The 72,089-nt window shown below is 43.1% G+C and overlaps 1 protein-coding gene and 1 long non-coding RNA gene across 3 annotated transcripts; both read left to right on the top strand.

The window, feature by feature from the left end:
• The first annotated feature begins 135 nt into the window (after window positions 1–135).
• On the top strand, window positions 136–1,280 carry LOC125506905. Its single transcript, XR_007282793.1, has 3 exons — window positions 136–224; window positions 433–509; window positions 995–1,280. It is a non-coding gene; the product is annotated as an uncharacterized LOC125506905 (long non-coding RNA).
• A 53,203-nt stretch (window positions 1,281–54,483) lies between these two features.
• On the top strand, window positions 54,484–68,549 carry LOC125506860 (DNA-directed RNA polymerase I subunit 2). Of its 2 annotated transcripts, XM_048671566.1 has the most exons (26): window positions 54,484–54,644; window positions 54,819–54,938; window positions 56,103–56,179; window positions 56,596–56,659; window positions 56,773–56,843; window positions 57,759–57,836; window positions 57,922–57,967; window positions 58,776–58,956; window positions 59,049–59,101; window positions 59,180–59,256; window positions 59,347–59,464; window positions 60,017–60,101; window positions 61,760–61,872; window positions 62,209–62,336; window positions 62,413–62,492; window positions 62,662–62,903; window positions 63,008–63,172; window positions 63,256–63,420; window positions 63,533–63,607; window positions 64,625–64,728; window positions 64,808–64,883; window positions 65,732–65,854; window positions 65,967–66,110; window positions 66,516–66,728; window positions 67,419–67,670; window positions 67,798–68,549. In XM_048671566.1, the coding sequence occupies exons 1-26, from the start codon at window positions 54,603–54,605 to the stop codon at window positions 68,236–68,238; spliced, it is 3,333 nt and encodes a 1,110-aa protein (XP_048527523.1). In that variant the 5' UTR covers window positions 54,484–54,602; the 3' UTR covers window positions 68,239–68,549. The 2 variants fall into 2 exon arrangements, with proteins under 2 accessions (XP_048527523.1, XP_048527531.1); XM_048671574.1 differs by lacking the exons at window positions 54,484–54,644; window positions 54,819–54,938; window positions 56,103–56,179 and having other exon boundaries at window positions 56,596–56,664.
• The last annotated feature ends 3,540 nt before the right edge of the window (window positions 68,550–72,089 follow it).

The raw sequence follows: 72,089 nt of genomic DNA, 5'->3' as shown, positions 1-72,089 counted from the left end.
AAACACAGCAGCTTCCAATGCAATTTCACTTGCCAGATGTTGTTATTCAGGTTGTCATCATACTATATCAGCTTCAAAGTTTATTTTTAATCTCATGTAGTCAATATCTGAGCCTGAACACTCAAACTACTACATGAGGAGGATTTCCGTAGTATCCCTGGGCTGGAATAGAATTCCTTGATTTGACGTCAAGCATTGGCAACTGCAGAATACATTGTCTCGGGGTACAATCACACTTGATTCTCAAACAATCATTGATTCATGAATTGCAGCATGGTGAACCCAAGATGTCCAGAGCCTCTCTTGTGAATCACATTGCTTACAATGATTTCATGATTGAGGTCTCACATATGAGTTATGGTATTTCTATCCTTAAAAGTATGTAATAAATCCACAATTCAGTTTGAGTTATGCACTTGCTTTTTTAATCAGGATTATACGATTATTAAAGCACATACATCGAAGTTTTAATATAGGCAGGTTGCGTGCACACGCACCTCTTTGCCCAGGTGGGCAATTTTCAGTTCTATCTGTCGTATTATTTTTTAAATATAGTGGCATCTCAACTACCCTCTTGTGAACCGATTAGCCATTGTTTTGCTAAAAATAGCAATTACATATACATTTAGTCAATCTTTTTGCATATCTCCTTCCATGCTATGATTGTCATCTTGAGAAAAAATAGGCAAAACGGGTAAAGTTGTATAAGCTCTTTATGTTTGCAAATTTTTGTTTCGGGGGAACTAGAGGATCGAGGATTTCAATTTGTCAGGGCTCGTAGAATGTCAAAAGATGATTTCTAGATTAAACTTAACGTCGATCAGACTGGTTTCTATAGTGAGTTATGCTGAGGAACTTGCATCCCGAGTTAGGTATGCAGTTGAGACCAACACACTGAGTGCAGCAGACGGATAAAACTTTTGCATGGTTTCTTACAACTGTAAGTCTTTCCATGTTCAACTATTCTCACATTATTACTGTCTGATCACTACAGGTGTACTTGATGACACATATGCCCTTTGTATGGTTGGTAAACAGAAGGTGGCCACGTTGCTGCATTTGATTGTTGCATACAAGGATGAGACTGAGTATAATGTGCTTGCACATGCCATCAACTCACTACTCTTCCTATTCTAATTAATTTTTGTTGTTCCTAAACTTGATCTTGTTCTAATGATCATTTATCATGCAGTCTCTTCTAGCTTTTCAGAAATCCGTCCCTTGCAAGTGAGGTGGCTGGGATGCCAAGAGTGGGGAGGGTCACCTGAATACACTGTTAAGAGTTACACTCTTAACTGCTCTTGTGGAACTAGGCCATCAGGCTACCATAGACGAGATTGTCCGTTAATTTCATCACCATTGTCTATGTCAGAGGATCACATATCTGGATGTCATTGCTTGCCAAATAAAAAATGAAGAATAGTTATGTTAGGAAGCTACACTAGCTTTGACGACCTGAGCATTCATGGAATGTTTTCTGGCATCCAATACATTGAGTACTCTTTGAAAGAGAAAATGTATACATGCTTCAGTGAATGGCCACCCCCTTCTATTTCAGTAACAGTGCAATTGCTATCGGTACTTGCTAATCAGTATGAACTAGCATTGCGGGGAAAACTTTCTCCAAAGCTCTTACAGAGTCCCCAAACTTTTTCAACATAACCACGCATCAATTCACTTCAGCTATGACATAATACTTTCCGTTCTTAGTCATATCTATGACTGTTAAAATATGCATTCTTATTTTCATACTGCGTTCTATATTATTAGTTTTGTCTAAAGCATGAATTGATGACTTTTCAGGTGTAAAGGAAGTGAAGTGTGAACCCAGTGTTTCTTTTGACTACTCCAAGTCTGAAATGAATTCCATGAGGAGGGAAAGGCTGATTTGAGTGCTTGAAATAAAGGAGGAGCATCCTAAGAAGCAGGTATTTGCTGACTAACTATAATAATTTTCTCTTTTTATTAAAAATGAAGCGTTGTGCATCATTAATTTATCTTTCTCGACTTGGTTTAAGTTAATGTCCACTTGAGTGTTTGGTAATGCTGAGATGTACTTGTACAGCTGCCCATGCCCTTTCAGTGCATTTGTGCGTTCGCACTCTCAGTTTAGAAGTGCTTCCTTTTGTACAATTGGTTTTTTGTCCAATTCAGGTCACACTGAAGAAAATGTTTATTGCATGTTTGTGTTTGTTTTTTCAAGCGTGGCTTGTTATCATTATTATGTGCAGTAACCACCCTTTTGGGTTTGCTGCATATGGTCAATCTTGTCGTAAATCTACTGTAGGTGTAAATTTTTGCCCTTATGTCCTATGAAAAGCTTACTCTTTCACGTCTCTAGTCGGGTTGGAGAAAAAGATCAGTTTCATCTGTTGTGAAAGTGGAAGGTAATTAGACGTCAGAAGATTACAAGGAAAGATAAAGTATGTCTACTTATGTCGTTGTTATTCTTACTATGGATGATTTCTGTTGTTACAACCTTTTTTATCTAGAGCAAAATAGTAGATTTCCTTACTGCATGTATTTATATTACAAGTTTAAAAATATACACAGCAAAACATAAAATAAATAAAACAAATAGTAAAAGGCAGAGCCCTTTTATCTCTTTAATGCTGGGGCTTCCTTTGAACAAAGAAGATACTACCGCTGATACAAAGTTGTACTGAATGAACGATAATTAATAATATGGATTCGAAGAAGTATGTTTAATTATGAGTAATTTTTTAGGTAATATCCATCTAGGTTGGTTTGCTTGCTGCTGCTGCAATTGTTATTCTAGGTTGGTTTGCTTGCTGCTTTTATTACTTTAGATTTATTGTATTGCTATATTTTTTCTTATTCAGGCGAATAAATTTACATGGAATCATACCACATGAGCTCACATCGCGATCCACAAACGACCCATCTCTTTAGAGAGCGGTCGTTGTCCCACGACACAGTTTCTTGACCTGCCAACCATGATTCATAGGATAGGAAGTGGTGCTCTCTCCTGGTGCAACGCACGGGCATTTGTGCTAGTAATATAAAAGTGTAAAATAAAGCCCATTAACATCCAAAAGAGATAATATAATAGCATGGAATAATCAAAAATTATAGATACGTTGGAGACGTATCAGCATCCCCAAGCTTAATTCCTGCTCGTCCTCGAGTAGGTAAATGATAAAAATAGAATTTTTGATGTGGAATTCTTTCTAGAATATTCTTCAATGTATTTTTCTCTATTGTGGCATGAATGTTCAGATCTGAAAGATTCAATATTAAAGTTTATTGTTGACATAAAAATATTAATACTCCAAGTATGTTAATCAAGCAATTATGTCTTATCAAAATACCATAGCCAAAGAAAATTTATCCCTACAAAGTCATATAGTTTGGCCATGCTTCATTTTCGTCACACAAAATGCTCTCATCATGCACAACCCTAATGATAAGCCAAGTAATTGTTTCATACTTAGCTTTTTCAAACTCTTTCAACTTTTACGCAATATATGAGCGCGAGCCATGGACATAGCACTATGCGTGGAATAGAATATGATGATTGAGGTTGTGTGAGAAGACAAAAAGGGAGAAAGTCTCACATTGACGCGGATAATCAATGGGCTATGGAGATGCCCACCGATTGATGTCAATGCAAGGAGTAGGGATTACCATGCAACAGATGCACTAGAGCTATAAATATATGAAAGCTCATCAAAGAAACTAAGTGGGTGTGCATCCAACTTGCTTGCTCACGAAAACCTAGGGAATTTGAGGAAGCCCATCACTGGAATATACAAGCCAAGTTCTATAATGAAAAATTCCCACTAGTATATGAAAGTGACAAAATAAGAGACTCTCTATCATGAAGATCATGGTGCTACTTTGAAGCACAAGTGTGAAAAAAGGATAGTAACATTGTCCCTTCTCTCTTTTTCTCTCATTTATTTATTATTATTGTTGTTTTTTTATTTGGGCCTTCTTTATTTTCTTTTTTTGACTTTTTTCTTTCTTTTTTTCTTCTTTTTTTTTCATCCGGAGTCTCATTCCGACTTGTGGGGGAATCATAGTCTCCATCATCCTTTCCTCATATGAGAAAATGCTCTAATGATGATCATCACACTTTTATTTTCTTGCAACTCAAGAATTACAACTCAATACTTAGAACAAAATATGACTCTATGTGAATGCCTCCGGCGGTGTACTGGGATTGCGATGAATCAAGACTGACATGTATGAAAAAATTATGAACGGTGGCTTTGCCACAAATATGATGTCAACTACATGATCATGCAAAGCAATATGCCAATGATGATACGTGTCATAATAAATGGAACAGTGGAAAGTTGCATGGCAATATATCTCGGAATGGCTATGGAAATGCCATAATAGGTAGGTATGGTGGCTATTTTTAGGAAGATATAAGGAGGCTTATGTGTGATAGAGCATATCATATCACGGGGTTTGGATGCACCGGCGAAGTTTGCACCAACTCTCAAGGTGAGAAAGGGCAATGCACGGTACCGAAGAGGCTAGCAATGGTGGAAGGGTGAGAGTGCGTATAATCCATGGACTTAACATTAGTCATGAAGAACTCACATACTTATTGCAAAAATCTACAAGTCATCAAAACCAAGCACTACGCGCATGCTCCTAGGGGGATAGATTGGTAGGAAAAGACCATCACTCGTCCCCGACCGCCACTCATAAGGAAAGCAATCAAAGAACACCTCATGCTTCAAATTTGTCACATAATGTTCACCATACATGCATGCTACGGGACTTGCCAACTTCAACGCAAGTATTCATCAATTTCACAATTACTCAACTAGCACACTTTTAATATTACCACCTTTATATCTCAAAACCATCTATCATGCATCCAACTTCTCTTAGCATTTAAAATTTATAACCAAAGTGAATTACCATATTGTTCTAAAGAACTCTCAAAATGATATAAGTGAAGCATGAGATATCAATTATTTCTACAAAATAAAACCACCGCCGTGCTCTAAAGGATATAAGCGAAGCACTAGAGCAAAAACTATATAGCTCAAAAGATATAAATGAAGACATAGAGTATTCTAATAAATTCCAATTCATGTGTGTCTCTCCCAAAAAGTGTGTACATCAAGGATGATTGTGGTAAACTAGAAAGCAAAGACTCAAATCATACAAGACGCTCCAAGCAAAACACATATCATGTGGTGAATAAAAATATAGCTCCAAGTAAAGTTACCGATAGACAAAGACGAAAGAGGGGATGCCTTCTGGGGCATCCCCAAGCTTAGGATTTTTGGTGTCCTTGGATTTTACCTTGGGGTGCCTTGGGCATCCCCAAGATAAGGCTCTTGCTACTCCTTATTCCATAATCCATCAAATCCTTACCCAAAACTTGAAAACTTCACAACACAAAACTTAAAAGAAAATCTTTGTGAGCTTCGTTAGTAAAAGAAAACAAACCACCACTTCAAGGTACTGTAATAAACTCATTATTTATTATATTGGTGTTAAACCTACTGTATTCCAACTTCTCTATGGTTTATAAACTCTATTACTATTCATAGATTCATCAAAATAAGCAAACAACACACGAAAAACAGAATCTGTCAAAAACAAAACAGTCTGTAATAATCTATAGGTTTCGAATACTTCTAAAACCCTAAAAATTCTAAAATAATTTTTTGGGCGTGAGTAATTTATCTATTAATCATCTTCAAAAAGAATTAACTAAATAGTACTCTCCAATAAAAAATTGCATCAATTCTCGCGAGCGCTAAAGTTTCTGTTTTTTACAGCAGGATCAAAAAGACCTTCCCCAAGTCTTCCTAACGGTTCTACTTGGCACAAACACTAATTAAACACAAAAAACACAACCCAAACAGAGGCTAGATAAATTACTTATTACTAAAAAGAATCAAAAATCAAGAAACAAAAATAAAATTGGGTTGCCTCCCAACAAGCGCTATCGTTTAACGCCCCTAGCTAGGCATAAGGTTTCAACGATGCTCAAATGAAAGACAAGAATTGAAGCGCAAAGAGAGCATCATGAAACATGTGACAAACACATCTAAGTCTAACATACTTCCTATGCATAGGCATCTTAAAGGCAAACAAATTATCAAGGCAAGCAAAAACTAGCATATGCAAAGAAGCGGAAAGAAACAATAGCAATCTCAACATAATGAGAGGTAATTTAGTAACATGAAAGTTTCTACAACCATATTTTACTCTCTCATAATAATTACATGTAGGATCATAATCAAATTCAACAATATAGCTATCACATAAAATATTCTCAACATGATCCACATGTATTCAAAGTTGACACTCTTCCAAAATAGTGGGATTAACATTAACTAAAGTCATGACCTCTCCAAACCCACTTTTATCAAAAACTTCATAAGATTGAACATTCTCCAAATATGTGGGATCTAAAGTTGACACTCTTCCAAACCCATTTTCAATAATATTGCAAACACTATTATCAATCTCATATTCATCATGGGGCTTAAATAAATTTTCAAGATCAAAAGAAGAATCACCCCAATCATGATCATTGCAACAAATAGTAGTCATAGCAAAACTAGCATCCCCAAGCTTGAGGTTCTGCATATCATTAACACAATTGACATTAAGAGGATATATAGTAACATCATTGCAATCATGCTTTTCATTGAAGGAACTATCAAGTATGGGTGCAATAGCAACGATCTCATGTTTAACATAAGGAACTATAGCAAATTCATCTTCATAAATATTGGCATCATGGCCACAACAATAACAAGCATCATGTTCATCAAGGGATATTTCAATCAAATCATCGGAATCATAATTGTCTATAGATTCATTCATATCATTATTTTCTTCCAAAGCAACGGTCATTCTTTCAATAAATTCTTTGACATAGACATTATGAGCATTGTTTTCATAGCAATATTTAAGTATGTTAAAATTTTCAGATTCGTAGAGAGTAATATCATACTTTTCAATCAAAGAAGCAACTTCATAAGCACCCTTAAAAGCAATAAATTCTTTAGTTTGTTCAATATCGTAGTAACTATAAACACCCTTTGCATAAGAAGATACGATTTCATTATCATTAAACTCACATAGGTAGGGGAGGTGTTTTTTAGGGTTCTTAGAGAAACAAGTAAAATCACAAATTTCACAAAGATTCCAAGCATAACATAGCAATCTGTTTATTTGATCCCATAAGAGTCTCCCTTTTTCAGACAAACGGTGACGCACAAAATGAGCATGCTCATCTAAAGATTTCCCATCAACTAGGCTAGTTGGGGTTTCAGCACGAGCGCATAAGGATTGAAGATGATCCAAGTAGAACACTTTAAGTGGATCCATATCAATAGATTTTTAGCAAGCAAAGATGCAAGCAAATAGAAGGCACAAGGAAACAAAAAGAAAGATACATACGGGAAGAAGGCGAACGGAAAAAGGGTGAATAAAACGGCAAGGGTGAAGTGGGGGAGAGGAAAACGAGAGGCAAATGGCAAATAATGTAATGCGAGGGATAAGAGTTTGTGATGGGTACTTGGTATGTCTAGACTTGTGCGTAGACTCCCTGGCAACAGCGCCATAAATCCTTCTTGCTACCTCTTGAGCACTGCGTTGGTTTTCCCTTGAAGAGGAAAGGGTGGTGCAGTAAAGCAGCGTAAGTATTAACCTCAGTATTTCCCTTGAAGAGGAAAGGGTGGTGCAGTAAATCCAGTAGGAGACCATGCGCGAGTCACCTCGTACCTACACAAACAAATAAGAACCTCGCAACCAACGCGATAAAGGGGTTGTTAATCCCCTCATGGCCACTTGCAAGAGTGAGATCTGATGGAGATGATAATAATAAGATAAGTATTTTTGGTATTTTTATGATATAGATTGCAAGTAAAGATTGCAAAATAAATTAGATTGGAAACTTGTATGATGGAAAATAGACCCGGGGGCCATAGGTTTCACTAGTGGCTTCTCTCAAGATAGCATAAGTATTACGGTGGGTGAACAAATTACTGTCGAGCAATTGATAGAAAAGCGAATAATTATGAGAATATCTAGGCATGATCATGTATATAGGCATCACGTCCGCGACAAGTAGACCGACTCATGCTTGCATCTACTACTATTACTCCACACATCGACCGCTATCCAGCATGCATCTAGAGTATTAAGTTCATAAGAACAGAGTAACGCCTTAAGCAAGATGACATGATGTAGAGGGATAAACTCATGCAATATGATATAAACCCCATCTTTTTATCCTCGATGGCAACAATACAATATGTGTCGTTTCCCTTTCTGTCACTGGGATCGAGCACCGCAAGATTGAACCCAAAGCTAAGCACTTCTCCCATTGCAAGAAAGATCAATCTAGTAGGCTAAACTGATAATTCAAAGAGACTTGGAAAGATAAACCAATCATACATAAAAGAATTCAGAGAAGATTCAAATATTGTTTATAGATAATCTGGATCATAAACCCACAATTCATCGGATCTCGACAAACACACCGCAAAAAGATTTACATCGAATAGATCTCCAAGAAGATCGAGGAGAACATTGTATTGAGATCCAAAGAGAGAGAAGAAGCCATCTAGCTACTAGCTATGGACCCGTAGGTCTGAGGTAAACTACTCACACATCATCGGAGGGGCCATGGAGTTGATGTAGAGGCCCTCCATGATCAATGCCCCCTCCGGCAGAGCTCTAGAAAAGGCCCCAAGATGGGATCTCTTGGGTACAGAAGGTTGCGGCGGTGGAAATAGGGTTTCGTGGTGCTCCTGGATGTTTGCGGGGTATGTGAACATATATAGGAGGAAGAAGTAGGTCGGTGGTGGTACGAGGGGCCCACGAGGGGGAGGGCACGCCCCCTGCCTTGTGGCCACCTCGTTGATTGCTTGACGTCCACTCCAAGTCCTCTCGATCACGTTTGTTCCAAAAATCACGTTCCCGAAGGTTTCATTCCGTTTGGACTCCGTTTGATATTCCTTTTCTACGGAACACTGAAATAGGCAAAAACAGCAATTTGGGTTGGGCCCCTGGTTAATAGGTTAGTCCCAAAAATAATATAAAAGTGTAAAATAAAGCCCATTAATATCCAAAACAGATAATATAATAGTAAGGAATAATCAAAATTTATAGATACGTTGGAGACGTATCACCTTACCCTTCGGCTGACTCCTCCCCGGGCTGACCCCTTGAAACGTGCCTGTCTCTTCGAGGTCTCCATCAGGAATCTGCAGCCTTTTGATCACAACGGGCAAGATCAAGTTCAGACCGGCCCCGCCGTCAACTAGCATCTTCGTCACCTTGAGGTTGCGTATTATTGGTGAGACCAACAATGGCAAACACCCGACCGTAGTTGTGCGATCAGGGTGGTCCTCGGTATCAAAAATGATAGTCGTGCTGGACCACTTCAGTGGCCTCTGAGCATCGAGTGATGGTTCCGCTGCTGTGATCTCACGTGCCCACTGCTTGAGCTGGCAGTGAGAGGTGTGCAACGAGGCGCCACGGTCGACGCACATGGCCTCCGTAGCCTTCTGGAACTCATATTCGCCAGACTCGTCGTCTTCGTCATGATCATCATCTCCTTGCTTCTTGTCGCGGCCCTGAGCGGGCCTCTCTTGCTGGTTATCCTTTTCGCGGCGACCCCCTTGGCCGCCACGCTTCTTGCCAGATCCCTCGGCACCATCCTGGCCCTTCTCCTTGTCCTGCCTCTCATACTCAGCTTTTTGCTTCTCAGCAAGCAGCTCGACTTGCCGGCAGTTCTGGAGGTCGTGGCCCTTGGTGCGGTGGATCTTGCAGTATTGTTTGTCGGAGCCTCCTGGCTTGTCGGCAGCCGCCAAGGCCCGGCAACCAGCACACCCGGCAATTTCCTTGTCGGGGTCGTCTGCCTTGGCCTTCTTGGCAGCGCCGGCATATCCTCGGATCCCTCGACGGCAAGCACGGTCTTGCCCTTGTGCTTCCTGTTGCGACGTCGGCCCTTCTTCGTCGGGATGCCTATGCCTTCATCTGTGGAGTCGGTTTCCGCGCTGGCGTCCTCGCCGGGGTACTTCCTCCCCTCTTCAGCTCGAGCGCACCTATCGGCCAGAACATAAAGTTCGGCCACATCTTTGACCCTGTTCATCGCCAGCTCTTCACGCATCTTGCGTTTGCGCACATTCTGATGAAATGCGGCGGGATGAACATCTAGGATGTTGTACTGCGCCCGGCTGAACCTTTGTATGTACTTGCTTAGGGTTTGACCTTCCTTCTGGGGGATGATATGCAAATCGCTTGCCTGGCCATGAGCTTGGTGGCCTTCGGTGAAGGCGCCAACGAACTCATGGCACAAGTCCGACCAAGAGGAAATGGAATCTGCCGGCAAGTGCATCAACCATGACATAACATTGGGTTTAAGTGCCAACGGGAAGTAATTGGCAAGCACCTTATCATCGCGGGCTCCAGTAGCTTGCATCGCGATGGTGTAGATGCTGAGGAACTCTGACGGGTGGGTCTTGCCATTGTACTTCTCGCCAACGTCGGGCTTGAACATGCGGTGGGAGGGCCACTGGAACTGCTGCAGCTCACGGGTAAAGGATGGGCAACCCACCTCGTAAGGTAGGTCGCTAGAGCCCCCCGGCGCTGGGTGGTCCATAGTGGGCCCTGCCCGCCTATCTGACTGGTGGCGCACATCGCGCCGGCGTTCGATGGTGGTTCGAGCGTCTTCACGGGCTCGCTACCGAAGAACTTGGCGCTGATCGCGATGGGTCCGTGGGTCGGACGACGCTATGGAAATGTTATCACAAGCGTCATCACGATGGATCGACACCCGCGGTGGCTGGCGTGGAGGAGGAGAGTGCACCGTGGCCGCAGCACCTCTGATCCTTCCACCACTGGCATGTGGTGGCTCGACGGAGCGCCGGCCTGAGGGCCCCGCCGGTCATGGCTCATCTTTGCTAGCAACGCCGACGAGGCTCCAGATGGTGGCTCTCCACTCGTCGAGCTTTTCCGCAGCAGGAGGAAAGTCGAGGAGCAACTGCGCGCGTGCCAAAGCTTCGGCTGGCGTGGGTGGTGGCGAAAGCTGCATGGATCGTGACACGCTCCGACTTCTAACCACGTTAGAAGGAGCTCTATCACAGCCTGGCGGTTGTGCGCTGTTTTCGCCAGCGCCTCGGCGTGCATGCTGGCCTTCTACGTCCCGCGAATGACGCACGGACTCTTCCCATGGCGGTGCCCAGGGTCACCAGCGTGGTGACGCTGCTCGTCGCACACAACCTGGGAAGAGCGCGTCGGGGGCGTCGGCGCCTCGGAAGTCGCCGCGGGGTGCCCGGCTTCATCTTTGGATTTGGTGGCGTGTGGCCCGTTGTCTCGCGCACGAATGATGCCGCTCGCCAGGCTTTGGCTGCTAGAGCGATGCGGGTGTTCACGGGCCGCACCTCGGCTTTCGTCCGCGACCGCCCCACCACTCGCCCGCAGTGGTACGGGCCGTTTGGCCCCTGACGAACCGATCATTGTGATCGCCTTCTTCTTGGGAGCCATGGCGATGAAGAACTGCCAAACTAACTGCTAGACCGGATTTTCACAACTGCACACCCCCTACCTGGCGCGCTAGAGATGTCGGTGGGAAACGACACCTATGGGGTCACTGGGATCCCTTCTACGGTTGGCGAGCGTAGGGTTGTGCAAAGAGCGGGTCTGGCGGTCAGCACAACGATCGTTTACCCAGGTTCAGGATGCGGAGACGCGTAATACCCTAGTCCTGCTTTGATGTATATTTGAGTGTTCTTGAGTTCTTGAACTAGCTACCATGTCTCTCTGGTTCCAAAAATCCGAATCCCCCTCTAGTACGCCTCGGGCCTACTTTTATAGACAAAAAGGGGTCACCACAGTGGCACACAAGAGGTGGAAAGGTGCATCGCGGCTGAGTCTATCCTCTGGCACCATCAGACAAACGCATTTAATGCGCTGCCGACGTGCCCCTCTTGCTTTATCGGGGACGGCAAAGAAGCTCGTCCCAGCTGTCGCCGCCTCACCTGGCTCCGACGCGCGTCCGAGCTAACGAGGCGTTGTAGCGCCACGTTGGCTGGCTGCTAGGCTGGCTCGGTGGCGGAGCCTTCACGAAGATCTACATGACACCACGTAGGTGCTTGCTGAGTCAGTGTAGAGGCTGCACGCTGCCACGCAGACGCCTGCCCAACTGGTTGAGCTAGCAGCTGCATGGGAGCGGCGATGGAGTTTTGGCAGACGTGGGCCTGGCTGCGGCCCCGCAGACGTCCTCGGCAAGGGTCTTGCCGTGGCACCGCGGTCGTCCCCGGCAAGGATCTTGCCGGGGGTCTCATGGATTTCCTTGGCAGGGATCTCGCCAAGGATCGTCGTCTTCTGGTTCTCATCCGATCTTGCGTATTTATGATCTTACAAAGATCTGCATGTCGCCATGGAGGTCTCCCGAGCCTTGGTTTTGATGTGGCTGATGGCGTCGGAAACCCGTGGGCTCAAGGGTGACGCACTCTGCTGGCGTCAGGCAAGTTGCCCCGTCAAGGATCTTGCCGGGGCTGCGGAAGCCACCCCGGCAAGAGTCTTGCCGGGGGAGTCCACCTCTCCCTCTTGCTCTCTTTGCGCCCCTGGTCTTGGCGTTGCTCTGGCCGTCTTGCGCTCCGGCATCCCTCCTCTGCCCTGCTCAGTTCGGCCGTGGGCGCGGCTCTGACTGCCCGTGCACAAGTAAAGGGGTGCAAAAGGAGAGCCCCTACTTTTGTACACCGACAATAATCTTCCACCAAATAAACCAACTAGCGTCAACTAGAAAATGTAATCAACACTACTAGCAACCCACATGTACCAATATGAGGTTTTGATACAAAGATTGGATACAAGAGATGAACTAGGGTTTGAGATCAGATGGTGCTAGTGAAGATGATGATGAAGATTGGCCCTCCCATGATGAGAGGGTTGTTGGTGATGATGATGGCTTCGATTTCCCCCCTCCTGTAGGAAATATTCCCAGCGGAATCGCTTCACCAGAGAGCAAAAGTGCTCCTGCCCAAGTTCTGCCTCGAGATAGTGGCGCTTAGTCCCTAAAGTCCTCTCCTTATTTTTAGGGCAAATGGGCTTATGTACTAGAAGATGGGCACTAGAGGCTGGCTAGGGGCCCCACAAAGCCACCAGGGCGCGCCCTAGGTGGTTGGGCACGCCCTGGTGCTTCATGGGCACCTGGGTGGCCCCCTCTAGTACTTCTCTTCTCCAATATTTTTTATTTATTCCAAAATAAATCTCAGTGAAATTTTAGCTCATTTGGAGATGTGCATAATAGATATCTTTGACATAGCTTTTTCAGGTCAAGAATTCCAACTGTCGGCGATCTCCCTCCTCATGTGAATCTTGCATATTAAGATAGAAAAGGCATTAGAATTGCTCCACAAAGTGTTATATTGATTAAAACACTATAAATAACAATAGGTAAACATGATGCAAAATGGATGTATCAATTGTCTCCCTGGCAGCGCTTTCTTTAAAGCCATTAAGCTAGGCATACAATGCTCAATAATTGGTCCACCCGGATCCCAAGGTATATCAAAGGCAATTTTAATTAACAATGATTTACAATTTATTATTGAGCACAAAGCAACATATATCATGTAATGATGAAGTTAACTCTCTTCCTATGCATCAGTATGTCATAAAAGAACAATTCATGCACACATAATAAAGGTCGATACATAGTATAAATAATTTATTGCAATTTTATCGTATTGGAAGCATAGAGGTGGAGATGTAGTTCCTCTCTCATAATAATTGCAAGTAGGAGCAACAAGCACATGCATATTATATTCATCCAAATCATCATGTGTAGTAGTAAAACGCAACCCATCAATATAATCCTTAATAAGCGCAAACTTCTTCGATATAGTGTAGTTGGGAGAATTCCAAAAAAAATAGGACTATCATGTGTGGGTGCAATAACAACAATTTCATTCTTAACATAAGGAACTATAGCAAGTTCATCACCATAATCATCATTCATATTAGCATCATGACCACAAGCATAGCAAGCATCAGTTTAATCAAAAAGGATATTTCAAACGAATCCAAGGGATCATAGCAATCATCACAACACTCATCCTTTGGTAAGGACGAAGGAAAATTAAAAAATGTATGATTTGCAGAGTTACTCTCATTAGAAGGTGGGCAAAGGTAGCTAATCCGCTCTTCCTCCTTTTGTTCTTCGCTCTCCTCCTTATCTTTTTCATCTAATGAGCTCACAGTTTCATCTATTTCCTCTTCCATAGACTCCTACAAAATATTAGTCTCTTCTTCAATAGCGGAGGCGTCCTCAATATATTCTTTAACATAAGCATTAGAAGCATAATTTTCATAGCAATATTTAAGTATGGCAAAATAAATAGATTTGTATAGAGTAGTACCATACTTTCAATCAAAGAAGCAATTTCATAGGCACCCTTAAAAGAAACAAATTCTTAAATTTGTTCAATATCATAGTAACTATAAACACCTTTGGCATAAGAAGATAAGATTCCATCATCCTTAAACTCACATTGGTAGGCAAGGTGTTTTTAGGGTCTTCAGAACAACGAGTAAAATCATATATTTCGCATAAATTCCAAGCATAGCATTGCAAACAATTAATTTGACCCCATAAGAGTTTCCCATTTTGAGACAAGCGGTATCGTACAAAATAAGCATGCTCATCTAATGATTTTCCCTCAATTAAGCTAGTTAGGTTTCCAGCACGAGCACAAAGGGATCGAAGATTATCCAAGTAGAAAGCTTCAACAGTATGATAGATTTGGGTGGTTCTTCAACCATTGGGTTAGCAAGTACAACTATTATTTTGGTATTTTACGTTTCCTACCCATAACTGGAGATAGAAGACAAGAACACAAAATAAAAACTAATTAGTGATAAAGCAAACAAGCACACGTGGGAATATCAACCCCACGCTATTGCTCCCTAGCAACGGCGCCAAAAAAAGGTCTTGATAATCCACAAGTATAGGGGATCAATTGTAGCCTCTTTCGATAAGTAAGAGTGTCAAACCGAACAAGGAGCTAAAGGTAGAATTAATATTCTCTTCAAGTTCTATCGACCACCGATACAACTCTATGCACCCTTAACGTTCACTTTACCTAGAAAAAGAATAAAACTACTTCGTAGGTGTAAGGATAAGTTTGCAAGGATAAAACTAGATGTACTTAGTGAGAATAAAACTACGAGTAATTTGCAAGATAATAAAAGTTAGTTGTTTAGTAGAAAACTTTTTGTAACACAAGAGAAGGATTTGTCCCTAGGCAATTGATAACTAGACCGGTAATCATTCTTGCAATTTTATATGAGGGAGAGGCATGAGCTAACATACTTTCCATACTTGGATCATATGCACTTATGGTTGGAACTCTAGCAAGCATCCGCAACTACTAAAGATCATTAGGGTAGAACCCAACCATAGTGTTAAGTAACAAGTCCTCTTTACTCCCATACGCAACAACCCCCTTACTCGGGTATAAGATTATGTCACTCTTGCCACCCACTATAAGAGTTTTATGAATGTATTGCACCACCCTACAACGGTAATCGTTCACACTTGCGCGACACAGAGGGCACCATAGGACAACACCAAAATAAAACATATAACTCAAACCAATCACGATCATCAAACAACCCATAGGACAAAACGAATCTACTCAAACATCATAAGATGGCAACACATCATTGGATAATAATATGTAGCATTAAGCACCATATTTAAGTAGAGATTACAGCAGGGAGAAGACATGTTACACAACTACATAAAGGGGGAGAGAGTTGGTGTTGACGGCGGCGAAATTGTTGGTGTAGATCGCCGTCACGATGGTTCCCCCAGCGCCACCGGAAGAGAGGGGGGAGAGCCCCCCTCCTCCTTCTTCCTTGGCCTCCCCCCTAGATGGGAGGAGATTTCCCCCTCTGGTCCATGTCCGCCATGGCTCCCGGAGGGCAGGAACCCCTCGAAGATTGGATCTCTCTATGTTTCTATTCTGTTTTTGACCCCTTCACCATTTTTTATATTTTCATAGATCCGTAACTCTGATTGGGCTGAAATTTTGAGTGGATCTATATCCAAAAATTATCTTTCTTGCGGTGAATGAAGGGCTGCAACCGCCTTATGAGGGAGTCACAAGGGAGCACGGCATGACCACCCCACTGGTCGCGCCCTGGTGCCTTGTGACCAACTCGGGCACCGTCTTGCATTGATTCTTCTTCCCAAAAATCACATATATTCCAAAATAATTCTCCGTAAAATTTTGTCGCATTTGGACATCATTTGATATGGGCATTTCATGAAACAAAAAACATGCAAAAAAATACGATCTAACATTAGACAGTAGATCAATATGCTAGTCCCAAAAATAATATAAAATGTTGCCAAAAGTATATGAAAGTTGTAGAATATTCGCATGAAACAATCAAAAATTATAGATACAACGGAGACGTATCAAGGGCCCATAGTATATCTCTCTTGATCGGAGGGGCAAATCCCATCTTGCTCGACCATGTCTCGCAGCATGGGTCTGGACAAGGCCGGAACCTGTTGGGGATCGTAGTAATTTCCAAAAATTTCCTACGCACACGCAAGATCTATCATGGTGATGCATAGCAACGAGAGGGAAAGAGTGTTGTCTACGTACCCTCATAGACCGTAAGCGGAAGCGTTATGACAACGCGGTTGATGTAGTCGAACGTCTTCACAATCCGACCGATCCTAGCACCGAAGGTACGGCACCTCCGTGATCTGCACACGTTCGGCTCAGTGACGTTCCACGAACTCTAGATCCAGCTGAGTGTCGAGGGAGAGTTTCGTCAACATGACGGCGTGATGACGGTTATGATGAAGCTACAGGAACAGGGCTTCGCCTAAGCACCGCTATGATAAGACCAAGGTGGATTATGGTGGAGGGGGCACTGCAAACGGCTAAGACAATTGTCAACTTGTGTGTCTATGGGGTGCCCCCCTCCCCCGTATATAAAGGAGTGGAGGAGGGGTGAGGGCCGGCCCTCTATGGCGCGCCATGGAGGAGTCCTACTCCCACCGGGAGTAGGATCCCCCCCCTTCCCTAGTTGGACTAGGAGAGGAAGGAAGGGGAAGGAAGGAGGAAGGGAAGGGGGGCCCGGCCCCCCACCCAATTAGGATTGGACTTGGGGGGCACGCCCCCTCCTAGGCTTCCTTCTCCTCTCTCCCACTATGGCCCAATAAGGCCCATATACTTCCCGAGTGGTTCCGGTAACCTCCCGATAGTCCGGTATATTCCCGATTTCACCCGGAACCATTCCGATGTCCAAACATAGGCTTCCAATATATTGATATTTATGTCTCAACCATTTCGAGACTCCTCATCATGCCCGTGATCACATCCAGGACTCCGAACTACCTTCGGTACATCAAAACTCATAATATCGATCGTCACCGAACGTTAAGCGTGCGGACCCTACGGGTTCGAGAACTATGTAGACATGACCGAGAATCATCTCCGGTCAATAACCAATAGCGGAACCTTGATGCTCATATTGGTTCCTACATATTCTACGAAGATATTTATTGGTCAAACTGCATAACAACATATGCTGTTCCCTTTCTCATCGGTATGTTACTTGCCCGAGATTCGATTGTCAGTATCATCATACCTAGTTCAACCTCGTTACTGGCAAGTCTCCTTACTCATTCCGTAATGCTACATCTCGTAACTAACTCATTAGTCATTAGTCACATTGCTTGCAAGGCTTATAGTGATGTGCATTACCGAGAGGGCCAGAGATACCTCTCCGATACACAGAGTGAAGAATCCTAATCTCGATCTATGCCAACTCAACAAATACCATCGGATACACCTGTAGAGCATCTTTATAGTCACCCAGTTACATTGTGACGTTTGATAGCACACTAAGTGTTCCTCCGGTATTCGGGAGTTGCATAATCTCATAGTAAGAGGAACATGTATAAGTTATGGAGAAAGCAATAATAGTAAACTAAACGATCATCGTGCTAACCTAACGGATGGGTCAAGTCAATCACATCATTCTCTAATGATGTGATCCCATTCATCAAATGACAACTCTTTGTCCATGGCTAGGAAACTTAACCATCTTTGATCAACGATCTAGTCAAGTAGAGGCATACCAGTGACACTCTGTTTGTCTATGTATTCACACATGTACTAAGTTTCCGGTTAATACAATTATAGCATGAATAATAAACATTTATCATGATATAAGGAAATATAAATAACAACTTTATTATTGCCTCTAGGGCATATTTCCTTCAGTCTCCCACTTGCACTAGAGTCAATAATCTAGATTACATTGTAATGATTCTAACACCCATGGAGTCTTGGTGTTGATCATGTTTTGCTTGTGAGAGAGGCTTAGTAAACGGGTCTGCAACATTCAGATCCGTATGTATCTTGCAAATCTCTATGTCTCCCTCCTTGACTTGATCGCGGATGGAATTGAAGCGTCTCTTGATGTACTTGGTTCTCTTGTGAAATCTTGATTCCTTTGCCAAGTCAATTGCACTAGTATTGTCACAAAAGATTTTCATTGGACCCGATGCACTAAGTATGACACCTAGATCGGATATGAACTCCTTCATCCAGACTCCTTCATTTGCTGCTTCCGAAGCAGCTATGTACCCCGCTTCACATGTAGATCCCGCCCCAATGCTCTGCTTGGAACTGCACCAACTGATAGCTCCACCATTTAATAAAAATATGTATCGGGTTTGTGACTTAGAGTCATCCAGATGAGTGTCAAAGCTTGCATCAACGTAACCGTTTACGACGAGCTCTTTGTCACCTCCATAAATGAGAAACATATCCTTAGTCCTTTTCAAGTATTTCAGGATGTTCTTGACCGCTATCCAGTGATCCACTCCTGGATTACTTTGGTACCTCCCTGCTAAACTAATAGCAAGGCACACATCAGGTCTGGTACATAGCATTGCATACATGATAGAACATATGGATGAAGCACAGGGAATGACTTGAACATATGGCTGAAGCATAAGATATCCATTAAGGAATGCAGTTTTGACATCCATTTGCCAAATTTCATAATCATAAAATGCGGCAATTGCTAACATGATTCAGATGGACTTAAGCATCGCTATGGTTGAGAAAGTCCCATAGTAGTCAACTCCTTGAACTTGTCGAAAACCTTTTGCAACAAGTCGAGATTTGTAGATAGTAACATTACCGTCAGCGTCAGTCTTGTTCTTGAAGATCCATTTATTCTCTATGGCCTACCGATCATCGGGAAAGTCAACCAAAGTCCACACTTTATTCTCATACATGGATCCCATCTCAGATTTCATGGCCTCAAGCCATTTTGCGGAATCTGGGCTCATCATCGCTTCCTCATAGTTCGTAGGTTCGTCATAGTCAAGTAACATGACCTCCGGAACAGGATTACCGTACCACTCGCATGCGGATCTTACTCTGGTTGACCTACAAGGTTCGAAAGTAACTTGATCAGAAGTTTCATGATCATCATCATTAGCTTCCTCACTTACTGGTGTAGGAATCACTGGAACTGATTTTAGTGATGAACTACTTTCCAATAAGGGAGTAGGTACAATTACCTCGTCAAGTTCTACTTGTTGGGGAACGCAGTAATTTCAAAAAAATTCCTACGCACATGCAAGATCATGGTGATGCATAGCAACGAGTGGGGAAGAGTGTTGTCCACGTACCCCGGTAGACTGTAAGCGGAAGCGTTATGACAATGCGGTTGATGTATTCGTACGTCTTCACGATCGACCGATCCTAGTACCGAAAGTACGGCACCTCCGCGATCTGCACACGTTCAGCTCGGTGACATCCCACGAACTCACAATCTAGCAGAGTGTCGAGGGAGAGCTTCGTCAGCACGACGGCGTGATGACGGTGATGATGATGCTACCGGAACAGGGCTTCGCCTAAGCACCGCTACGATATGACCGAGGTGGATTATGGTGGAGGGGGGCACCACACACGGCTAGAAACAATCAACTTGTGTGTTCTAGGGTGCCCCTGCTCCTGTATATAAAGGAGAAAGGGGGAGGCCGGCCGGCCCTTGGGGCGCGCCAGGAGAGGAGGAGTCCTCCTCCTAGTAGGAGTAGGACTCCCCTTTCCTACTCCTACTAGGAGGGGGAAAGGAAGGAGGAGAGGGAGAAGGAAAGGGGGCGCCGCCCCCCCCCCCCTTCCCTAGTCTAATTCGGACTAGAGGGGGAGGGGGCCTGCGGCCTGCCCTGGCCGGCCCTCTCTCTCTCTCTCCACTAATGCCCGTGTGGCCCATTAGTTCTCCCGGGGGGTTCCGGTAACCCTCAGGTACTCCAGTTTTTTCCGAAATCACCCGAACACTTCCGTTGTCTGAATATAGCCGTCCAATATATCAATCTTTATGTCTCGACCATTTCAAGACTCCTCGTCATGTCTGTGATCACATCCAGGACTCTGGACTACCTTCGGTACATCAAAACACATAAACTCATAATATCGATCGTCACCGAACGTTAAGCGTGCAGACCCTACGGGTTCGAGAACTATCTAGATATGACCGAGACACGTCTCTGGTCAATAACCAATAGCGAAACCTGGATGTTCATATTGGCTCCCACATATTCTTCGAAGATCTTTATCGGTCAAACCGCATAACGATATACGTTGTTCCCTTTGTCATCGGTATCTTACTTGCCCGAGATTCGATCGTTGCTATCTCAATACCTAGTTCAATCTCGTTACCGGCAAGTCTCTTTACTCGTTCCGTAATGCTACATCCCGTAACTAACTCATTAACCACATTTCTTGCGAGGCTTATAGTGATGTACATTACCGAGAGGGCCTGGAGATACCTCTCCGACAATCGGAGTGACAAATCCTAATCTCAATCAATGCCAACTCAACAAACACCATCAGAGACACATGCAGAGCACCTTTATAATCACCCAGTTACGTTGTTACATTTGGTAGCACACAAAGTGTTCCTCCGGCATTCAGGAGTTGCATGATCCCATAGTCATAGGAACATGTATAAGTTATGGACAAAGCAATAGCAACAAACTAAACGATCATCGTGCTAAGCTAACGGATGGGTCAAGTCAATCAAATCATTCTCTAATGATGTGATCCCGTTCATCAAATGACAACTCTTTGTCCATGGCTAGGAAACTTAACCATCTTTGATCAACGATCTAGTCAAGTAGAGGCATACCAGTGACACTCTGTTTGTCTATGTATTCACACATGTACTAAGTTTCCGGTTAATACAATTCTAGCATGAATAATAAACATTTATCATGATATAAGAAAATATAAATAACAACTTTATTATTGCCTCTAGGGCATATTTCCTTTAGTCTCCCACTTGCACTAGAGTCAATAATCTAGATTACATTGTAATGATTCTAACACCCATGGAGTCTTGGTGTTGATCATGTTTTGCTCGTGAGAGAGGCTTAGTAAACGGGTCTACAACATTCAGATCCGTATGTATCTTGCAAATCTCTATGTCTCCCTCCTTGACTTGATCGTGGATGGAATTGAAGCGTCTCTTGATGTGCTTGGTTCTCTTGTGAAATCTAGATTCCTTTGCCAAGGCAATTGCACCAGTATTGTCACAAAAGATTTTCATTGGACCCGATGCACTAGGTATGACACCTAGATCGGATATGAACTCCTTCATCCAGACTCCTTCATTTGCTGCTTCCAAAGCAGCTATGTATTCCGCTTCACACGTAGATCTGCTTCCAAAACATATCCTTAGTCCTTTTCATGTATTTTAGGATATTCTTGACCGCTGTCCAGTGATCCCGTGACGCCCCCGATTCAATCGTACACTAATCATACACGCAAACGTGTACGATCAAGATCAAGGACTCATGGGAAGATATCACAACACAACTCTATAAATAAAATAAGTCATACAAGCATCATATTACAAGCCAGGGGCCTCGAGGGCTCGAATACAAGAGCTTGATCATAGACGAGTCAGCGGAAACAACAAATATCTGAGTACAGACATAAGTAAACAAGTTTGTCTTAAGAAGGCTAGCACAAACTGGGATACAAATCGAAAGAGACGCAGGCCTCCTGTCTGGGATCCTCCTAAACTACTCCCGGTTGTCGTCAGCGGGCTGCACGTAGTAGTAGGCACCTCCCGAGTAGTAGTAGTCATCATCGATAGTGGCGTCTGGCTCCTGGGCTCCATCGTCTGGTCGCAGCAATTGAGTATAGAAAAGGGGGAAAAGGGGGAGCAAAGCAACCGTGAGTACTCATCCAACGTACTCGCAAGCAAGGAGCTACACTACATATGTATGCATTGGTATCAAATGGAAAAGGGGGTATCATATGTGGACTGAACTGCAGAATGCCGGAATAAGAGGGGGATAGCTAGTCCTTTCGAAGACTACGCTTCTGGTAACCTCCATCTTGCAGCAGAAGAAGAGAGTAGATAGTAAGTTCACCAAGTAACATCGCATACCATAATCCTAACCGATGATCCTCCCCTCGTCGCCCTGTGAGAGAGCGATTTGTTGGGGAACGTAGTAATTTCAAAAAAAATCCTATGCACATGCAAGATCATGGTGATGCATAGCAATGAGAGGGGAGAGTGTTGTCTACGTGCCCTCGTAGACCGAAAGCGGAAGCGTTAGCACAACGCGGTTGATGTAGTCGTACGTCTTCACGGCCCGACCGATCAAGCACCAAAACTACGGCACCTCCGAGTTCTAGCACACGTTCAGCTCGATGACGATCCCCGGACTCCGATCCAGCAGAATGTCGTGGAAGAGTTCCGTCAGCACGACGACGTGGTGATGATATTGATGTTCTACCGATGCAGGGCTTCGCCTAAGCACTGCTACAGTATTATCGAGGTGGACTATGGTAGAGGGGGGCACCGCACACGGCTAAGAGACGATCACGAAGATCAACTAGTGTGTCTAGAGGTGCCCCCTGCCCCTGTATATAAAGGAGCAAGGGGGAGGCGGCCGGCCTAGGAGGAGGGCGCGCCAAGGGGGGATTCCTACTCCCACCGGGAGTAGGACTCCTCCTTCCCTTGTTGGAGTAGGAGAGAAGGAAAGAGGGGGAGAGGAACAAGGAAAAGGGGGCTGCACCCCTTGTCCAATTCGACCAGAGGGGGGCGCACGCCTCCTTCCTTTTGGCCTCTCTCCTCTATTCCCGTATGGCCCAATAAGGCACATATACTCCCCGGCGAATTCCCGTAACTCTCTGATACTCCGAAAAATACCCGAATCACTCGGAACCTTTCCGATGTCCGAATATAGTCGTCCAATATATAGATCTATACGTCTCGACCATTTCGAGACTCCTCGTCATGTCCCCGATCTCATCCGGGACTCCGAACTCCTTCGGTACATCAAAACTCATAAACTCATAATATAACTATCATCGAAACCTTAAGCGTGCGGACCCTACGGGTTCGAGAACAATGTAGACATGACCGAGACATGTCTCCGGTCAATAACCAATAGCGGAACCTGGATGCTCATATTGGCTCCCACATATTCTACGAAGATCTTTATCGGTCAAACCGCATAACAACATACGTTGTTCCCTTTGTCATCGGTATGTTACTTGCCCGAGATTCGATCGTCGGTATCTCAATACCTAGTTCAATCTCGTTACCGGCAAGTCTCTTTACTCGTTCTGTAACACATCATCCCGCAACTAACTCATTAGTTGCAATGCTTGCAAGGCTTTAAGCGATGTGCATTACCGAGAGGGCCCAGAGATACCTCTCCGACAATCGGAGTGACAAATCCTAATCTCGAAATACGCCAACCCAACAAGTACCTTCGGAGACACCTGTAGAGCACCTTTATAATCACCCAGTTACGTTGTGACGTTTGGTAGCACACAAATTGTTCCTCCGGTAAACGGGAGTTGCATAATCTCATAGTCATAGGGACATGTATAAGTCATGAAGAAAGCAATAGCAACAAACTAAACGATCAAGTGCTAAGCTAACGGAATGGGTCAAGTCAATCACATCATTCTCCTAATGATGTGATCCCGTTAATCAAATGACAACTCATGTCTATGGTTAGGAAACATAACCATCTTTGATCAACGAGCTAGTCAAGTAGAGGCATACTAGTGACACTCTGTTTGTCTATGTATTCACACATGTATTATGTTTCCGGTTAATACAATTCTAGCATGAATAATAAACATTTATCATGATATAAGGAAATAAATAATAACTTTATATTATTGCCTCTAGGGCATATTTCCTTCAGTCTCCCACTTGCACTAGAGTCAATAATCTAGTTCACATCGCCATGTGATTTAATACCAATAGTTCACATCACCATGTGATTAACACCCATAGTTCACATTGACATGTGACCAACACCCAAAGGGTTTACTAGAGTCAATAATCTAGTTCACATCGCTATGTGATTAACACAAAAGAGTACTAAGGTGTGATCATGTTTTGCTTGTGAGAGAAGTTTAGTCAACGTGTCTGCCACATTCAGATCCGTACGTATTTTGCAAATTTCTATGTCAACAATGCTCTGCACGGAGCTACTCTAGCTAATTGCTCCCACTTTCAATATGTATCCAGATTGAGACTTAGAGTCATCTGGATCAGTGTCAAAACTTGAATCGACGTAACCCTTTACGACGAACCTTTTGTCACCTCCATAATCGAGAAACATATCCTTATTCCACTAAGGATAATTTTGACCAATGTCCAGTGATCTACTCCTAGATCACTATTGTACTCCCTTGCCAAACTCAGGGCAGGGTATGCAATAGGTCTGGTATACGGCATGGCATACTTTATAGAACCTATGGCTGAGGCATAGGGAATGACTTTCATTCTCTCTCTATCTTCTGCCGTGGTCGGGTTTTGAGTCTTACTCAACTTCACACCTTGTAACACAGGCAAGAACTCCTTTTTGACTGTTCCATTTTGAACTACTTCAAAATCTTGTCAAGGTATGTACTCATTGAAAACATATCAAGCGTCTTGATCTATCTCTATAGATCTTGATGCTCAATATGTAAGCAGCTTCACCGAGGTCTTTCTTTGGAAAACTCCTTTCAAACATTCCTTTATGCTTTGCAGAATAATTCTACATTATCTCTGATCAACAATATGTCATTAACATATACTTATCAAAAATGCTGTAGTGCTCCCACTCACTTTCTTGTAAATACAGGCTTCACCGCAAGTCTGTATAAAACTATATGCTTTGATCAACTTATCAAAGCGTATATTCTAACTCCAAGATGCTTGCACCAGTCCATAGATGGATCGCTGGAGCTTGCATATTTTGTTAGTACCTTTAGGATTGACAAAACCTTCTGGTTGCATCATATACAACTCTTCTTTAATAAATCCATTAAGGAATGCAGTTTTGTTTATCCACTTGCCAGATTTCATAAAATGCAACAATTTCTAACATGATTCGGACAGACGTAAGCATAGATACAAGTGAGAAACTCTCATCGTAGTCAACACCTTGAACTTGTCGAAAACCTTTTTGTGTCAATTCTAGCTTTGTAGATAGTGATACTACTATCAGCGTCTGTCTTCCTCTTGAAGATCCATTTAATATCAATGGCTCGCCGGTCAATGGGCAAGTCAATCAAAGTCCATACTTTGTTCTCATACATGGATCTCATCTCAGATTTCATGGCCTCAAGCCATTTCACGGAATCTGGGCTCATCATCGCTTCCTCATAGTTCGTAGGTTCGTCATGGTTAAGTAAAATGACCTCCAGAACAGGATTACCGTACCACTCTGGTGCGGATCTCACTCTGGTTTACCTACGAGGTTCGGTAGTAACTTGATCTGAAGTTACATGATCATCATCATTAGCTTCCTCACTAATTGGTGTAGTAGTCACAGGAACAGATTTCTATGATGAACTACTTTCCAATAAGGGAGCAGGTACAGTTACCTCATCAAATTCTACTTTCCTCCCACTCACTTCTTTCGAGAGAAACTCCTTCTCTAGAAAGGATCCATTCTCAGCAACGAATATCTTGCCCTCGGATCTGTGTTAGAAGGTGTACCCAACAATTTCTTTTGGGTATCCTATGAAGACGCACTTCTCCGATTTGGGTTTGAGCTTATCAGGTTGAAACTTTTTCACATAAGCATTGCAACCTCAAACTTTAAGAAATGACAGCTTAGGTTTCTTGCCAAACCATAGTTCATACGGTGTCGTCTCAACGGATTTAGATGGTGCCCTATTTAACGTGAATGTAGCTGTCTCTAATGCATAACCCCAAAACGATAGCGGTAAATCAGTAAGAGACGTCATAGATCGCACCATATCTAATAAAGCACGGTTACGACGTTCGAACACACCATTACACTGTGGTGTTCCAGGTGGCGTGAGTAGTGAAACTATTTCACATTGTTTTAACTGAAGGCCAAACTCGTAACTCAAATATTTTACTTATGTGATCATATCGTAGAAACTTTTATTTTGTTACGATGATTCTCCACTTCACTCTGAAATTCTTTGAACTTTTCAAATGTTTCAGACTTGTGTTTCATCAAGTAGATATACTCATATCTGCTCAAATCATCTGTGAAGATCAGAAAATAATGATACCTGCCGCGAGCTTCAATATTCATCGGACCACATACATCAGTATGCATGATTTCCAACAAATCTGTTGCTTGCTGCATTGTTCCGGAGAACGGAGTCTTAGTCATCTTGCCCATGAGGCATGGTTCGCAAGCATCAACTGATTCATAATCAAGTGATTCCAAAAGTCCATCAGCATGGAGTTTCTTCATGCGCTTTACACCAATATGACCTAAATGGCAGTGCCACAAATAAGTTGCACTATCATTATTAACTTTGCATCTTTTGGTTTCAATATTATGAATATGTGTATCACTACGATCGAGATCCAAGAACCATTTTCATTGGGTGTGTAACCATATATGTAAACAGAACAACAATTTATTCTCTTACTTAAATGAATAACCGTATTAGCAATAAACATGATCAAATCATATTCATGCTCAACGCAAACACCAAATAACACTTATTTAGGTTCAACACTAATCCCGAAAGTATAGGGAGTGTGCGATGATGATCATATCAATCTTGGAACCACTTCCAACACACATCGTCACTTCACCCTTAACTAGTCTCTGTTCATTCTGCAACTCCCGTTTCAAGTTACTACTCTTAGCAACTGAACCAGTATCAAATACCGAGGGGTTGCTACGAACACTAGTAAAATACACATCAATAATCTGTATATCAAATATACCTTTGTTCACTTTGCCATCCTTCTTATCCGCCAAATATGGGGCAGTTCTGCTTCCAGTGACCAGTCCCTTTGCAGTAGAAGCACTTAGTCTCAGGCTTAGGACCAGACTTGGGCTTCTTCACTTGAGCAGCAACTTGCTTGCCGTTCTTCTTTAAGTTCCCCTTCTTCCCTTTGCCCTTTTCTTGAAACTAGTGGTCTTGTCTACCATCAACACTTGATATTTTTCTTGATTTCTACCTTCGTTGATTTCAGCATTACGAAGAGCTTGGGAATCGTTTTCGTTATCCCTTGCATATCATAGTTCATCACGAAGTTCTACTAACTTGGTGATGGTGACTAGAGAATTCTGTCAATCACTATCTTATCTGGAAGATTAACTCCCACTTGATTCAAGCGATTGTAGTACCCAGACAATCTGAGCACATGCTCACTGCTTGAGCTATTCTCCTCCATCTTTTAGCTATAGAACTTGTTGAAGACTTCATATCTCTCAACTCGGGTATTTGCTTGAAATATTAACTTCAACTACTGGAAGATCTCATATGGTCCATGACGTTCAAAACGTCTTTGAAGTCCCGATTCTAAGCCGTTTAAGCATGGTGCACTAAACTATCAAGTAGTCATCATATTGAGCTAGCCAAACGTTCATAATGTCTGCATCTGCTCCTGCAATAGGTCTGTCACCTAGCGGTGCATCAAGGACATAATTCTTCTGTGCAGCAATGAGGATAAACCTCAGATCACGGATCCAATCCGCACCATTGCTACTAACATCTTTCAACACAATTTTCTCTAGGAACATATCAAAATAAACACAGGGAAGCAACAACGTGAGCTATTGATCTACAACATGATTTGCAAAATACTACCAGGACTAAGTTCATGATAAATTTAAGTTCAATTTAATCATATTACTTAAGAACTCCCACTTAGATAGACATCCCTCTAATCCTCTAAGTGATCACGTGATCCAAATCAACTAAACCATGTCCGATCATTACGTGAAATGGAGTAGCTTTCAATGGTGAACATCAATATGTTGATCATATCTACTATATGATTCACGCTCGACCTTTCGGTCTCAGTGTTCCGAGGCCATATCTGCATATGCTAGGTTCGTCAAGTTTAACCTGAGTATTCTGCGTGTGCAAAGCTGGCTTGCACCCGTTGTAGATGGACGTAGAGCTTATCACACCCGATCATCACGTGGTGTCTGGGCACGACGAACTTTGGCAACGGTGCATACTCAGGGAGAACACTTTTATCTTGAAATTTAGTGAGAGATCATCTTATACTGCTACTGTCAATCAAAGCAAGATAAGATGCATAAAAGATAAACATCACATGCAATCAATATAAGTGATATGATATGGCCATCATCATCTTGTGCTTGTGATCTCCATCTCTGAAGCACCGTCATGATCACCATCGTCACCGACGCGACACCTTGATCACCATCGTAGCATCGTTGTCGTCTCGCCAATCTTATGCTTCCACGACTATCGCTACCACTTAGTGATAAAGTAAAGCATTACAGCGCAATTGCATTGCATACAATAAAGCGACAATCATATGGCTCCTACCAGTTGTCGATAACTCGGTTACAAAACATGATCATCTCATACAATAAAATTTAGCATCATGTCTTGACCATATCACATCACAACATGCCCTGCAAAAACAAGTTAGACGCCCTCTACTTTGTTGTTGCAAGTTTTACGTGGCTGCTACGGGCTTTAGCAAGAACCGTTCTTACCTACGCATCAAAACCACAACGATAGTTTGTCAAGTTGGTGTTGTTTTAACCTTCGCAAGGACCGGGCATAGCCACACTTGGTTCAACTAAAGTCGGAGAAACTGACACCCGCCAGCCACCTGTGTGCAAAGCACGTCGGTAGAACCAGTCTCGCGTAAGCGTACGTGTAATGTCGGTCCGGGGCGCTTCATCCAACAATACCGCCAAACCAAAGTATGACATGCTGGTAAGCAGTATGACTTATATCGCCCACAACTCACTTGTGTTCTACTCGTGCACAACATCAACGCATAAAACCTAGGCTCTGATACCACTTTTGGGGAACGCAGTAATTTCAAAAAAAATCATACGCACACACAAGATCATGGTGATGCATAGCAACGAGAGGGGAGAGTGTTGTCTACGTACCCTCGTAGACCGAAAGCGGAAGCGTTAGCACAACGCGGTTGATGTAGTCGTACGTCTTCACGGCCCGACCGATCAAGCACCGAAACTACGACACCTCCGAGTTCTAGCACACGTTCAGCTCGATGACGATCCCCGGACTCCGATCCAGCGGTATGTCAGGGAAGAGTTCCGTCAGCACGACGGCATGGTGACGATATTGATGTTCTACCGATGCAGGGCTTCGCCTAAGCACTGCTACAGTATTATCGAGGTGGACTATAGTGGAGGGGGGCACCGCACACGGCTAAGAGACGATCACGAAGATCAACTTGTGTGTCTAGAGGTGCCCCCTGCCCCTGTATATAAAGGAGCAAGGGGGAGGCAGCCGGCCTAGGAGGAGGGCGCGCCAAGGGGGGAGTCCTACTCCCACCGGGAGTAGGACTCCTCCTTCCCTTGTTGGAGCAGGAGAGAAGGAAAGAGAGGGAGAGGAACAAGGAAAAGTGGGCTACACCCCTTGTCCAATTCGGACCAGAGGGGGCGCGCGCCTCCTTCCTTTTGGCCTCTCTCCTCTATTCCCGTATGGCCCAATAAGGCCCATATACTCCCCGGCGAATTCCCGTAACTCTCCGATACTCTGAAAAATACCCGAATCACTCGGAACCTTTCCAATGTCCGAATATAGTCGTCCAATATATCGATCTTTACATCTCGACCATTTCGAGACTCCTCGTCATGTCCCCGATCTCATCCGGGACTCCGAACTCCTTCGGTACATCAAAACTCATAAACTCATAATATAACTGTCATCGAAACCTTAAGCGTGCGGACCCTATGGGTTCGAGAACAATGTAGACATGACCGAGAGATGTCTCCGGTCAATAACCAATAGCGGAACCTGGATGCTCATATTGGCTCCCACATATTCTACGAAGATATTTATCGGTCAAACCGCATAACAACATACGTTGTTCCCTTTGTCATCGGTATGTTACTTGCCCGAGATTCGATCATCGGTATCTCAATACCTAATTCAATCTCGTTACCGGCAAGTCTCTTGACTCGTTCTGTAACACATCATCCCGCAACTAACTCATTAGTTGCAATGCTTGCAAGGCTTTAAGTGATGTGCATTACCGAGAGGGCCTAGAGATACCTCTCCGACAATCTGAGTGAAAAATCCTAATCTCGAAATACGCCAACCCAACAAGTACCTTCGGAGACACCTGTAGAGCACCTTTATAATCACCCAGTTACGTTGTGACGTTTGGTAGCACACAAAGTGTTCCTCCGGTAAACGGGAGTTGCATAATCTCATAGTCATAGGAACATGTATAAGTCATGAAGAAAGCAATAGCAACAAACTAAACGATCAAGTGCTAAGCTAACAGAATGGGTCAAGTCAATCACATCATTCTCCTAAAGTGTGATCCCGTTAATCAAATGACAACTCATGTCTATGGTTAGGAAACATAACCATCTTTGATCAACGAGCTAGTCAAGTAGAGGCATACTAGTGACACTCTGTTTGTCTATGTATTCACACATGTATTATGTTTCCGGTTAATACAATTCTAGCATGAATAATAAACATTTATCATGATATAAGGAAATAAATAATAACTTTATTATTGCCTCTAGGGCATATTTCCTTCACGATCACCGGTTGTATCTGGCACCTGGAAGGGTGTGTTTTATGAAGTATCTGATTCTAGTTGTCATAAGTTCAAGGTACAACTCCAAGTCGTCCTGTTACCGAAGATCACGACTATTCGAATAGATTAACTTCCCTGCAGGGGTGCACCACATTTCCCAACACGCTCGATCCCCTTTGTGCAGACACACTTTCCTGAGTCATGCCCGGCCTCGGAAGATCAACAAGTCGCAGCCCTACCTAGGCACAACAGAGAGGTCAGTACGCTGGTCTAAATCCTATGGCGCAGGGATCACGGTTTATTTTGTATTAATTTTAAAAGATTTAAATCATTTTTAGGATTTATTTACTATTTAAATCAACATTATCCAGAATAGTGTTTGCTGACGTCATCATGACGTCAACATGACGTCAGCAGTTGACCTGGTCAACCTGACAGGTGGGTCCCACCTATCAGTGGCCCATTTTAATTAAACACCTTAATTAACCTAATCAGAATTAATTAGGGGGTAGGCCCCACTATCATTGACTGATTAGTTAATTAACTAACAGTTTAATTAGTTTAGTTAATTGATTAGTTTAATTAATCAAAATTAATTAAGTTAATTAATTGTTTAATTAATTAATATTAATATTAATATTATTTATTTATTTATTTTTAATTTCTTTTTTGCAACGTTCTCGGCGTGGGGAACCACTTGCCAGTGGCCCATAGGGCCAAATCGGGTGCGGGCGTGCGGTTACCGGACACGGGCATGCGGGCGCAGTAGCCGGTGCCCTACAGGGCGCCCCGGAGCTGCCGGCGAGGCGCGAAGCGGGGCGGGGCGGGGCCGAGCGGGCGCGACTGGCGCAGCCGGCCGGCGCGGGTGTGGTCGGCGGCAGGCGGCGGGGTAAGGCCACGGCAGCGGGCGGTGGCGTTGTAGGGGGCGCAGCTAGAGCGAGATGCGCGTGGGTGGCGGGGCGAGCTGCGGGCGCTGGCGGAGCAGCGCTGAGCGCGGGAGGGCGCGGGAGGCGACGGAATGGCGCGGGCGTGCGGTCTAGCTACAGGGGGCGGCGACGCGAGGGGCAAGGGCATCGGGGTAGGCACGCGCGGCCTTGGCAGCAGGCGCGAGCGGGAGGAGGCCGTGGTGGCGCACTAGTGCGGTTGCAAGAGAGAGGTAGGCGGAGGAGCAGCAGCACGGGGAATGGGCGCGGTGAGCGACGAGGCATGCGGGCACGGGAGCAAGGGGGTCGCGGTGGCCGGCGGGGCAAAGCCGCGCCGGGGCAACAGCGAGCAGGATCGGGCGGGCACGGTGTCGAGCACGTGGGTGTGTCGCGCGCGCAGCGAACGACGCCGGGCAGAGAGGAAAAGGAGGGGCGGTGGCTCACCGGGCCCTACAGATGTGCGTACGCGGGCTCGGGGAGGAGGACAAGGACGTGAGGTCCGGCAAGGAGGCGGTCGATCCGGGTGGCGACGGCGGGGCCTTTGGCGGTGGTGGTGGCGCACGGCGATGACGAGCGGGTGCGGTCCGGTGGGTGGCTCTGGCGACGGCGGTCCATCAAGGCGCGGCATCGGGGTCAGGGGGCCACGGGCGTCGGCGAGCGTCGGAGCACCGACGACGGGCGGCGGCGGGATTCGGTGCCCGATCCAGAAGGGGGTCGGGGAAAGAGGAGATGCGAGGGAGAGACGTGGGGGAGTGGGGGTAGTGGGGGTAGTGGGCTCTGGGGTGGGGGGGGGGTGGGGGGGTTATACGGGGCGGCTGGGCCGGTTGGCCTGGTCAGGTGGCCAGCTGGGCCACGGCCCAGCAGGGGGGTCCCTATTTTCTTTTTAGTTAGTTTTTTTATTCTTTTCATTTTTCTTTTCTGTTTTAATCCATCTTAAAATGTTTAGGCATTTTCTAAATAAGTGCCTTCTGCACTATAATTTTCTAGGCATTAATTTGCACATCCCGGACATTTTTATTTTATTGTTTGAAAAGTTTTGATGTGTGACAATATTTAATTTTTGAATTTGAAACGTTTTAACCAAGCATGTGATCTGCAACAGTAACAAAGGTGTCATGGCATCATTAGCGGAGTTTTATTGTAGCCTAATTATCCGGGCGTCACAATTCTCCTCTACTACAAGAAATCTCGTCCCAAGATTTTAAGAGATGGAGTAAGGGGGGAAAGTCTGGTTACGAAATTCTAACAGATCTCCTCGGTCTTGGTTGCTTTTCTCGAAGAGGTCAATCCATTACATTGATGTCTTCATTCCACTGCTTCAGGTCATCATTATGAAGTCTTCATCCTTTCTTCGGGGGTTCCATCGTTCTTACAAATAGGTAACGGGGCAGATCGGCAACGACAGAATGCTATAAGAGTAATAATCTGGGATTAACCCATGAATGAGCATACGAGTACCTCTCGAGTTGAACAAATAAAACACATCGAGAGTAAAGTTCGAATGTACAATAAGAAGTTTCAAGCAGCCAGGCAATCGTTCAATGCCTAGACAAAAGATGAAAGGGTTTCAGGGCAACGCGAATAAGTATTGTGTCTGATACTAGAATAGGTCATCTCTAGGAAGGTGACCTATGGATGCATACAGAGTCAAGCGCGAGGAATAACCTTGGAAACCGGGGTTACAGAAGAGTCAGGTTTCGATCCTGTGGAACTGTGGGTTATGGGCCCACCATGTGGTTCAAAAGTAGGAAGGACGCCGACATATTGCACGGTCATGGTAGCAAGGCATGGCAAAGGATAGCCTGTCAGTTATGTTGGCAACACCATTGGTACCAAGGGCGAGGGACGAAGATAACCATTTTCCTGCTCGTTGAACGAGGCGGACTAGTAGGCAAAGTTCTCGTCCATCGGTGGTTACCAAAATGTCATCAACATAAGTAATAGGGTCTTTCTGACCGAGTGGTACAACGAGGTGTTTACATAAGCAGGGATATATTACTGCTTATATAATATAGATCACAAGAAGGTTTAAACAAACCATGGAAAGGTAATTATGATTATCAGATTTAAACAGAACAATGGAAAGGAAAATGTGTTTAAACACATATTTCAAGGGTATATCCTTCCCAAGGACAAGCAGAGCATGATATCCATGACCGGATATAATGTAGAAAACTCTTTAGGTAAGGTGAGAGAAATTTCATGACATTAACCATTCAATGGTGTCTGGGTAAATGAGCAGGAAACATTTAACATTGGGATTCAAATGTTCTTGTTGAAAATCGGAGTACCATAGACATGCTTCGAGATAGCATTGACATGGCCAACAGGTAAAGATCAGGCTATGGATACACAAAGGATCCATCAGGAACAACTTATAGAATAAGTCTTACAATTTCCTCATGGAAGAATGGATAACCTTACTAAAACGGAAACTATAACAATAGGTCCTTCGGCCACGTGTGCTAGGCATGACATCACCTTATCGGGTCAAAGACTAATGTTATAACTCCTAGAATTATGTTCCAACCATCATGTCTGACCGAGATTCAGATCTGATTGGTGACATGATACCTGAGACTCAGGATGCCTGAGAAGAAAGGTGCAACACAAATTGTTGAGATGACATTGTAAGGTTCTTAGGGAAATGAACTATGGAAACGAGTTCCAAAACAAGAGTTCATCATTAAAACAGGGAGAGGGTGAGAAGATGGCTGATGGACTCGGTGACAATCCATCGAGATTTTCAAAAGATGGATCTCCCCAATTATGTGAACAAGGAGATAACATTTGTCAAATCAAAATGGTATAATGATGTATGCGCGAGGAAAACATACACAATTAAACATTGGTTCAAAGCAATAGGGTTGCTGGAAGTTTTGAATTCACACATCATAGTTCATTTGTCGGTATTCCGGTTAGGAACAACACGAGGACCAAGAAGGAATGGTGATGGTGATAAGCATTACTTGTATCAAGAATTCTCAGGAGGTGGTGAAATTCTCACGACATTCTTGACATAAAAGATGGTAATGCTCCAAGGTAAAGAAGAATAATTGCTAGATAGCACGGATCTCCAGGTATAACACAAAACATGAACAAGCTTGTGTTGGAGGGGAAGCAATAATGTTGTCGGTGATAACACAATTCATCGAGGGGCAAGGATGGTACTTTTCATCATGAATTCGATTGATATTCTGGAAGGAGTCAAAAATGTTGATGATGATCATGACAAATTTTGTCGAGAGGCTCGACGAAGATGTAATCGATCGGCGATGACATCAAGTCAAAGGAATGATGAAGCGAAAGGTTAATGGATCCAAGGGTACGACACAAACTCCAAACCAAGCTTGTTGTCCAAAGCGAAATGATATGATGACGAAGATCGACGTAAGCTTAGCTCATCGTCGAAAGTTGTGCTCCGGGATTAAGAACCAGGTAGCACAGTTAAAATCATCACGATACTGATATAGCCGATTAGGCTAGAATTGACGTGATCAAGTACAAACTCGTAAGTAAAGAAGATTACTAATAGTTGTTTAATCACGATGCAGACTCGATTCAGTTATCGGTGTCCTTGAGCGTTTAATGACCCAGAGCCCATGAAAAAATTGAATCAATGAGAATGTAGTACTTGATGGAGAACTCATAAGAAGTTATGCAGTTCCGTGATAATCTAGAGATACCAGTGTGCAATACTCGGCGACGGATCAAAGTAGAGGTTGGGCTAGGGTGTTGACTTGCAAAAGACAAGTGCTTTAACTTGTCTGAGAAATGGGATCAAAGAGAAATCATGGTCGGAACCATGATTGCATAGGATCAATTCACAGATACCAGATGATATTATATTAACAAAATAGTTATTATTACAAGAAGCTTCCACGATAGGATATACATCGTGTCCATGGGCATGAACACAAAGTTCAAGGTCGACTCCCACTTCTTCAATGTATAGCCTCCCATTCACCTCTCGCTTTTCGAAAATGACATTAGTTGTTGAAAGTTTTACCTGGTGCAATACTAGATAAGTATGACCCGTGAAATCTTTCGGGTTCACACAGATTAAGGAAGGCATAGGTTCAACCCATTGGGGCATCTTAGGAACCGATACCACAAACTTTGGAGTAAATAGTACAAGCTCGAAAGTGAGTATGGTTATCAAAGTAGAGGATACAAATTCCCAAAGGCATTATATATCAGGGAAAGAACTTCTCGAGGTTTTTGTATACGAAGGACACTGTCGGATGATATTTCAACGAAGGATCCGACGGTCCATAGCGAAGCTGATGTGAGTATCGGCACACAACCAGAGGAAGAAACAATGCGAAGGCATTGGATTATAGAAGCAATTGGCTAATTCAAAGCCCTCATGTAAAGGAATTATGATTTCCAAATCAGACGATCAGAAGCAAATGCTCTGATTAAGGATGGATAAGTTGAGTAAACTTAGGGGTAAAATCGACAACAATTTGATTGGTCGAGATTTAGCTCACGTTTAAAACGACGTCTGAGCCGAAATGGTGAATTCTAGGATCTGATTGAGGATTGTGAGCATTCGCAACCATATTGGATCAAAGACTCAAAATGACAATGACAAGGGATGCCAATAATGATTACGAGACTTATGGGATTAACCATAATGCAATCAAGCAAGAATTTCAAGGGCAATAAGCTGCTAAGGATTTTCGGAAGATTGAATATTATTTTGAAGACCTTAGTGAAACACATAAACAACTAGGGATGAGCGGATACTCGGTAGGTGCGAGAAATTATCCATAGGGGCATTCAGGCGGCAAAGAACTGCAAGGCGGTAGGCACAAAGTATTCTCGGAACAATAGAGATAATTTCGGGGTATCTTGCAATAACAAGATCAGCTAGGAATAAAAGTAAGGACGGCTGGTGTATGTATTTATCCATAGGGATATTTCGGTGGTAGGGAATTGCAAAGGCGACGGGCACAAAGTCTCAAGAGAACATTGGAGAGTATCTTCGGAATCTTCTGGTGCAGCATGCGATCATCTGTGATAAGGGGCTCTCCAGGAGAAAGTAGTTACGAGAACCTAGAGTCAGATTTAGTAAAATCATTTAACCCTAATAGAAGAGAGATCATAGTCCCAGAGTATAGACGAGGAGTAAAAGATCCTAATACCACCCAATGGCGACGTGGGGCCGTAAGCCGCACAACCATGTTAGTAAAAGTTTTTCAAAGACTAGACTCAACTTCGGCCAAGGAGTGTGGAAGGGGGATTCCTGCAGGCAGTCGGCTCTGATACCAACTTGTGATGCCCCTGATTCAATCGTACACTAATCATACACGCAAACGTGTACGATCAAGATCAGGGACTCACGGGAAGATATCACAACACAACTCTACAAATAAAATAAGTCATACAAACATCATATTACAAGCCAGGGGCCTCGAGGGCTTGAATACAAGAGCTCGATCATAGACGGGTCAGCGGAAACAACAAATATCTGAGTACAGACATAAGTAAACAAGTTTGCCTTAAGAAGGCTAGCACAAACTGGGATACAAATCGAAAGAGACGCAGGCCTCCTGCCTGGGATCCTCCTAAACTACTCCGGGTCGTTGTCAGCGGGCTGCGCATAGTAGTAGGCACCTCTCGAGTAGTAGTAGTCATCATCGATAGTGCGTTTGGCTCCTGGGCTCCATCGTCTGGTCGCAGCAATCGAGTATAGAAAAGGGGGAAAAGGGGGAGCAAAGCAACCGTGAGTACTCATCCAAAGTACTCGCAAGCAAGGAGCTACACTACATATGTATGCATTGGTATCAAATGGAAAAGGGGGTATCATATGTGGACTGAACTGCAGAATGCCGGAATAAGAGGGGGATAGCTAGTCCTTTCGAAGACTACGCTTCTGGTAACCTCCATCTTGCAGCAGAAGAAGAGAGTAGATGGTAAGTTCACCAAGTAACATCGCATACCATAATCCTAACCGATGATCCTCCCCTCGTCGCCCTGTGAGAGAGCGATCACCGGTTGTATCTGGCACTTGGAAGGGTGTGTTTTATTAAGTATATGATTCTAGTTGTCATAAGTTCAAGGTACAACTCCAAGTCGTCCTGTTACCGAAGATCACGGCTATTAGAATAGACTAACTTCCCTGCAGGGGTGCACCACATTTCCCAACATGCTTGGACCCCTTTGTCCGGACACACTTTCCTGAGTCATGCCGGCCTTGGAAGATCAACACGTCGCAGCCCTACCTAGGCACAATAGAGAGGTCAGCACACCGGTCTAAATCCTATGGCGCAGGGGTCTGGGCCCATCGCCCATTGCACACCTGCACGTTGCGAGGGCGACCGGAAGCAGACCTAGCCCCCTTAATACAAGAGCAGGCTTACGGTCCAATCCGGCGCGCGCCACTCAGTCGCTGACGTCACGAAGGCTTCGGCTGATACCACGACGTCGAGTGCCCATAACTGTTCCCGCGTAGTTGGTTAGTGCGTATAGGCCAGTAGCCAGACTTAGATCAAATACCAAGATCTTGTTAAGCGTGTTATCTTGAAGTAACCGCGAACGCCGACCAGGGCCAGGCCCACCTCTCTCCTAGGTGGTCTCAACATGCCCTGTTGCTCTGCCTCAAAGTATCAGTCGGGGGCCATCGGGAACTCAGGCCCACCACTACCTGGATGGAACCACCTGCCCCTTCAGCCCCCACATCGGAATCACTTACGGGTACTCAACGAGCCGACCCGACTTTAGTCACCACCTGTATAGCATGTATAATAGTATGTATATACCCGTGATCACCTCCTGAGTGATCACAACCCGATAGTATAGCATGGCGGACGGACAAGAATGTAGGGCCACTAATGAAGTACTAGCAACCTATACTAGGCATGTAGGATTGCAGGTAAGGTATCAACATTTGCAGTAACAATGACAGGCTATGCATCAGGATAGGATTAACGGAAAGCAGTAACATGCTACACTACTCTAATGCAAGCAGTATAGAGAAGAGTAGGCGATATCTGGTGATCAAGGGGGGGCTTGACTGGTTGCTCTGGCAAGAGAGAGGGGTCGTCAACACCGTAGTCGTACTGGGTAGCAGCGGCGTTGGTCTCGTAGTCTATCGGAGAGAAGAGGGGGAAGAAACAATAAATATTAAGCAAACAGATGCTTAGCGATGCATGACATCACAAGTATCAGTGCTATGGGTGCCCTAACGCGGTATGAGGTGGTATCGGTGAAGGGGGAAACATCCGGGAAAATATCCCCGGTGTTTCGCGTTTCCGGATAGATGAACCGGAGGGGCAAAGTTGCATGTTCGCTATGCTAGGGATGCGTTGCGGATGAACGAGCTGCGTATCCGGATTCGTCTCGTCGTTCTGAGCAACTTTCATGTACAAAGTTTTTCCATCCGAGCTACGGTTTATTTTGTATTAATTTTAAAAGATTTAAATCATTTTTAGGATTTATTTAATTATTTAAATCAACATTATCCAGAATAGTGTTTGCTGACGTCATCATGACGTCAGCAGTTGACCTGGTCAACCTGACAGGTGGGCCCATCTGTCGGTGACCCATTTTAATTAAACACCTTAATTAACCTAATCAGAATTAATTAGGAGGGTGGGCCCCACTGTCATTGACTGATTAGTTAATTAACTAACAGTTTAATTAGTTTAGTTAATTGATTAGTTTAATTAATAAAAATTAATTAAGTTAATTAATTAATTAATATTTTTATTTATTTATTTATTTATTATTTTTAATTTCTTTTTTTTTGCAACGTTCTGGGCGTGGGGGGCACTTGGCAGTGGCCCATAGGGCCAAATCGGGTGCGGGCGTGCGGTTACCGGACACGGGCATGCGGGCGCAATAGTCGGCACCCTACATGGCGCCCCGGAGCTGCCGGCGAGGCGCGAAGCGGGGCGGGGCCGAGCAGGCGCGACTGGCGCAGCCGGCCGGCGCGGGTGTGTTCGGCGGCAAGCGGCGGGGTAAGGCCACGACAGCGGGCGGTGGCGTTGCACGAGGGGCGCGGCCAGAGTGGGGTGCACGTGGGCGACGGAACGGCGCGGGAGGCGACGGAACGGCGCGGGCGTGTGGTCTAGCTACAGGGGGGCGGCGACGTGAGGGGCAAGGGCATCGGGGGCAGGCACGCGCAGCGCAGGGCGTGCGCGACCATGGTAGCGGGCGCGAGCGGGAGGAGGCCGTGGTGGCGCGCTGGTGCGGTTGCAGGAAAGAGGTAGGCGGAGGAGCAGCAGCACGGGGAACGGGCGCGGTGAGCGACGAGGCGTGCGGGCGCGGGAGCAAGGGGGTCGCGGTGGCTGGCGGGGCAAAGCCGCGCCGGGGCAACGGCGAGCAGGATCGGGCGGGCACGGTGTCGAGCACGTGGGCGTGTCGCGCGCGCAGCGAACGACGCCGGGCAGAGAGGAAAAGGAGGGGCGGCGGCTCACCGGGCCCTGCAGATGTGCGTACGCAGGCTCGGGGAGGAGGACGAGGACGCGAGGTCCGGCAAGGAGGCGGTCGATCCGGGCGGCGACGGCGGGGCCTTCGGCGGTGGTGGTGGCGCACGGCGATGACGATCGGGTGCGGTCCGGTGGGTGGCTCTGGCGATGGCGGTCCATCGAGGCGCGGCGTCGGGGTCGGGGGGCCACGGGCGTCGGCGAGCGTCGGAGCGCCACGACGGGCGGCGGCAGGATTCGGTGCCCGATCCAGAAGAGGGTCGGGGAAAGAGAAGATGCGAGGGAGAGACATGGGGGAGTGGGGGTAGTGGGCTCTAGGTTAGGTCGGGGGTTGGGGGAGTTATACGGGGCGGCTGGGCCGGTTGGCCTGGTCATGTGGCCAGCTGGGCCACGGCCCAGCAGGGGGGTTCCCTTTTTTTCTTTTTAGTTAGTTTTTTTATTCTTTTCTGTTTTAATTCATCTTAAAATGTTTATGCATTTTCTAAATAAGTGTCTTTTGCACTATAATTTTCTAGGCATTAATTTGCACATCCTGAACATTTTTATTTTATTGTTTGAAAAGTTTTGATGTGTGACAATATTTAATTATTGAATTTGAAACGTTTTGACCAAGCACATGATTTGCAACAGCAACAAAGGTGTCATGGCATCATTAGCAGAGCTTTACTATAGCCTAATTATCCGGGCGTCACATATTCACTCTTAGATTACTTTGATACCTCCCTACTAAACAGATAGCAAGGCACACATCAGGTCTGGTACACAGCATTGCATACATGATAGAGCCTATGGCTGAAGCATAGGGAACACCTTTCATTTTCTCTCTATCTTCTACAGTGGTCAGGCATTGAGTCTGACTCAACTTCACACCTTGTAATATATGCAAGAACCATTTCTTTGCCTGATCCATTTTGAACTTCTACAAAACTTTATCAAAGTATGTGCTTTGTGAAAGTCCAATTAAGCGTCTTGATCTATCTCTATAGATTTCGATGCCCAATATATAAACAGCTTCACCGAGGTCTTTCATTGAAAAAATCTTATTCAAGAATCCTTTTATGCTATTCAGAAACTCAGTATCATTTTCGATCAACAATATGTCATCTACATATAATATCAGAAATGCTACGGAGCTCCCACTCATTTTCTTGTAAATACATACTTCTCCAAAAGTCTGTATAAAACTATATACTTTGATCACACTATCAAAGCATATATTCCAACTCCGAGAGGCTTGCACCAGTTCATAAATGGATCGCTAGAGCTTGCACACTTTGTTAGCACGTTTTGGATCGACAAAACCTTCTGTTTGCATCATATACAACTCTTTTTTAAGATATCCATTAAGAAATGCAGTTTTGACATCCATTTGCCAAATTTTATAATCATAAAATGCGGCAATTGCTAACATGATTCGAACGGACTTAAGCATCGCTACGGGTGAGAAGGTCTCAACTCCTTGAACTTGTCAAAAACCTTTCGCAGCAAGTCGAGCTTTGTAGATAGTAACATTACCGTTAGCGTCGGTCTTCTTCTTGAAAATCCATTTATTCTCTATGGCCTGCCGATCATCGGGCAAGTCAACCAAAGTCCATACTTTGTTCTCATACATGGATCCCATCTCAGATTTCATGGCCTCAAGCCATTTTGCGGAATCTGGGCTCATCATCGCTTCCTCATAGTTCGTAGGTTCGTCATGGTCAAGTAACATGACTTCCAGAACATGATTACCGTACCACTCTAGTGCGGATCTTATTCTGGTTGACCTACAAGGTTCGGTAGTAACTTGATCAAAAGTTTCATTATCATCATCATTAGCTTCCTCACTTACTGGTGTAGGAATCACTGGAACTGATTTCAGTGATGAACTACTTTCCAACAAGGAAGAAGGTACAATTACCTTGTCAAGTTCTACTTCCTCCACTCACTTCTTTCGAGAGAAACTCCTTCTTTAGAAAGGATCCATTCTTAGCAACGAATATCTTGCCTTCGGATCTGTGATAGAAGGTGTACCCAACAGTCTCCTTTGGGTATCCTATGAAGACACATTTCTCCGATTTGGGTTCGAGCTTATCAGGTTGAAACTTTTTCACATAAGCACCGCAGCCCCAAACTTTAAGAAATGATAACTTGGGTTTCTTGCCAAACCACAGTTCATAAGGTGTCGTCTCAACGGATTTAGATGGTGCCCTATTTAACATGAATGCAGCCATCTCTAAAGCATAACCCCAAAACGATAGCGGTAAATCAGTGAGAGATATCATAGATCGCACCATATTTAATAAAGTGCGGTTACGACGTTCAGACACACCATTACGTTGTGGTGTTCCAGGTGGCGTGAGTTGCGAAACTATTCCGCATTGTTCCAAAAGAAGTCCAAACTCATAACACAAATATTCACATCCACGATCAGATCGTAGAAACTTGATTTTCTTGTTACGATGATTTTCCACTTCACTCTGAAATTCTTTGAACTTTTCAAATATTTCAGACTTATGTTTCATTAAGTAGATATACCCATATCTGCTCAAATCATCTGTGAAGGTGAGAAAATAACGATATCCGCCACGAGCTTCAATGTTCATTGGACCACATACATCAGTATGTATGATTTCCAATAACTCTGTTGCTCGCTCCATTGTTTCGGAGAACAGAGTTTTAGTCATCTTGCCCATGAGGCATGGTTTGCAAGTACCAAGTGATTCCAGAAGTTCATCAGAATGGAGTTTCTTCATGCGCTTTACACCAATATGACCTAAACGGCAGTGCCACAAATAAGTTGCACTATCATTATCAACTCTGCGTCTTTTGGCTTCAATACTATGAATATGTGTATCACTACTATCAAGATTTAGTAAAAATAAACCACTCGTCAAGGGTGCATGACCATAAAAGATATTACTCATATAAATAGAACAACCATTATTCTCTGATTTAAATGAATAAACGTCTCGCATCAAACAAGATCCAGACATAATGTCCATGCTCAGCGCTAGCACCAAATAACAATTATTTAGGTCTAAAACTAATCCTGAAGGTAGATGTAGAGGTAGCGTGCCGACGGCGATCACATCGACTTTGGAACCATTTCCCACGCGCATTGTCACCTCATCCTTAGCCAATCTTCGCTTAATCTGTAGCCCCTGTTTCGAATTGCAAATGTTAGCAACTGAACCAGTATCAAATACCCAGGCACTATTGTGAGCATTAGTAAGGTACACATCAATAACATGTATATCAAATATACCTTTCACTTTGCCATCCTTCTTCTCCGCCAAATACTTGGGGCAGTTCCGCTTCCAGTGACTAGTTCCTTTGCAGTAGAAGCACTCAGTCTCAGGCTTAGGTCCAGACTTGGGTTTCTTAACTTGAGCGGCAACTGGCTTGTTCTTCTTCTTGAAGTTCCCCTTCTTCCCTTTACCCTTTTTCTTAAAACTGGTGGTCTTGTTGACCATCAACACTTGATGGTCCTTCTTGATTTCTACCTCCGCAGCCTTTAGCATTGCGAAGAGCTCAGGAATCGTCTTATCCATCCCTTGCATATTATAGTTCACCACGAAGCTCTTATGGCTTGGTGGAGTGATTGAAGAACTCTGTTAATGACACTATCATCAGGAAGATTAACTCCCAGCGGAGTCAAGTGGTTGTGGTACCCGAACATTCTGAGTATATGTTCACTGACAGAACTATTCTCCTCCATTTTGCAGCTGTAGAACTTATTGGATACTTCATATCTCTCAATCCGGGCATTTTCTTGAAATATTAATTTCAACTCCTGGAACATCTCATATGCTCCATGGCATTCAAAACATCGTTGAAGTCCCGGTTCTAAGCCGTAAAGCATGGCACACTGAACTATCGAGTAGTCATCAGCTTTGCTCTGCCAGGTGTTCATAACATCTGGCGTTGCTCCCGCAACGGGTTTGTCACCTAGTGGTGCTTCCATGACGTAATTCTTTTGTGCAACAATGAGGATAATCCTCAAGTTACAAACCTAGTCCGCGTATTTGCTACCATCATCTTTCAACTTAGCTTTCTCTAGAAACGCATTAAAATTCAACGGAACAACAACACGGGCCATCTATCTACAACAACATAGACATGCAAAATACTATCAGGTACTAAGTTCATGATAAATTAAAATTCAATTAATCAAATTACTTAAGAACTCCCACTTAGATAGACATCCCTCTAATCATCTAAGTGATCACGTGATCCATATCAACTAAACCATGTCTGATCATCACGTGAGATGGAGTAGTTTTCAATGGTGAACATCACTATGTTGATCATATCTACTATATGATTCACGCTCGACCTTTCGGTCTCAGTGTTCCAAGGTCATATCTGCATATGCTAGCCTCGTCAAGTTTAACCCGAGTATTCTGCGTGTGCAAAACTAGCTTGCACCCGTTGTATGTGAACGTAGAGCTTATCACACCCGATCATCACGTAGTGTCTCGGCACGACGAACTGTAGCAACGGTGCGTACTCAGGGAGAACACTTATACCTTGAAATTTAGTGAGAGGTCATCTTATAATGCTACCGCCGAACTAAGCAAAATAAGATGCATAAAGGATAAACATCACATGCGATCAATATAAGTGATATGATATGGCCATCATCATCTTGTGCCTTTGATCTCCATCTTCAAAGCATCGTCATGATCACCATCGTCACCGGCTTGACACCTTGATCTCCATCGAAGCATCATTGTCGTCTCGCCAACTATTGCTTCTACGACTATCGCTACCTCTTAGTGATAAAGTAAAGCAATTACATGGCGATTGCATTTCATACAATAAAGTGACAACCATATGGCTCCTGCCAGTTGCTGATAACTCTGTTACAAAACATGATCATCTCATACAATAAAATTTAGCATCATGTCTTGACCATATCACATCACGACATGCCCTGCAAAAACAAGTTAGACATCCTCTACTTTGTTGTTGCAAGTTTTACGTGGCTGCTACGGGCTGAGCAAGAACCGTTCTTACCTACGCATAAAAAACCACAACGCGGTATAGTGATTGCTTTTTGATCTTCCGAAAGAACCCTGTTCATTGAATCCGATTCAAATAAAGTTGGAGAAACAGACACCCACTAGCCACCTGTGTGCGAAGCACGTCGGTAGAACCAGTCTTGCGTAAGCGTACGTGTAATGTCGGTCAGGGCCGCTTCATCCAACAATACCGCCGAATCAAGAATCAACTAGTGACGGCAAGCAATATGTATATACCCACGCCCACAACTCCTTTGTGTTCTACTCATGCATATAACATCTACGCATAAACCTGGCTCGGATGCCACTGTTGGGGAACGCAGTAATTTTAAAAAATTCCTACGCACACGCAAGATCTATCATGGTGATGCATAGCAACGAGAGGGGAAGAGTGTTGTCTACGTACCCTCGTAGACCGTAAGCGGAAGCGTTATGAAAACGCGGTTGATGTAGTCGAACGTCTTCACGATCCGACTGATCCTAGCACCGAAGGTATGGCACCTCCGCGTTCTGCACATGTTCAGATCGGCGACATCCCACGAACTCTAGATCTAGTTGAGTGTCGAGGGAGAGTTTCGTCAGCACGACGGCGTGATGACAGTGATGATGAAGCTATCGGAATAGGGCTTCGCCTAAGCACCGCTACGATATGACCGAGGTGGATTATGGTGGAGGGGGGCACCGTACACGGCTAAGACAATTGTCAACTTGTGTGTCTATGGGGTGCCCCCTCCCCCGTATATAAAGGAGTGGAGGAGGGGGAGGGCCGGCCCTCTATGGCACGCCCTGGAGGAGTCCTACTCCCACCGGGAGTAGGATCCCCCCTTCCCTAGTTGGACTAGGAGAGGAAGGAAGGGGAAGGAAGGAGGAAGGAAGGAGGAAGGAAAGGGGGGCCGGCCCCCCACCCAATTCGGATTGGGCTTGGGGGTGCGCCCCCTCCTAGGCTTCCTTCTCCTCTCTCCCACTATGGCCCAATACGGACCATATACTTCCCGGGGGGGTTCCGGTAACCTCCCGGTACTCCGGTATATTCCCGATTTCACTCGAAATCATTCTGATGTCCAAACATAAGCTTCCAATATATCGATCTTTATGTCTCGACCATTTTGAGACTCCTCGTCATGCCCATGATCACATTCAGGACTCCGAACTACCTTCGGTACATCAAAACACATAAACTCATAATACCGATCGTCACCGAACGTTAAGCGTGCGGACCCTACGGGTTCGAGAACTATGTAGACATGACCGAGACTCATCTTCGGTCAATAACCAATAGCGGAACCTGGATGCTCATATTGGTTCCTACATATTCTACGAACGTCTTTATCAGTCAAACCGCATAACAACATACGTTGTTCCCTTTGTCATCAGTATGTTACTTGCCCGAGATTCGATCGTCGGTATCATCATACCTAGTCCAATCTCGTTACCGGAAAGTCTCTTTACTCGTTCCGTAATGCTACATCCCGTAACTAACTCATTAGTCACATTGATTGCAAGGCTTGTAGTGATGTGCATTACCGAGAGGGTCCAGAGATACCTCTCCGATACATGGAGTGACAAATCATAATCTCGATCTATGCCAACTCAACAAATATCATCGGAGACACCTGTAGAGCATCTTTATAGTCACCTAGTTACGTTGTGACGTTTGATAGCACACTAAGTGTTCCTTCGGTATTCGGGAGTTGCATAATCTCATAGTCATAGGAACATGTATAAGTTATGGAGAAATCAATAGCAGCAAACTAAACGATCATCGTGCTAAGCTAACGGATGGGTCAAGTCAATAACATCATTCTATAATGATGTGATCCCATTCATCAAATGACAACTCTTTGACCATGGCTAAGAAATTTAACCATCTTTGATCAACGAGCTAGTCAAGTAGAGGCATATTAGTGACACTCTGTTTGTCTATGTATTCACACATGTACTAAGTTTCTGGCTAATACAATTCTAGCATGAATAATAAACATTTATCATGATATACGGAAATATAAATAACAACTGTATTATTGCCTCTAGGGCATATTTCCTTCAGAACCCGCCTTTGTAACTACCCAGTCACATAGTAGTGTTTGGTCGGCCCAAAGCAGGTATGTCACCAACCTGAGTACGTGCGGCAGCTCAGGTCTTAGGACATAGAATGTATGTTGTACTAGAGACTCACAGATGATGTATTCTTGCGTCTCATAGTTGGGTCTGTCTGACTCGGATCTGACTACGTCGAATCCGACCAGATCCTTCCGGGCACATATTATCCAGTTAGCATTCAATGCTCCATGGCTAGTGAGACCAAGCGATCCACCGTGTCATATAATAGTCTAGTCGGTTGCACGTCCACACAACCCTTTCGACTAGGGACCTTTTAGGACACTCATTATACAATGCATAGTCACACAAACAAGTCACGTACTTGCTGATGCACATCATTGATAATGTTCAAGGACTGTCTTTATTCATAAACACATAGGAAATATCATCATACATGATTGCTTCTAGGGCATATCTCCAACAAATTTCACATGTCTAAAATGATGGAGAGAATTCCTTATTTAACACTGTCTTAAAATTTATTGCCTTATCTGACACTGGATTTCCCCCCTTCCTTATATAACATTGTTTCTAAATTTTATGCCCTTTATAACACTTTCAACCAGTTTGAGCCTTAACGATGTCAAATGACACCTGAAAAGACCTATTTGCCCTTCATGTGACATGTGAGATGTGACCAGAAATTTACGTGTATGCGTGTATCCGGCCAACTCGTTTTGCTAGGTGTGTGAACCAATTCCCAAGCAAAATCGATTGACATATGTTCGTCTTGCTGCACCTATGAACCAGCCCACCCATTACTTGTGGTGTCCATGTCTATATAGAGACTTAGAATTATTTTTTTAGAGCTCTGACCAGACAGAAATTTGCAGCTTAGACCGCATCTTCACTTTCAGTCTTTCACCGGCGTGTCCGCGCCTCTGTGTATGCCTCACGAGTCGCGAGTGCATATACGTACGTCGTTCATGCCCTTACCACTGTTGGGGATCAATCGCCCATGAGCAGTAAATAAATATATGTACATGCAAAGCTAGCTAAAGAAGTAACTTGATCGATCATACACAACTAGTAGTACATGTGCATTTTACCGTAGACCTGTGTACGTGAACATGGCATGGGCTAACTCTAGCTGTGCACTGCCAACAAACTTGCGTACGTGAACATGGTCTGATCACCATTGCTATGTTTCAGCCCTCACGCGCGCCACATGAGCACCATGGTTGATGGAAATTTTATCTATTTTTTGGCCCATGACAAATGGGCCCACAGCTGATGTGGCGTTCGCGACGTGTATTGCAAGTCTGACACATCAAGTTTGAGGACCGTATTGAGACAGATCATTAGTTTGAGGACAAAACAACGTCAACAACGTTAGAGACCACACATGCATTTTACTTGAAAAATTGGCCACATACCCATGAGGGGCAAATAGGTCATTTCATGCGTCATTTAACACTGCTAAGACTTAAAAATGGACGAAAGTGTTATAAAGGGCATAAAATTTAGACAGGGTGTTAAATAAGGCAGAAAAGTTTTCTAGTGTCAAATAGGGAAACAAAATTTAAAGTAGTGTTATATAAGGAATTTTCTCAAAATGATGTAGTTGCCACGCATGAACTACCATACTTGCCATGTCTGATATGCTATGTTTGCCATGTATGTAATACTATAATTGTCATGTGCAACACACTAGATTTCCACTTAAACAATGTTATAATCACCATGTGGGAAATAATAGAGTTGCCATCTGAAAGGTGATTTGTTTGACATGTGGACATGACTAAAAATGCCATGTCTGAGCTACTGTATTTGCCATATATACACTACTATAGTTGCCACGTCTGATCCACTAGATTTGTCATGTGGTATCCGCTAGATTAGCCATGTGGGATTTGCTAGATTGTGAAAAAAAATGCCATGTGTAAACATTTCAGAAAACACTGACCATTAGGAGAAGGCAACAACCCTTGTAGTACATCTTTTTGGCAAAGGCATCATGAAGGAAGTCATCAATAAAATTATACCAATTCATGTTTTAAACATCTTTCAGCTTGTCCTGCAAATTCAAAAAGGACAGCATGCACGGTTAAAAAACAAATTGAAAAAGCATGTTAGTACGAGACAACAGAAAGAAGAAAGCAAAACAAAAAGTGATGAAAATGTACCAGGATAGGTAAGCATATGTTGCTTGGGCGAAGGGACATGGTAGGCGCAAAGACGGACGAGATCAGGTACGTGAGGAGCTTCATCTTGAAGACATTGCCGTGGATTTTCATAGTAGCCAACGAATTCACAAGGGCAGTCATGGCAGACATGGATTGCTCGCTGGGAAACAATCGAGGGAACAAATCTTCCTCAGCTTTGCTGTCCACCTGGTAAGGGACTTCCATTCCTCCATGGGGGACACCCAAGGTGGTGAAAATAGAGTACTCGTTCAAAAGGAGCCTTCCATGTCCCGGAATGACAAATTCCCTAGAAGCAGGGTCATAAATCTCCCGAGCCAATCGCACATAGTATTCACTAAGTTTGTGCATCGGGCATCCATCAATGCCTGCATCCCCATCTCGTCAACAACTGCCTTCTAGTCAGAACTGAATCCCTTGTTCAGTTCAGTCAATCGTTCTTGCGTGGTTTCTTCTTCTGGAAACAATTCAACAAGAATAAAAAATGAAGGTAATAAGAAAGAAAAACTTAAAACTTGTCAAATGTGCATCTGAAAAAATAAATAGAATCTTTGTTCCACTTGGAATATACAATGTATATGGTTTTTTTTTAAAATTAGGGTGCTGAGGTTGACATGTTTCGTGTGCTGGTATTGCCATATGAAGTAAACTGTGGTAACCAGGTGCAATGTGCTAAACTTGCCATGTGGCAGCTACTGCAGAGAAAGCATGAAGTCTGGAAAGGTAGTTACCGTATGCAATATGTTGTAATTGCCATGTGCAATAACTGAATGTTGCCATGTTCACTTTGATATTTTTTTTGCCATAATAAAGGCACAAACCGTCAAAGGGGAGATGAAAAGCAAGAATAAACCTCCTTCTTGTCTTTTTTTGCAACCAGCCGCATCATTTGGTGGCAGCGGCATGAAGTCATCATCTTCATCTTCCTGATGGTTGCGAATCATGATGCTGTAAAAAAGAACAAATGCACTAAAAGAGAAAAGGAAAAAAATGTTAGAAAACTGTTCAAACAGTGCAACTACGTTGCACAAGAAGTACACCAGTATGGAAAATGATGTATAATGTATTTGCCATGGCAACTATTTACATGTTCTTCCTCGTTTTGCAATATCAACTTCATCTCCATTGGAAAATTTTGAGTATGCAAATGAATAAATACGTAGTTCATATGTCTTGCTTAATCATTAGGCATGACAGAAAATCAGAGTGATAAACACAAAAAAATAGTAGGATGTAAGGGGGGGACCTGATGGAGCGTGGATTGCAAAGATTGAAGAAGGCCGCTGAATGAAATGCAGGCACTGTGTCATGCCCATGATAACTAAATAACATGGTAACTTTGTTTGAAAACATCATGAAAATGTTGAAAGTCAGAGAAAAGATGCCATGTATTTATGCAGTACCATGGTAAGTGATGGACCGTGGTTTAGAGAAAGTTGCCATGGTTTTTTTAGTAGTATTGTTATGTTATGCTCCAAATTCAAGTATAAAGAGAAAGACTAACTTCTGACGAGCAAGCAGAGCGAGGCCCGTCGCCGGTAGGCTTGGGCTGAAGCGGAGAGTACACACATGGCAAGTATTGGGTTGTTAAGAGGAAGTTGTCGTGTTCGTCATACACACATTGTGATGAAAAAAACAGTTGTTGTGATCGTGTACACTGACATTGCAAAACAACCATGGGGACCCTCGGATCTATTTACACGTTGACATCATGAAAGCCACCGAAACTTGGACATTCACACTAAATAACCCATCATAATAGCAGGAAATGTGGCATGCCCAATATGACTAAATAACATGGCAATTTTGTTGAGAAACAACATGACAAAAATTAAAAATCAGCTACAGTACCCATGTTTATGTTCACTGGCATGACATTTGATGGATTATGGTCCATATGAAGTTGCCATGTTCTTAGTGTAGGACTACGACAAGTGTTTAGGTTATGGCACATGGAGAGTTGCCAAAGTTGCCATGTTCATATTCAGTGGCATGGTAGTTGATGGATCCTGGTCCAGAGAAAGTTGCCATGTTTATTATTCAGTAGTATGAAAAAAATGATCGGTTGCAGTTTAAAAAATTTGCCATGTTCTTATGAAAGGAGTACGACAAGTGTTCAGCTTATGGCACAGGGAGAGTTGCCATGTGTGTAGTGAGTAAGAAGTCAAACTGATGAGTTGTAGTTGAGCAAAAGTTGCCATGTTCTTATACAAAAATTGCAAGGAATCTCTAAATTACAACAAAAATGCAGGTAATGTGGCATGCCCAAGACTAGTAAATAACATGGTAATTTAGTTGAAAACAACATGTCAAGTGTTGGAAAAATAGAGAAAGATGCCATGATTATATTCAGTAGCATGGCTAGTGATGGTTATGTGGTTTAGACAAAGTTGCCATGTTTTCAATCAGAAGTATGGCAATGAGTATATGTTCCAGGTTCTGGCACAAAGATAGTTGTCATATTTTTCTACAGAAACATGACAAGTAAGTGGTTGTGGTTAGGAGGAAGTTGCCATGTTCTACCTAAGCAACATGACAAAGTGTTCAGGTACCAATTCAGAGGAAGTCGCCATGTTTGCATTTAGTAACATGACAATTAGATGGGATGTGATTAAAAGAAAAATGCCATGTTCTTGTACCAATTGTGACGATAAAAAACAGTTTTCTATGGAATCTCAATCGAATGTTTGCACCAAAAAAAGCAATTTAAATATAGGGCTCATACAAACTGAACAAAGCATGCGCTGTGTCTGTAGATTTACACTGTCATAAACTTCAACGATGAGGCTAGGCTAGCTACACTGCAGGGACTGCCCCCCCCGGCGACCGTAACCAGCTGCCCGTACCATTCTGTCGTGGATTCGTCAAGGAACCAACACGGAAAAACAAAGGAGCAATATGGAGAAAGTGAGTGTTCGCGCGACACTGCGGGTGGAGCTTTCCGCGGGTGGAATGCCAACTCCGTGACGAACCTATCTATGCGGCAGCGACTCCCCGGTGACGGGAAACGAGATCCCGTACCATTGCACCACGGATTCGCCATGAAACTGCCACCGGAGCACAAAGAAGAAATGGGGAAGCATCGAGGGGTTCACGGTTACCTTGCGCGGCTTCAAAGTTTCCCGGCGATGCAGCGGCTGCATGGACTCCCGACGACGGGAGCCGGCCTACGTGACACTTCTGACGCGGTTTCGCCGGAGAGTCGCCATGGAATCGCCTCTGCGTCGCCCCAACTGCCACAAAGATGGGAAAAATGAAGTAGAATGCGGGGTGGATGAGAAGTGAAGGCAACTGGATGATTAAAACATATTCGTGTTGAAATAACCGCGAGGTGGCGCATATGATTAAAACATATGCGCGGCTTCAAAGTTTCCCGGCAATGCAGCGGCTGCATGGACTCCCGATGACGGGAGCCGGCCTACGTGACACTTCTGACGCGGTTTCGCCGGAGAGTCGCCATGGAATCGCCTCTGCGTCGCCCCAACTGCCACAAAGATGGGGAAAATGAAGTAGAATGCGGGGTGGATGAGAAGTGAAGGCAATTGGATGATTAAAACATATTCGTGTTGAAATAACCGCGAGGTGGCGATCGTGCGAGCATGATGATGCGACGCTTAACTCAGGAAATAGTTGCAAGATTCGTGCACGCAAAATAAACGTAAATAACTGCGTTTGGACCAAAATTTTTGAGCATCGGTACAGACACAAGCGCTCATATACACGCGCATACACTCACCCCTATGAACGCACACACACACACCCTACCCCTATGAGCACCTCCGAGAGATCATGCGCCTCTCGTCGACGGGAGCGTCTCCTCCCACTGAAAGCGTATCGCCGGAAATCCTAAAATAAATCCAGAAATAATGCGAGCACCAGGATTTGAACCCTGATGGATTGGGGATACCACTGTACACCTAACCAACTCAACCACAAGTTGATTCGCGTTTGGACCAAATTGATAAGTGCCAAACGTGGGGCATTTATCATTTTGGATAAAAAAAAGCGGTGTGTGTTCTGCAGCTTAGATTAGATTGGGCCCGGTTTTATGAAAAACCAATACGCGCCGGTGGACTCGTGGGTCTTCTTCTCTGCAGCCTTAAACCCCCACGCGCCCGCCGCCTCCTCCCCTCTCCCCTCCCTCTCTAGGGTTTTACCCTTCCCGCCGAAAGCCGAACGCCGCCGCCACTCGTCGGAGCCCTACTGCTTCACTTCGTTTTGTTTTCACTCGCCCAGAAAAATGTTTATTTTACGGATTTATGCTTTGTTCGTCATTGCACTTGCTATGTTAGCTATAGGATTTTAGCAATCGCGACTTGGAGCAAGTAGTACCCGCTATCAGTGTCCAATTTCCCGTTGCTTGCCTGGTTAGCAGCTGTTGCAGGACACAGTCACTTTCATCTGTATTCAGAGCAGGAAGTGAACAAAAAGACATAGTGGTAGATTTTCTGGAGCACGACACCAGTATTTCTGGCCGCAGGCCCCCTTTTTTTATGTGGATTTGCATTTGTTACCCACCCCAGTGGACTGTAGCTAAGTTAATACTTCCTCCGTCCGAAAAAGTTTGTCCCAAGCTTGTTCCTCAAATGGATGTATCTCGCACTAACTTTGTGCTAGATACATCCATTTGAGGGACAAGTTTTTTCGGACGGAGGGAGCTTTAGGATAAGAACTCGGAGAGTCGTTCTAAATAGTACTTGGTGCCAACTCAGAACTACTAAAGTACACATTAAGCTTTCGTCTATTGCTTCTTTGGACGCGGATACTTAATTACCATGAAACCAATTAATTTCCAGTACAGTTTATAAGGCATGCTAAATTAATGGATACTTGGATATTACAGTGAATGATGCATAAAACAGCATGGTTAATGCTCTCCTTGTGTCTTCTCCTTAACAATTGTCTGTACTGTCCTTAGAGAAGGGTCATGTGCTCCCACCGATGAAGGATGGTCGGTTGGAACAACCGCTCTACCCGCAAGAGGTTTATATATTTCCTTTCCTCGCAATATTTTATCCATTTTTATCTTAAGCATTGACACATATGAATATATCATAGTCCGTACTGATTTGCTATGTTATTGGAGTTTACTTTGTAAATGTATACTGGTGTTTGTAGGTCTGACTCATTTTTCCCATTTTCATTTTGTCGGAGCAGTGCAGGCAAGGTAGAATTTCATATAGTGGCGAATTCAAAGTGGAGGCTGTCTTCCAATTTAATGATGGGGCGCCAATCAGACAAACCTTCAATTTTGGTCATTTGCCGATTATGTTGATGGTTGTTACCTATTCTTGACTACTCTTCTAATTTCACTTTTTGATTCATGTGCTGAAGTAATTTCTTTTGCTCTTGGTACTCCCTCCATTCCAATGAATAAAGCGCGCACACATTCTTAAATCAAACTTTGACCATAAATTAGACCAACAATATATATTTTGTGACTTGAAGATCATACCTTGAGAACTTCTTTCGAATATGAATTCAACGGTACAAATTTGGTCACATATAACCCACATCTGGCTGGTCTAATTTATGGTGAAAGTTCAATTTTGAAATGCATGCATGCCTTATTCATTGGAATGGAGGGAGTAGATGTTATGTTAGGAACCTATAATTTGCAAGTTTGAAAGACAAGTAACCCAAGTTGCTTTGGTACTTCGTCTATTGTACTGCGGTCAACATGTCAGTATGCATTGTGTGTCTTTTTGAGCTTGGCCTTCTATGGTCTACTTCGTCTATCGTACTGCGGTCAACATATCAGTGTGCATTGTGTGTCTTTTTGAGCTTGGCCTTCTATGATCCCACATATGGTCCCACATAAGTTCAACAGTTGCAAACCGAACTAGCAAGTCAGGAGTTCCTCCCAACATTTGGCCTTAAATACGCCTCAAAATAGCCATTACTATATTATAAGCTCAGTTGGTCGCAAGTGATTAAAATGTCCACGTTATGCCGTGAAGTTTGTTATGTTGTCTCATTTGAAGTAAGCTCTGATCATCCACGTGCCAGAACCTTGACTAGGTTTCGAGATGTTATGGCTTTCAACTATAGCCTACCCCTACTTGTTTGTGACTAAAAGGCTTTGTTGTTGTGGGTTCTTGTGACAACTGTTATGCATTTATCTTATTCTTCAGACAGATGAAAAATAGCATACTGTACAATAGTATAAAATTAGGAGTTATTTGTCTTACAACTGGTGTAATTACACCCACGTATCGTGCACAAATATCTAGTGTAAAGGGAGTATGTAGCTGTAGTTTGGGAGTGTATAAGGTTTATGTAGGTAGTATATATACTACTTCTTTATGCCAGTGTAAAGAACTGTTGTTGTTGCTTAATATCTTTTTAACTATTTATTTATGGGTGCTAAATTATTTTGTTTCAACCTCTGTGTGCATTCATTGATTCTTTTCCCTGAACTTTATGCTCTTGCTATTCCAGTCAAAACTTTGCCACCTAAGAGGCGCTGATCCACGTAAATTGATCTACCACGGTGAAGAGGCCACAGAAATGGGCGGGTGAGTTTGTTATGTACTTGCATGTTCATTTACTTTCCCCTTTCAGTTTACATTCTCTTTTCTGTGTTGTCAACTCCTTCCTCTACCTGTCATCTTTGGCTTGTTTGAAAATCAAATAATAAGATATTGTACGGACTGCATGCACTAGTGTGTTTTATACTTCTTCTCTGGGGCAGGCAACTGCACTACCAAATGGAACTCTTCAACTTTGTTGAAGTTGTGTTCTCATCTTTGCACCGTTCCAAGGCTTATAATTTTTTCTAATAGCATCGTACTTGTGGTAAATAAAAATGATTTCGGTATTTAGTACAGTGTCAAACTATTCATACTTCTTTGTTGGTCCTGAATTATGCTGTTCATATTGTTCCCTCTTTTTATTATTTCACTATTCTGATGCATGTTCTATTTTCTTTTAGGTACTTTATAAGTGGTGGCTTGGAGAGACTTATCCGAATTCTTATTTTACAGAAGCGTAATTATGTAAGGCAGGCACACCATTGCTTGGAGCTTTATATCAGTAGGCTACTATTTGTTAGATAAAAAAAAGTAGACAACATCATTTCTGATGAGGAATTTGCTATGTCAATTTTCAGCCTATGGGCATGGTCCGTGGTGCTTTTATTAAACGTGGTGCGGGATACACTGACAAAGCAGTGGTGATGAGGTATTGTCTGCTTGCTTCTTTAAGTTTCCAACTGCTTATATACTTTCTGCTTATACTAGATGGTCACGGCAGACTAACTTTAAAGCATTAAAATACAAATAAGCTGTCCATTACTACAATATAACTGTATATTGCACACAGAACTGGATAATGATTGGAAACAGCTTGACATCTCTTATATCTGGATCACATTATAGTTTGGGAGTCCATCACTGCACTGGAAAGAAATAGGGGTGATGTTATCAACTTGAGACCATGGTATCTTCGGTTGTTTGCCACTTAATGGGAAATGGACATGATTTCTGCCTGATATTTTCTTCAAAATCTACCTTTTTGTGTCCAGACCAGCTGGATGCAAAACCTGCACCCTGTTCTTTTTTGAGATGCTTTATACTTTATAACTTTAAAGTTTCAAGCTGTCATTTGAATTAGGGATTATAGGATGAGCATCACCTTAAGCTGACATGTGGCAGCAGAAATGTATGGATTCACTGTGAGATACCACTATACAATAACTTTGTTCATAGTTTCCACCATTGAGATGGTATGGTTTAGAACTCGGAAAGTTTGCTGGAAAGTTGTCACCAAGTTTTGTTTCAGCGTCTCTTGTACACAAGCACTAGTAAGCGCTAATGGGATGGTGGGGACAAAATACTGGACAGGGCCTTGGTTTTACTGACTTAAAGTCCCTCCACCTTCTCTTACATATCTTTGTTTTTCTAAAACCTCGTTTTAACCAGGGTTGGGCACTTATTAAAAAAATTGGACACTGAAGAGATAAAAAGATCTTTTGTCTGGTTTTCTGTATATTAAGCAGGAACCTCGGATGGATGAGGTGTCTATATTAAGCATCAAGTTTCTTCTGTATGCTTTTACTGTGTTACTTGATATTGCCATTTATTTTCCCTCCAACAGATGTGTTCATCACGACCAGTCCAGTGTGACTGTAAAGTTGTATTACCTACAAAATGGAAGTGCAAGGCTAGGGTTTTGGTAAGTTTGTGTTGGTACATAGCGAGTCGAAGAGGAGGAAGGTTTTTCCCCCAAATTGACCTTTTTGAATTTGTGGTCAAAATAGGTTTGCAGGCAGAGAAATTCTCCTTCCAGTTGGGATTGTTCTCAAGGTAGAATACTATCATCATTTGCTGATGCTTACCATTTCATAACTAGAATTATAATCCATCAACGTTCATTTTGTGTACAGTGCCATGGTTTATGTGAGTAAAAACAACATCTGTTTACTTTCATCTCCATTTCTTCATCGTAGATCCCCGGGACAGGCATTGTATTACGTTGAGGGCCTCTTTGATTCGCAGGATTCTAGAAACACGGAAATAGAAAAAACATATGATTGGAATGGCGTGGTCATCTCAATCCTACAGGATTTTGGGTTGTTTGATTGCATCATAGTTAAAACAAAGGATTCTTTCGAAGAGGTTTGAGTGGGTACTATAGAAATCCTATGGGAAGTAGTACAAAGAAATCCTTAGGAAAAACTCCTATAGGATTCAATCCTATGAATCAAACAACCAACATAGGAAAAATTCCTAAGGATTCTAATCCTCCAAAATTCCTATGAAAATCCTTTCAATCAAAGGAGTCCTGAAAGTACTTAGAATGTTGGACATTTGCTGTGTTCCAGTTTGTTAAGCTGTGTTCTATTAATGATTCTTAACATCATGAACTAATTCTATGCTGTAAAGTCACTATTCAGCTTATTTTAATAGTTCCATCCTCATCTTTTGCAAAGCTAAGTATCCTTTGGTTTAAATAGGTACTGTGCCCCTTTTGTATTAGTATTTAGCTTTTTACTGGGTTATCAAATGATCATGCTTTTATCTTATAGATAATATATCCAGGGTACGTTCTCAGTATCCTTACCATTGGTTCCAAGTACACTGCCTTTACTGGATTTTGGATCTACCAATGCAGGCCCTTATTGATACAAGTGACCGGGAAATATTTGCAAGCCTGACATGCTGCTACAGTGATAAACGTGAAAGAGGAAAGGGAGTTGTCAGCACTCAGCTAATTGGTGAAAGGACACAAATAATTCTTGACGAAGTCAGAGCTCTGTCCCTTTTCACGCGCACGCAATGCTTAGTGCATATTGGTACTTTTTGGTAGTTTGATATATTTATTTTGCATTATAGTATCTTCAAGCCCTCTTATTTGTTGACATCGTTAATGATCTCTCAAATGCAGGCAAGTACTTTCGGTCTGCAATGGAAGGTTTTGAAAAAGATGATTATGAAACCGTGAGTGTTTTCTTTGTTTTTGTTTGCATGTGTTAATATTTGGATCTTTCTTCACTTTGGCCATTCCACACTGTTTAGGTTGCTGAGGCGGTTATCAAGGACTATATTCTCGTGCACCTGCAAAATGACAACCACGCAAAGTTTAATCTTTTAATGTGAGTTAATTTTTTTGTTACCATATCATGAAATTTCTGTCCTTTCGATTACTTTTAATCACGTGTGTTTCTTTCTTTTTCTTGCATTAGATTTATGCTGCAGAAACTTTATGCTCTTGTTGATCAAACTACGTCACCTGATAATCCTGACGCACTTCAATTCCAAGAAGCACTCTTGCCTGGGCACCTGATCACAGTTTTTCTTAAGGTTACGGAGCTTCCCTTGTTTATTTCTTTTGGAAAAGCGGTTCTATAGAACTACTCCCTCCGTCCCATAATATAAGAGCCTTTCGGACACTACACTAGTGTAAAAAACGCTCTTATATTATGGGACAGAGGGAGTATAACAGTGCACCGTTACGATGTTCTAAATTCCTATTTTATTCTTCTTCGTCACTCCACATTTGCAATGGTATTTTATTTGTCTACCGTGATGTTGAGTTTATTTCAACATCGCTCCTTATATAAATACAATATTGAGAAAATAGACTGGAATTTTTTTCTCAGAAGGTGCAAACAAGCATATTTTGCACATCCTTCATTAAGAGGAGGAGCAAAACCATATTTACCAGAGTTTAGAGGTCCATACTTGCGTCTCACATGCCCATAACAACACTTTTATACAACACAAAAGTGTTACGCATGATTTATGTTGTTGTTTTGGTGTGTCTTATGTTGATGTTAGTGCCATTAATTCCTTGGGGCAATTTTTGATTCTTCTATCTCCCATATTTCTTGAAGTTTTCTTTTATATCTGCAGGATAGGATTCAAGATTGGTTGCAAAAGTCTAAGCGTTTAATTATGGAAGAGATTACGAAGAATAAAAGCTTTCAACTCAATAACTGTATGTTTATTCTACTCAAGTTTTATACCAAAAAGCATTAGTTTATGTGTATATGCCTGCAATTTTTTTCCACATGAGGATCTAATTGCTGATCGTATGGTTCCATAACACTTGGATCTGTGTAGAAGTGTACCATAGTTATTTTGATCTCTTGGAATATCAAGATCCTGTCGTGATAATATATAGGTTGATATATGAAACATTTTTTGAATTATAAATTTATTTTATTTACTGGTTACAATATGAAGCATGTGTTGTGTGCACTTAATTTAGTTTGGTTCATTTCCGAGATTCTTCTTTCGGTTCTTTTTCAGAGGAGTACAATGAATTTTCTACTGATGCATTAATGATCATGCAATAACAAGCACACCTTGCCTGACACACTCGCCCAACTAGCTCTCTTAAGGGAAGTGTGATCTGCTGCAAGTATCCTAATTCTCTGGAGTTGTGCTCTGAGGTGAAACCACACAATTCATTGACCAATATCTAGAATAATGTTTAACCGGACCACGAAAATAACCATTTCAGAGGGCTGGGATAGCAACTGGAATTTGCACTCACAGCTATAAATAATACTCCCTCCATTAAAGAATATAAGGTGTATCAATTTTTGTGCAAGTCAAACATTTGTATGTTTGACAAAGATTAGAGAATAAAACATCAACATCTGCAACTAATAGATAAACTACGAAGATACTTTACATGATGGATCAAATGATATAAATTTGGTATTGTAGATATTGATATATTTTTCTAGAAACTTGGTCAAACATGCACATGTTTGACTTTTGAAAAAACTAATTACACCTTATATGTTGGAATGGAGGGTGTGTTGCATATCCTTGAATTGTTTAAGTATATTCAGTTCAAGATCTCATGGTGATGCTTGCTTGAACTCTGTAATGAGGATCTCTAGTTAGCTTCAAGTTATTGAGAGATAATCTAATACTATTTCTCGTGAGTATATAAAATGCCATGGAGATAACTTCAGGGTAACACAAGCATGTGAATTCTGTCTTCACTCTTTTATCCCTTCTGTTGAAATATGATTGGTATGGAGAAGAGAATCTTCCTTTTAGTCAATTGGTAGCTGCTTTATAGACCAAATCGACAATTTTATCATGTACCTTTTCAGTGGTATCGAGAAGTCCTATTTTGGAAGGCCGGGGAATCTGGATGTGAGTGTAGGCGGGGCATTTTTTAATTAGGACAGATCGCAATTTATAAATCACTAATGCATGCACTAAAATTGTGAAATGGCCCCAGCTTATAAAATATTGTTAAGGATGTGTGCCGACATGGTGATGTACTTTGGATTTGGATCCTAGGGCTTAAAGGAGATGAACACTGTTGTATGTTTTGGTTATTCTGACCAGTTAGATAATACCACAAGCCAGACAAGCTGAACACCGAATAATGAAGTAGCATGATTGCACTCAGCAAACAAAAAACTAGCTCAATAAAGCAGTCTAAATTGGCCAGATTTGGGTCAATTGGTGTTCATTTCTCTAGTATATTTACATTTACTCACCATTTAATGGCCCTTTTGCACCAGTTTTTAGGTTGAGATGTGGTTGTTGGATTTTGTTAGCTGAGTTATTTTTTCAGTACATTGGCATGTTTTATGTTTCACTAATCGTATGTGTTGATTTGTGCAGCACTGGAGATTAGGAAATTTCTTAGTAAATATACAACATCTGTAGGCAGAGCTATTGAGACCTTGATAAAGGTTGGCAGAGCGAATTCACAATCAATGTTGGATCTTCCACAGGTGTGCCCCTTGGGATGCCTACTTCTTTGCTTAAAAAGAAAACGCAGCGCCTACTTCATTTACTTCATTTATTATAGGACACATAATAGTTTTAGCTTGTAAGACATCATTTCCCTGGAATTTTATTGACGCAATTGATTCCTTTTCTTCTGATTATGAGAAAGACGGTACTTGACAAAGATTATGAATTCTGATCCATTTTTCTGTTGGAATTTTGATGTCAATGCTGACGGCATCGATCTTTTCCAAGCCGCTTCTGTTCTTATGTTGTCAGTGTTTATATGTTTATTCCATGCCACTTTGAGAAATAATATGCATTTCTTTGTTAAATTTCAGAGAGAAGGGATGACCATTCAAGCTGAGCGACTCAACTTTCATCGCTATATCTCACATTTTCGTTCTGTTCATAGGGGTTCTTCTTTTGCTAAAATGCGTACAACAACTGTTAGAAAGTTACTTCCAGAGTATGTGATCCTCACGCGTTATTATATTATTGTTTTCTTGCATCCAACATTGCTTGTTCTGAGAATTTCTATGTAGGTCCTGGGGTTTCCTGTGTCCAGTTCATACACCGGATGGAGAGCCTTGTGGCTTACTGAACCATATGACTTCCATATGCCGTAAGATATTCACAAGTTGTCATTCTTTTGGATTGAATTTTGCATCTTCTCTGTTGTCTTTGCCAACATGATGCATGCGTGTGCAAAGCTTCTTGGGATTGGGAGTAGTGCTGCTAAGAATGTCAGCGTATTATACTTTTTACCATTAGTTAATCGTTGGTACTTCCAGGTATTTCATCCTGCTACAACTCAGAAGGGGCAATTAAAGATTTTCAGAAAATAAAGGATAAGCTTTTAGTTGAATTGGTTCGTGGTGGAATGATCCCGTTGTTGCCGAAGATGGAGCATACTGGTCCCCCGGAGATCCTACATGTCCATTTGGATGGATGCATTGTCGGTTCTATTGCTTCTGCTAAGATTGAGGAAGTAGTTAACTATCTTCGAAGATTAAAGCTACTGGCACACCCAGCGGTTTGTTCTCTTACATATTTGTAGTTTTTTTGTTTTTTCATGTGAGTGACATATTTTGTTGTAAAGCACTAACTCAGAGGATCATGTTCCAAATTCTGCATTAGACTCCGGAGGATTTAGAAGTGGGCTATGTTCCCTTAAGTCTTGGTGGGGCTTATCCTGGGCTCTATCTTTTTACAAGTCCTGCAAGATTTGTTCGACCAGTGAAAAATCTGGTTAGCCTACCTGATGGAGAGCCACGTATTGAGCTTATTGGACCATTTGAACAGGTCTCCTTTGATCAATTCTTTCAATCTCATATCAGTTCACTTGCCACTAATATTATGAGAACTGATTTTTAATTGTATTTTAGGCATTTATGGAGATACGATGTCCTGATGGTGGGGACGGTGGGAGAAAAAAGGAGTTTCCTGCGACACATGAAGAAATTCACCCTACTGCCATTCTCAGTGTAGTTGCAAATCTGACTCCTTGGTCTGATCACAACCAAAGTCCTCGGAACATGTACCAATGCCAGGTCAATAGTCTTATATTGCCTATGTGATGATCAATTGATCATGCATAATGATTAAATAAGGGCGAGGCTCTTCTCTTTTGGACTGACTAATCCTCCTGCCTATTCTCTGTAGATGGCAAAGCAAACTATGGGTTTTTGTGGCCAAGCTTTAAAATATCGTACAGATGTCAAGGCATTCCATCTACAGGTTTGTTTTGCCTGTTTCATATTCAAATGACCAGTGCATTCATGAGTTGTCTTTGTTTAAATTTTATACATGTATTATACTTGCTTAATCAGCTTTATATGTTTCTTAAGGAATTGATAATTTGAACTGCCTATGAGCATACATCTAAAGCCTGGGTTTTGTGAATTTGTAGCAGACAGTTATCAGATGTCACTAGGTAGAGCTATAATTTGGCTGTTTATTACTCTAGTGCATAACGTAATATTTGGTCATGTATCCGCACCAACTGTATCTCATCCAGGCCCCAGCAGAATTTGGTGATCCAGTGCCTTTCTAAAGCCTTCAATAGTTTTCTTAAAATATACTCCCTCTGTTCCCAAATATTTGTCTTTCTAGAGATTTCAACAAATGACTACATATGAAGCAAAGTTGGTTGCGAGATCTTATGGGTTTCACCTCTAGCCTACCCCAACTTGTTTGGGACTAAAGGCTTTGTTGTTGTTGTTGTACTACATATGAAGCAAAATGAGTGAATCTACACTCTAAAATATGTCTACATACATCCGTATATTGTTACCATTTGAAATGTCTAGAAAGACAAATATTTGGGAACGGAGGAAGTATGAAATAGTTGGTAAAAGTAGGTAGAGTAAAAATCACTCAGACTTCGGAGCTCCTCAAGTGGCTCGTTGTTCAAATACAGAATTAAGTTTTGTCGGGATTTCTTGAGACCAAGTTGAAGGGTTAATATTTTCCATGGATGACAGAAGGTTCATCTCTTTGTGATTGAGAATTTGCCATGAAAGAGCTAAAAAAGGAAAATTAAGCATGAACACACACAGCCTTCACGCGCCGCTCTACCAATATGATGTCATCTATCTATCTCTATTATTACAATAGGATAGATTTCCGAGTAACTCTATTAATTTTTCTCTTGCTTACACTTCGTCTGCTCCCCTGCCCCTTCCCTGCATACACAATTAACACCACTTGTTGTAAACTATTGTCTCCTTATAAACCATCTTTCTTGGCTTGCAGACTCCTCAGTCACCAATTGTTCGAACAGCTACATATAAAAAATATCATATGGATGAATTTCCATCAGGAACAAATGCCATTGTTGCGGTGCTATCATATACAGGGTAAGCCTTCTATCATGCTACGGCAGTATGATTATTTGTGAAAATTTTCTGGACATGATAAATTGTTCTTGTAATCTAGTTATGACATGGAGGATGCCATGATTTTAAATAAATCAGCCGTTGACCGTGGGATGTTCCGTGGAGATATCTTCCAGGTAATTATGGCCTGTGAGGCTGTGAGCTGTTCTTTTATCTACAAGAACTTCACTAGTCATGCATAAATTCGTGCTGTCTAGTTTAGAACCTTTTCTTTCATACAATATCTATGGAGTCTCAAAGCATGCTTTATAGAGCCTAAACAGCTGTAGGCAGTTTTTGCTTTCCCCACCTTTCGCAATGTATGGGATGTAGTCTTTTTTTTTCTATGACCAGTCAATGGTTCTCTCTGGCAACATATGAGTAGTCCACTAACAAAGTCTACTTTAGTTGTGCCGCTATATACATAAGAAAAATTCTGATTTTCTCTGTGGAATGTTTGTCTGGCTCCCTTCTATAATTACAACCTCAGATTCGTCATGTGTTTGAAGAATCACAAACGATCAGTTTGCTGTGAATAGTAGCGTTTGTCCTTTGGTTTTCCTTTTTTCTCTGGTAATTTATCAGATTTGTCTCCTTTGAAGTAACATAGAATGAACTCCAAATTTTAGACATCATACAGTAAACTCTGAAGAAAGTGGAACAAAATTACCACTCTCATTTCATCTTCTAGACTCTGAAAAACTAGAACATAAGTGCTGTACTCTTATTCCACCTTATTTTCAGTGTGAAACGTGTAGAACTTGAAATTGTACATGTTGTATACACCTTATTTTCACTAAGAACAATTGTAGTTTTCTTAGCATACACAGTGTATCTTGTTGTATATTTATATTTAGATGAGCTACATTGAGATTATTTAATGCTATTTTAATTGCATATACAAATAGATCGTAGGAGAATTCGAAAGTATGAGCCTTGACTTCTCAAAATTTTGTAAGTACTTTTCTGCGAACTCTTCCTGCAGACAGAGTGCATTGACTTGTCAGCAAAAAGGACAGAAAATGTCCCAGAAATCTTTGCCAAAAGCCCTCTTTCGAGGGACACGAACAATGTAATTGATTCAGATGGCCTTCCTCGGGTTGGAGAGGTAATGATCTATTTGTATGAATTAAGTCTTTCCCGTTTCAAGAGGAAGGAGAAGTGGTCAAGTTTCTTCTTATGGTATTGTCCTTACTCTGAGATGTATTTTCTGTGAACAGACAGTAGTTCCATATGAGCAGTACTACAGTATCTATAATACACTCACCGGTGCAATAAGGCCAGTCAGACTAAAGGGGACAGAGCCAGCAGTTATTGACTATGTTGCTCTCAACGGAACAAATTCAAAAGGTTCCCTGCAGAAGGTGAGTGCACCTCCACCTCAAGTTAAAAAAGCTGTTGCTTAAATTATTTCTAGGATTAGATTTTGTAAACCAATGGATTTCTCAAACGCTTGTATGACAGTGGCACTTTGTGTATGCTTAAATGCTACAAGAGGAAAAACTCTTAATTTCTCCAGACCACTTAAAACCTATGACTTCTTATGAACCAATGAACTTCAGTACTCCCTCTGATCCAAAACAAGCGTCGCAGTTTTGAACTAAGGTTAGTTCAACCTTAGTTCAAAATTGCGACACTTATTATGGATCGGAGGGAGTAGTATTTTGTACATTGAATTTCTCAAATGCTTACATGAAAATAGTTTCTGAGAAGTGTTCAGAGTTGTTTTTTCTTATCTCGCGTGCTTTTCTCCTTTATGTGTTTATCAGGTAAATATTCGTCTGCGTCGCAAGAGGAATCCTATAATTGGTGACAAGTTCAGCAGTAGACATGGGCAAAAGGGAGTTTGTTCACAGTTGTGGCCTGACATTGATATGCCGTTCTCTGCAAATACCGGCATGAGACCAGATCTCATCATTAATCCTCATGCTTTTCCTTCAAGAATGACAATTGCAATGCTTATAGAGTCCATAGCAGCAAAGGTGATATTTGCTTTGTGTTCTTAGATTGAGATAACCCAATATCGTATTGCATGTTTAAATAAATAACAACTGGGTTAATCCATAGGGAAAATGAATTGCTAAAATCAAGTAGAACTGATGCCACGTAAGCTTTGCTTTTCATATCTAAATTATTCCCCTCCTGATACGCACAAAACTATAGAATGAGTTTGGTGTATTGATGTACCTTCTATAATGATAATGCTTGGCATGTTTGGTGCTTTGAATTATTATGTATCCCTGCAGGCCTTGTGTTTTATCACTTTGTGGCAACTTTAGCTTTTCATCTATTTGGAGTTCCCTAAAGAAGAGTAATGCTTCTGTGCCACCAAACTCGAAATTGCATCAATGCAGAAATAACCGTATTAATATTTGGGGTGATGGGTTGTTTCTAATCAGGCCCTTGTTTTGCTGTGAAAATGCCCCTACTTACTTTGACACATTGAAACACTTCGAAATAAATTTCGTCGTTGCCAGTAAGAAAATTCACATGTCCTACAAAATCGTTGTTCTGATTTCTGATAGATTATTAAGAGAAGTACATATCTGATGCTGGGATTACTTTTTGTCTAAGAATAAACTTCGTATAATGATGGATAACATGTTAGCTTGACTATTTTAGTAGAGAATGCGTCTTTGCACCTTCAGTGACTGACATTTGTCTCTCCATAGGCTGGAAGTGCACATGGGAAGTTCATTGATGCCACACCTTTTGCAAGCTCAGTCAAAGAGGACGGTGAAAATCGTTGTAAATATGATTCTATTGTGGATGAACTAGGTCCCATGCTAGCATCTTATGGATTTAATCATCATGGAACCGAGGTCCTGTACAGTGGGCTTTTTGGCACCGAGCTTCAATTTGAGATTTTCATTGGACCTGTTTACTACCAACGCCTTCGTCATATGGTCTCAGACAAATTTCAGGTGTGCAACTGTTTTATACTGAAAATAACACATGGTTCTCAAGCATAACCTGACAAGTGTTTACCTTCATAACGGTTTCGTTGCCATTCCTTTTGTAGACTGTCACTGACGTGCTATTTTTTTGTAGGTTCGCACCACAGGTCGTATAGACCAAGTAACGAAACAGCCAATAGGAGGAAGGAAACACGGCGGAGGGATTCGGTTCGGTGAGATGGAGCGTGACGCGCTCCTTGCTCACGGCGCTTCATATCTCTTGCACGACAGGCTCCATACCTGCTCGGACTATCACGTGGCGGACGTGTGCTCCCTTTGCGGGAGTCTCCTGTCGGCGACGGTAATAAATTCGGACACGCAGAAGAAATCCAAGCGCCACATGCTGGGCCTCAACACGGTGAGGCCCGCGAAGAACTTTGCGTGCCAGGCCTGCCAGACAAACAAAGGGATGGAGACGGTGGCGATGCCGTACGTCTTCAGGTATCTGGCGGCCGAGCTGGCGGCTATGAACATAAAGTTGGATCTACGGCTCAGCAACAGGAGAGAAGCTCCTCCGAGCAACGAATCTTGCTAGCAGGAACAAGGAAAGGAGAAGCATATGCATCTAGCCGTGGCGTGGCGCGGTGCAGAATATTCTGCTTAGTTAAGTGGAAAAACAGTATCTATGTCGTCCCATTTTTGGATCTTGTTTAGAGGGGCAGATTTTGCGTGTTGTATTGTTGTATAAAAAAACATCCAATGGATAGTTTGAAGTATACATTCTTTGCTTTGTAGTACTCCGTATCTGACATAGTCAGTTGTTACTCAGTATCAAAACAGAACCAGCAGCACTATTCGGGCACATATGAAAAGGGCGAAGAAGTACAAGGGTGATTTCGAGTTGCATTGTATTCATTCCGTAACTAAAGTGGCAGATTTTTTGAATTTATATACATGTTCCGCTTGGATCTCACTGTGACAGACAGGATGGCCTGGTCGTGCTGCTGCCTTGTTCCTGGTGTTCTAGGAGTCCTGGTCCTGGAGGTTTCAAAGTCGCATTGGACCTCCGGTTCCGGTAGTGTGTCCGTAGAAATTTTTCTTGGTAGAACTTCACCAGGCAATTCGTACTCCTCCATCCGAAAATACTTGTCATCAAAATGAATAAAAAAAGAAGTTGCTTAGAGACAAGCAAATGTTCAATGACAAAATTATCATATAGGAAAGTGTTATTGGGGCCTAAAACCAATACTCTGCAGCATTTTTGGTATTCCCTTGGGCTGGGTTTAGAAGGCATAGTTTGTTGTCCTTTTTTTCAAGCACACACAAGAGAATTGCGTGTTTTTTATATTAAGGAGAGGGAAAACAGTTACAAGATGTTACAGCAGCGCTGACGAAACAGCACAATCCACGGATAGAAACTATTAAACGCTAAGTCACTCCTCTCGATAGCCCACGTAGCTTGGCTCTAATCCACATTTGAAATTCCTCTTGGACACGCCGAATTACCACATGAGGCATGGTAGCAACTTTATCAAACACTCGTTTATTGCGCTCAAGCCAGATGGAGCGTAGCACAAGGCATACCATGGTGTTGATTCTCCCATGGCCACCAATTCTTGATGTTGTCCTAAGTCAAACTATTCTAACGTTGATAGTGTTCCGAGGAAAATGTCAACATCTATGAATTTTCCTTGATTAGGAGTATGATTTGCTCACTGCAAGCATTCAAGGCCATGCTTAGGTTAACCCGAAGTTGGGTAAGCAAAACACCAGTGGGGTATCCCTGCAGAAGCCTATCGCCTCCCATGTATGGGTAAGAGCATCTCCAACAACCGCGCCAAACTAGCGCCGCGCCGTAAAATTTCCCGTTTTAGCGCACGCGCAACCGGAATAGTTGCTTCAGCGGGCGCGCGAAAACAGCGCGCGCGGCATATGTAGTTCAGCGCGCGGGCCGAAACTCAATCACGCATCGCTTATTTGCTGCGCCCGCTCCCGCGCGCTGGACTCTCGCGCGCTCGCTTGCACCTCCCACCCCCCATCCAGCCGCGCCGCCGCCGCCGACCGCGCCACCCGGCGACCGTTCCGGCGCTTCCCCGGCCTATCCCTGCCCCGCGGCGGCTTCTCCGGCCCCCCTCTAGTCCCGCCGCTCCTCGCGCGCGTCCGTCCTCCGACGAACAGCGCGCGCGCTCGCTGCTGCTCGGCGCCCGCAAGGTGTTCGACAAAACGCCTAGAAGGTATGTATTGCTCAAAAGCCATGAATTTCGTGCATGTTGATTGTAGTTTTTTATAGTATAGTATTGAACATTGTAGATGAGTTCGTCGTATGATTCTTCCGAAGAAGAATTTGATATGGAAGAGGAGGAGGATCTTGCAATGATCCTAGCTATGCATATCAATAAAAAACTGAAGCACGGTGGTTCGGTTATGGGTCGGCAGAAAATTTGGAGGGATAGGATCGATGCCCATAACAGATTGATCAGGCATTATTTTGCGGAGAATCCCATATACCCCGAGTCGTATTTTCGTCGCCGGTTTAGGATGAGCACCGAGTTGTTCAGGCGCATTGCAGAGAAACTAGCGAGCCATGACCGCTTTTTTCAGCAAAGGAGGAATGCCGCCGGAGAGCTCGGGCATAGCACCTTTCAGAAGGTGACAGCCGCTTTGCGTATGTTGGCATATGGTATACCGGCTGATCTAGTTGATGATCACTTGGCTATAGGCGAGAGCCAAGTCATGATGTGTGTCAAGCGCTTCGCAGTCGGAATTGTGCAAGTGTTTGGCGAGGAGTATTTGAGATCTCCCAATGCTGAAGACGTCGCAAGGCTATTGGCGATGAACAAAGCTCGCGGCTTTCCTGGCATACTTGGCTCAATAGATTGCATGCATTGGAGTTGGAAGAATTGTCCAAAGGCATGACATGGGCAATTCCACAGCCAAAAAAAGGGTTCCACTATAATCCTTGAAGCGGTGGCCGATCAAGAGAGTTGGATTTGGCATGCATTCTTTGGAATGCCTGGATCTTTGAATGACATCAATGTTGTCAACCGGTCACCACTGATGAATAAGATTGCAAATGGTGAGTTGCCACCGGTGCAGTTTGTAGCAAATGGCCGTACATATAACTATGGCTATTATCTAGTGGACGACATCTATCCAAAGTGGCAAACCTTTGTCAAGCCGTTGAAAAAGCCAGAAGGTAAGAAAGAACTTGATTTCCACAATGCTCAGGCGGCGGCTAAAAAAGATGTGGAGAGAGCTTCTGGAATTTTGCAAGCCCAATTTGCTATTGTGAGAGGACCGGCTAGATTTTGGAATCAAAAAATGTTTTGGTACATCATGCACGCTTGTGTGATCATGCATAACATGATCATCGAGAATGAGCATGGCCAAGATGTAGACTACTCTCAGTATGAGCTCTTGGGATATCCCGTGCGAGTGCGACGGAGGGCTGAAATGGTGGCCCGTTTTGTTGCCTCCTATCATGCCATTCGACGCCCCACAACGCATATTGATCTTCAGAAAGATCTCACTGATGAGTGGTGGGCATGGAATGGACGATAAAGAGCATCATGATTTGTGCGTTCGATATTGTATTGTTGAACTATTTGTTGTGTTAAATTGCACTATTTGTTGTATTGAACGATAAACTGTTTGTTTGAGTTGTAATAACGAAATTTAACTATTTATTTTGATTTATTTTTGTTTGTGTTTGATCTTTTCTGTTTTGGAATGCATATGTTGTTTGTGCGAGAATCGCGCGCGCTGTATTTTTGCGCGCTGCTGGAGCGCTGCGCGCCGCGCCAAACCAGACAATGGACGCGTGACAAAGCTGTTTTTTGCGCGCGGCATGTTCGGCGCCTATTGAAGATGCTCTAACCATTTGCCGTAAGAAGCGCAGCTCCGAGAGTGACAGTTTGGTCTGGCATCACCGACCAAGGCATTGGTATTTCTTAGTTTCCTCCCATGAAAAAATCGGTGAGGAGTCTCTGAATCTTGGGATCATGGTGCTTCCACCAAGTAGCACAACGTCATCAATCAGCTCCTTGCTCCTGTCTAGTTGAGCCTCTCTCATGGCACTCTCCACCAATGCCATGCCTTTAAGGAACAAGTCATGCTTGATCAGCTTGACGAAGTGGTCGACGATCCTCTGCTCCAGGTCCTGTCCTCCAAGGAAAACATCATCGTCTGCCCCATGAACTCCAACACACCGTCGCAAGCTCTGCCAAGTTTGAGTCGCAGAGTAATCAGGGCTAGGTTGATTAGTTAGTTTTTTTTTGGGGTAAAATTGATTAGTTAGTCAAAAGTCCTCCCTCTACGTATTGGAGATTGCTAGTTGTCTGTTTTTTTTCTTTCTATTCGAGTCCTCTCCCCCTGGACATATAGTTCCCTAAAATCCCGGAGTCCACGAGTTTTGGTTAGGACATGTACAATAGTTGATAAAATAAT

The sequence above is a fragment of the Triticum urartu genome, chromosome 1 (assembly GCF_003073215.2).
Source record: "Triticum urartu cultivar G1812 chromosome 1, Tu2.1, whole genome shotgun sequence".
Classification (NCBI taxonomy): Eukaryota; Viridiplantae; Streptophyta; class Magnoliopsida; order Poales; family Poaceae; genus Triticum; species Triticum urartu.
Note: the sequence above shows the minus strand (reverse complement) of the source record. Positions and strands in the feature narration are given on the sequence as shown.

What these genes read in the sequence shown, in the direction of transcription:
- LOC125506860 (XM_048671566.1), top strand. Translation starts at nt 54,603, where the DNA reads ATGAAGGATGGTCGGTTGGAACAACCGCTCTACCCGCAAGAG. An exon ending in CAATGTTGGATCTTCCACAG is followed by an intron (nt 61,873 to 62,208) that starts GTGTGCCCCTTG and finishes GTTAAATTTCAG; the next exon opens with AGAGAAGGGATGACCATTCA. An exon ending in TCAAGGCATTCCATCTACAG is followed by an intron (nt 63,608 to 64,624) that starts GTTTGTTTTGCC and finishes CTTGGCTTGCAG; the next exon opens with ACTCCTCAGTCACCAATTGT.